We start from the raw sequence: 72089 nt of genomic DNA on the forward strand, positions 1-72089 counted from the left end.
AAGACATTTGCTTTGGGCCGCCTGGGTGGCTCAGTGGGTTTAGTGTCTGCCTTCAGCTCGTGATCTCAGGGTCCTGGGATTGAACCCTGCATCGGGCTCCCTGGTCAGCAGGGAGCCTGCTTCTCTCTCTCCCTCTGCCTGCCGCTTCCCCTGTTCATGCACTCACACTCTTTCTCTCTCTCACAAATAAAGAAATAAAATCTTCTAAAGATTTGTGAGAGAGAGAGAGCAGGAGTGGGGATGAGGAGGGGCAGAGGGAGAGCGAGAAGCAGACTCCCGGCTGAGCAGGAAGCCCCATTCAGGACTCCATCCCAGGACCCTGAGATCACGACCTGAGCTGAAGGCAGACGCTTAACCAACTGAGCCACCCAGGAACCCCAGTAAATAAAATCTTAAAAAAAAAAACCATTTGCTTTACTTTATTGTACTACTAGTTTCATGTCCCCAGCCTTAAGTCTCACAAGGCTGGGACGACGGTCTCTGCTTCTTCTGCGTTCCCATGTTTTAACTCTCTACTTGACAAAAAGTTGACTTTTAAGTGAGGCTTTCCTTATATCCTTCATCTCTTCTATGCCGGACATTGAATTAGGTGCTAGGAACACAGTGAGGTTGCAAAAATAGACCTGTTTCTTCCCATAACGGAGAGCCCCTACATTCCAATAGGGAGGTAGACATCAATTCAGTAATCAGGCCGATGAATTTCACATTGCAGTGTGATAAGTTTTATGAGGGAGGGATGTTGAGGATGGAAAAATAATATATCTCTGATCTTTAGGAGTTTCTAGTTTAAGGCAAGTTAATAGACAATCATGAGACACAGTGACAAGTGCAGTACAGAGGAAAGCAGCGGGTCCTGTGGGACCCCAAAGGGAAGGCTGTCAGAGAAAGTAATGCTTCTACTGACTTTTGAAAATATAAGCAAAACTGAACTAGATGGAGTTGGAGAAAGGCATTCCAGCAGAGGAGAGAGCATGGGCGAGAGTGTGGACATGGGATGTGACATGACGTGCGTGGGGAATTCCAGTTGGTTGGGAGCTGCCAGTGATTGGCCGAGGAGGATGGAGCCAAGGGAAGATGCTGCCAGGGAGAAAGTGAGAGACCAAATCATGAAGGGTTCCCTGTGTATCCTGAGGTTTTGCAGAGAAGCAGGGCGAATATGAAAGGGTTTTAAACAAATGAGCCATATGGTCAGCTTTGACTTTTTAGATAAATTATGATGGAAGCATTATGAAAGTTGAATTGGAAGTAAGAAATGCTTAAAGGTGAAAGGTCTGTGAACAAGAAATTGCAGTGTCCCAGACAAAAGATGAGGAGGACTGCTCAAGTAGCAGACGTAGTAGTGGTACAGAGGCTGGGCAGTATGACAATACAGACTCTTGAGAGAGGTTAAACTTTCAAGATTTTGTGATTGATTGCTGGGCTGATGGGTGATGGGGGGAACGCTGCTGGGGAGAAGTAAAAGGAGAAGAGGGGAGAGGAGAGAGGGTAAGAGTAAGTAAAAGAGAGAGTTCAAGAACAGTAGGTTGGATAGTGGTGTCCCTGAGAAGGAATACTGGATGAGGTTCCAGAAGAGAGATAATGCAGTGGATAGAAGTTCAGACTTTGGAAAAAGGCCACCTTGATTTACAGCCCAGTTCTGCCAATTATTTTCTGTGTGAACCTGGATAAGACATTTCATATTCCTTTGCCTCAGTTTCATCAGCTGTAAAAGAGAGATAAAATAGTACCTCTCTCATAGATTGGCTATTGAGTTGGAAGACGTTAGTGAGTATAAAATTCTCAGAACCTGGGCTCTCAATAAGTACTCCAGAAACGTTAACTGTTCTTACTACTTTACGAGAGAAAATGCACTTGTTCAGGATTGAGTATGCTGAAGTTTAGATGCTGTGGGATGTCCACCTGTCAATGACCATATCTGTGTTTGCTCCCCACTATATCCCTCCATAGCTAGCTTAGGCACTTAAGACATATAATTTCAGATGAGTAGATGAATGAATGGATAAGGTATGAAAGAGGCAATCAGATATACATCTGAAACCTATGGAGAAGGTAAAGATGGAGGTAAAAGATGTGGTAACGTGGGCCATGGGACAGGCTGAGAATTTTCCTGTGGGATGGAGAGAGCACAAGACAAAGGATGGGACACTACATGTCTTAGTTCAGGCTTCTATAACAAGTTACCAATAGGCTAGGTGACTTATAAACAACAGACCCTTCTTTTTCATGGTTCTGGAGGCTGGAAGTCTGAGATCGGGGTGCTATCCTGGTCAGACTCTGGTGAGGGTCCTTTTCTAAGTTGCAGACTGCACACTTCACATTATCTTCACATGACAGATTGGGAGTGGGAGTTCTCTGGGGTCTCCTTTATTAGGGCACTAATCCCATTCCTGAGGGCTCCACCCTCATGACCTCATCATCCCAAAGGCCCGACCGCCCAATCCCATCACCTTGTGGGGGATAGGATTTCAACATAGGAATTTTGGAGCGACACAAACTTTCAGTTCATAACACTGGTAGACAGGAGCATATAAGGATCAGAGACAGAAAGGGAAAGGGAGAATAGAGGGTCCATAAAGATCAGATGAGAACCAGATGAATGTGGTATCCAGAAGCTACAAGAAAGTTTCCGTGAGAGAGCCACAACATCAAGTGCTGTAACAGCTTTCAGTATGTTAGACTATAAACTTTCTTTTTTAAGAAAAAAAAAATTTTTGAGAGTTGAGAGCGTACATTCGAGTGAGTGGGGTGGGGGAGGGGCAGAGAGAATCCTAAGCAGACTTTCTGTGCTGAGCATGGATCCCAAGTCAGGGCTCAATCCCATGACCCTGAGATCATGACCAGAGGTGAAATAAAGAGTCTGATGCCTAACTAACTGAGCCACCCAGGCACCTCTAGACTATAGATTTTCAAACCATGCTTTGATCCCCACCCATTAGATTTTATCCCAACCTGCTCTGTACTACCTCTACATGTCATTCATATGCTTACTCCTTCCCTGTTAATTACATGTGTGTCTAACTTTCTCCACTAGATTTTGAGCCACTTGAAGGATAATCCCTTGTCTTACTCACATGTATGTCCCTTGTATCAAGCACAGTGTTTGAAATATGATGGAAGACTGGTTGAATGCATCTTAAATGAACTATGTTTATTTTATGTCAAGAGACTAAATTGTCTCAGGGACATGATTTTCTAAAGGAGAAACAAATGGCATTGTTATTCATGCATATTCTAATTCCCACAAGACTAAATGGGTGGAAGGAGTAGTCCAAAACTAAAGGGACATATGTCATCCACTATATTGACATTTTGTTCTCCCTTGCTCATCCTACTGGGCTCTGGGGGAAGCATTGTCCTGGTATAGTAAGCTTTGGATAGATTTAATTTAAAAATCATGGATCTGGTGAAACCTAGCATGTGAATAACTTATTTGAATTTGACAGACACTTTATCAAGAAGCATTTAATAGGTACACTCAGCAGTGACCTTTCAGACTCAAAGAAGGTAATATTTCTTCCCTTAGTGACAAAATTATACCCCAAGAATAGCTTACTCACTGGTGGTTTCTGTTCATATTGATATTTTTCATACCCCTCTTGGATTATGATATCCCTATGGTTAGGATCCACGCCTTGTTCGTCTTTATATCCCCATCAGGACAGCTAGTAGGTTTTGGTAAATGCTCATTGGATTAGTCATTAGTTTTAAATCACTTATTATGTATGTGAATTCAATGCAAAGGTAAGAAATAGTACAATTTTAAATATCAGTCTTAGTTTAGAATACCCCTTTTTAGTAGTGTAGAAGAGAACAAAGCCATGGGGTTGTTCACTTCAATTTCATGGAAAACCTGTTCACTCTAGTGCTTGTGTGGGTGGGCTCATAGCAAGATGAAGGAAATAGAACTACTGGTAAGAACGTGTTAAAAAAAACATAGTGAAATATCTATGCAACACTCAGAGGGGATCTTTTCTAACTAGTCCTCCCTGAGTAGTAACTCTTCCTTGAGTCACATGGCAGAAGTAGGGGTTGTTGAAATGACTCAGAAGTTTTCAAAAGGAAGCTTATATGAGGAGTTGATTTTATTTTTTAAAAAATCCATCAGGATGAATATAGCTAATAATTACCTGAATGAGTCCTACATGAGTTTTGACTAATTTTAGCTAAATTTATGGAAAAAGTCAATGCTAAATAATTGGTGTTTAAATTTAAATTATACTGGTTGATTGAGGAAGACCAATAATTCACTTTTAACATTTTACTTTTAATATTACAAAAAACATATTTTTTATATACAATTATATGGATTTTTTAAAAAAGATTTATATATTTATTTGAGAGCGAGGTGGGGGGAGGGCAGAGGAAGAGGATTTTTCAAGCAGACTTCCTGCTGAGCGCAAAGCCAGCCCCATAAGAGGCTCCATCCCACAACCCATGAGACCATCACCCGAGCCACCCAGGTGCGCCTACAGTTCTTTTGATTTTAACACATGTATAGATTGGTGGAGCCACCACCATAATCAGGATACAACTCCTTTGTGCTACCTTTATGGTTACATTCTTTTCTCAGCCCTGGCAACCATTGATCTGTTCTCTATCACTATATCTTTATCTATTCAAGAATGCTATATATTGGAATCATATGTGTGCTTTTTTCTTGAGATTGGCTTTGTTCAGTCCACATGATTCCTTTGATATTCATCCAAATTGTCTGTGTTGTATATGTGTGTATCCATAGTTTTTTGTTTATTTTTTGTTTTGTTTTGTTTGCTGCTGTGTAGTATTCCATTATATAGATACATTGCAATTCATTTATCCATTTATCCCTTGAAGGTCATTTGAAATATTTCCAATTTTCAGAAATTCTAAATAGAGCTTTTATAAATATTTGTCTGCAGGAATTTATGTTAACATAAGTTTTTGTTTCTTTGGAGTAAATATCTTGCATTGGAATTTCTGGATTATATGATATATGCATGTTCCCCTTTATTTATTTTATTTTATTTTATTTTATTTTATTTTATTTTATTAATTATTTTTAAAAAGATTTTTTCTATCCGTTTTAGAGAGAAAGTGAGAGAGCCAGTGAGGGGAGGAGCAGAGGAAAAGGGACAAGCAGATTCCGTGCTGAGCACGGAGCCCAGCGTGGGGCCGATCCCACAACCCTGAGATCACCACCCGAGCCAGAATCCAGAGTTGGCTACTTAACTGACCGAGTCACCCGGGAGCCCCTTATGTTATTTTTTAAAGATTTATTTATTTGAAAGAGAGAGTTGGGGGGGGGGCAGTCAGAGAGGGAGAGAGAGAGACTCTCTAGCAGACTCCCTGCTGAGTGAGGAGCCTTGAACAGGGCTCGATCCCACGACCCTGTGATCATGACCCTACCCGAAATCAAGAGTTGGTCACCAGATTGAAGGTCAAGCAGCACAGACAATGTGGTTCTTCTCACTGTTAGGAGAACTTGAGCGAGAATGAATATGAATGAATGATGCATGACAACAGAATAAGACCTTTGATAAAGCTAGAGGGGTTGGACTCCAGTGCTCAAATGGTGAGACTGGACCTTTCTGGCAATAGAAACACTCCCTCCCTTGTAACAGGCAAGAGGGAATGCAGATAAAATTGGCCCAGAAAGCAGAGAGATAGCTTGATAGTTTTGATTGTAGACTGATAAGATATCATCTTTGGGCTTTTATTTTCTCAATAAAATACAAAGTCGAGTCATTAGCTCAATGAGGTATTATAAGTTACTTGAGAGAGCCAATTTCAAAAAGTTGGTTTGCAGATTAAGAAAAGAAACCTGTAGGGGAGGAACGTAGGATGGTCAGCCAGTGTTGGGTTGAGTGCCTACTTAAGTTATATGCATGTACTACCCAACATGTTCTAGCCACAGAATGAATATGGATTCTTTAAAAATACCAACAGGCTCACCCTACGCATACTCTTTTCAATGTACTTTTTTTTTATTAATTATTTTTATTTTTATTTTTATTTATTTTAAAGATTTTATTTATTAATTTGACAGAGACACAGCGAGAGAGGGAACACAAGCAGGGGGAGTGGGAGAGGGAGAAGCAGACTCCCAGCAGAGCAGGGAGCCCGATTTGGGGCTCGATCCCAGGACCCTGAGATCATGACCTGAGCCGAAGGCAGACGCTTAACGACTGAGCCACCCAGGCGACCCCCCTTTTTTTTTTAACTTAATGTATTTTATACATTTCTTTTCCCAAGACATTACACATAGATTTTCTATATTCGTTTAGTAGCTACATTGCTGTTATTCTGCAGCATGGACATATTCTAATTTATTTAGCCAAAAAAAGATCTCCAAAATTCAATTTTAACATTATACCTATATTCTGTAGGCAGGTAAGGGGGAAAAGATTTGAGAATGCAAGTATCTGGGGATGTGTGGATCATTTGGGAATAACAAAAATAATTCATTTATTCAATTTTTCAAATATTCTTTCATTTTAGAGAACTATTTAACGAGTGCATACTATATGCCATTTGGCCCTGAGTTAGCTTCTGAATGTGAAATAATCGCTTTACATTAGAAAGAATCCCAAGTACATGAGACCACATTGAATTACCCCCCCCCCCCTTTTTTTAAATAACCTCTTAGAGAGGATTACAATCTTTCTATGGGGTTGCTAATTTAGTATTACCTACTGGTGGGGAGGTTTGTACCCTACTGAATAGACCCTGGTAATCTTTTTTTTTCCCTTCTTACATGATGTATCTTTTTCATTTAGTTTTTCTTTAAAGTTCCTGGAGATGTTCCAGGAACACTCCAGTGGTAATGAGCAAAGATGCACTTGAGTCAATGTTCTGAAATCCCACATCTGTCTCTTTTTATATAGTCCTCCCTTTTTATGCTCACGTCCGCTGGGCAGCAGCACCTCTGGTGTGAAGAAAATTCTGGACTGCTGACCTATTTACTTGCCTCCTGGCCTGTATTTTCCCATTTCGCTTGAGTTTTCCCTTCTTCCCCATAGAGCTCCCTGTTGCCCCCCCACAAGGAATATGACAGTTCATTCCTTTTATTCAGAAGCTGTCTCTCTGCTCCGGTCTCTGTGTTCCTCTCTCTTCCTCTCCCCTGTCTCTCACAAACATGCCTTCCTCTGAGTGAGAGGCCGAATAATAGCTCCACATTGTTAGCAGCACTGCCCTTCTTCTACCAGAAAATTAGAAAGTCAATGTCTAAATATAGACTTGAAATTAGGAAGTATGCGTTCCAATTCTTGACTCACTCCATCATTTGCTTGCTGTGGGGACCGCAGGGAACTGCTTGACCTCTCGGTTTCCTTTGGTTCAATGAAGGCAATAATTCCTGCCCTGCCTTCCAGATGTAGGTGAGTAATTAATGGTTGTGGAGTCCTTTGAAACTCGGAAAGGAAGCTGCAGAGGCTAATCACTTGCGGTATTCACCTATGTTTTTGAAATAATTTACACAGGAAAATAAATAGCTGAGATGTGAAAGAGGAAACCATGAAAGTTAATACAAATGCACCTGTAAATTCACAAGAAGATCCTGAAGGAAGCAAGAAGCTATTTATTCCTGTCTTTGCCCCTTTTCCTTTGTGTACTCTCTTCTGGACTTGCTCTCTGACACCTCACCTAAATTGTTGATTAGCCAGATGCACTTGAAAGGGAGCCGTGCTTTGGAGCTGGAGAGACCTAGTTACACACCTGTTTCCACCACTTTCCAACTATGAGAACTCGGGCAAATGACTTGTTACATATTTCACCTTTCTGTGCCTCAGTTTCCTTCTTTTGTACGAGGGCAATTACCTTTACAGCACAGAGCTACCAATGAGAATTACATGCATGCCTGTGAGTGGGCATGTATGGATGCAAGGACATCGATGAGTTTCGAGGGGTGTTCATTCCCTTCCACTTTTTGGAAAGGAGGTGGAGGAAGATGTCTTATGGCAAAACTGCAGTGTCAGCTGCCCTGGTGACAGATGGCCCGAACAAGACCCTTCAGAGCGGTACCACAGACAAGAGTTGGGTCAGGCTTAATATAGGCCTCAGATTAGTGTCCCACTATGACTTTAACCCACATGGAAAGAAGTGTCTTACACCAGACCAAATTCCCTTATTCTACAACCAGAAACATCATCAGCTATGTCCAGCTATGTCCTAAACAAAGGAAAGCACTGTGAATCTTCTAAAGATACTCTTTGTTGAGTTCCAGAAACTAAGACTGTAAGTGTGACAATCCCATGAAGGATGGGTAACAGAGTACCTGGTTTCGGAGAAGACCTCTTTCTCAGGGAGAAAAAGATGCATGTAAGTGGACAACGTTCCCCAAATGCCAAAGCCATAAACGATGATGTTGCGCATTTTAAGGACTTTTTAAAGGCTTTGTTATAGGGTCCTCAGGGTCATTTATTATCCCTCAATATATAATCTGAATTTTCTGAGAGAAGGGAATGATGGAACTGGGCCTCTGAATGCTGCTCTATTCTCAGATTAGGGCTGCATTCAGGGAAGTAGTTTTGATAATGTCACATGTAGCAGAGAAATATTTTGTCTTATAATCACATTATATAAGAAAAATACATAATATCAACCCAAAAGAAGAAAGGATTCCTTCAGTCATTTGTAAGAGGACTAATAAAATACGGGAACTTTGATGCATTACTCATTCATAACTGTTGTAAATTACTATAACAATATTTTGTACTACAAAAAATGTCTAAAATAGTAAGAGCCTGGGTCCAAGAGTAATGCTGATTTTAGTGCTATAGCATAGGTATTTATGCATGTCGCTGTTTTCTTCACTGGAAGTTGGCATCAGAATATGTATTATTTATTCCTCTGTTCCTCCAGGACATCTCATGGTGCTAAATATTAGAATGTCTCAAATTCTAGTAGAAAAGGATTATATTTTAAAGACATATTAAAGGAATTATCATTAGAAAACATTTTAAGGGTCGCCTGGGTGGCTCAGTCGTTAAGCGTCTGCCTTTGGCTCAGGTCATGATCCCAGGGTCCTGGGACCGAGCCCCGCATCGGGCTCCCTGCTCAGCGGGAAGCCTGCTTCTCCCTCTCCCCACTGCTCATGCTCCCCCTGCTTGTGTTCCCTCTCTCGCTGTCTCTCTCTGTCAAATAAATAAATAAAATCTTAAAAAAAAAAAAAGAAAAAATTTTAAGTATCATATATATAAAACTCAATGATTGGCAAATGTTAGTATTTCTTTTTTTGTGTGAAGTTTTAAAAATTTATTTACAAGTGTTCCTGATTATGCACATAGAGGCCCATGACAGAGAGAAGATTCACCTGCGAATGATTTTTTTATTGATGTCTAGTTGGCACACAGTGTTGCCTCATTTTCAGGCGTACAACATAGTGATTGGAGAAGTTTGCACACTATGCTGTGCTCCCCACAAATGTAGCACCCACCTGTCACCACACAACACTCTTACAGTACCATTGACTATATTCCCTGTGCCGTGCCTTTCATCCTCATGACTTACTCATTCCAGAACTGAAAGCCTGTGCCTCCTACTTCCCTTCACCCATTTTGCCCATTTTCCTGCCTTCCCCTCTTGCAACCACCGTTTGCTCTCTGATTCTGCTTTTTATTTGTTTGTCCATTTGTTTTGTGTTTTAGATTCCATATATAAGTGAAATCATATGGTATTTGTCTTCCTCTAACTTATTTCACGTAGCATAATATCTTCTAGGTCCACCCATATTTTTGCAAATGGCAAGATTTCATTCTTTTTTCATGGCTGAGTCATATTCCACTGTATGTGTATGTACACACACACACACACCCATACTCTATCTTTATCCATTCATCCATTTATGGACACATAGGCTGCTTCCATATCTTGGCTATTGTAAATAATGCTGCCATAAATATAGGGTTCCATTTATCTTGTCAAATTAGTTTTTTTGGGGGGGGTAAATATTCAGTAGTGGAATTACTGAATCATACGCTATTTTTATTTTTAGCTTTTTAAGGAATGTGGCATTTTGTTATAGCAGCTGGAGCAGACTGATAACAACTACTTTCATACAACTACTGATACATGACTAGCTATATTTTTACTAATATATTTGGCTTTCTCTTTTAATAAGGAAATTAGATACTTATTTCACCTACATTTTCTTGATTTCTACTAAATTTAAGCATTTGAATATAAAAAATTTGCATTCATTTTTATGTGAATTGGTTGCTGCTATTTTTTCATTTTCTATTTATGTATTATACCTTTTTTTTTTTAAGATTTTTTATTTATTTTAGAGAGGGAGAAAGAGTAGGAGAGAGCACAAGCATAGGAAGGGGCAGAGAGAAGGATAGGGAGAGAATCCCAAGCAGACTCCCTGCTGAGTGGGGAGCCCCACATAGTGCTTGATCCCACACCCCTGAGATCATGACCTGAGCGGAAACCAAGAGTCAGATGCTTAACCAACTGAGCCACGCAGGCACCACTGTATTAGGGATTATTTTTTTAAAAGACTTGCATGTCTTAAATTAAGAGTTTTAACCCTTATTACATTTTAATACCTTTGCAAAGATTTTCCCAGTTTGTTCTTTGTTCTTTGTTCTTTTTATCTTTTTACACACACACAAACACACACATATAAAGAAATTCCCAAAGTATTTAAATATATATAATGATTTAAAAATCATTATTTAATGATTTTTTAAAAAATCAGGGGCACCTGGGTGGCTCAGTCAGTTAAGCATCCAACTCTTGATTTTGGCTTAGGTCATGATCTCAGGGTTGTGAGATTGAGTCCTGGGTGGGATTCTGAGCTGGGTGTGGAGCCTGCTTAAGATTCTCTCTCTCCGTCTCCCTCTATCCCTCATCACCCCCACCCCCATCAATTTTTTTATCATTTTTACATGGGAAAGATTTGTAACTATACACTATATGATTTTATATTTTGTTTTATGTGTAAAAATTCTGGAATTGAGTTATGACTTATTTTACTAAGTGAGTAATAATTTTTTTAAAACTTATTGACTAATTCTTCAGTGGATTAGACATTACTTGTATCAAATTTGAATATATGCTATGGTTAGTTTCTGAAATATGACTAGTATATTATTTCATTATTAAGGGCTTTATATTAGAGCAATTTTAGCTTCGCAGTAAAATTCAGAGGCAATTACAGAGATTCTCATATGGCCCCTGCCCTCATATACACATAGCTTCTCCCATTATCGACATCCCCCACCAGAGTGGGACATTTGTTACAATTGATGAACCTATGTTGACACATTATCAATGCCCATAGTTACATTAGGGTTCAGTCTTTTTGTTTTTCATTCATTGGGTTTGGATAAATGTATAATGACATATATCTACCTTTATAGTATCATACAGAATCCTTTCAATGCCCTAAATATCCTCTGTATGTCCTCACCTATTCATCCCTCCCTGCAGTTCTAACCCCTGTCAACCACTGATCTGTTTACTGTCTTCATAGTTTTGTCTTTCTCAGAATGTCATAGGGTTGGAAATTTATAGTATATAGTTTTTTCATATTGGCTTCTTTCACTTAATAATATGCATGGAAGGTCCTTCTTTGTCTTTTCATGATTTGAAGGCTTATTTCTTGTTGGGGCTGAAATATATTCTATTCTTTGGATGTATCACTGCTTATTTATTTATTCGCCTACTGAAGGACATCTTAGTTGCTTTCATGTTTGGGCCATTCGGAATAAAGCAGCCGTAAACATCCATGTGCAAGTTTTTGTGTGTGGACATAAGCTTTCAACTCCTTTGGGCAGATACCAGGGAGCATGGTTGCTGGATCGTATGTAAGAGTATGTTTACTTCACAGAAACACTAAACTGGCTTCCGAACTTGCTGTACCATTTTTCCTTCCTATCAGTAATAAATGAGATTTTCTGTTGTTCCACATCCTTGCCAGTGTTTGGTATTATCACTGGCCCAGGTTTTGGCCATTCTGATAGGTATGTAGTAGTATCACGTTGTTGTTTTTAATTTTATTTCCTCAATGACCTGTGATGTGGAGTACCTTTTCATTTGTTGATTTGCCATCTTATATCTGTATATCATCTGTTAAGATCTTTTCACCGTTTTAATCAGGTGGTTTCCCTGTTGGCTTTCTTTGTATATTTTGGATAACATTCCTTTATCAGATGTGTCTCTTGTGGGTTTTTTTGTTGTTGTTGGTGGTGGTTGTTTGTTTGTTGGGAGTGGGTAGGGGCAGTGGGAGAGAGAGACTCTTAAGCAGGCTCTTTGCCGAATTTGAGGCTTGATCTCACAACCCTGAGATGATGACCTGAGCTAAAATCAAGAGTTGGACATTTAACCACTGAGTCACCCAGGCACCCGTGGATGTGTTTTTTGTAAGACACATATTTTCTTCCAGTCTGTGGCTTGTCTTTTAATTCTCTGAGCATTGTTTTTCACAGCAGAAGATTTTAATTTTAATGAAATCCAGCTCATCAAGTATTTATTTTATGGATCATATCATTGGGGTTGTATCTTAGGTCATTGCCATACTCAGGGTCATCTAGGTGTTCTATATCACGTTCTCAGAGTTTTACAGTTTTGCATTTTAAATTTAGGTCCTTGATCCATGCTGAGTAACTTCGTGTTAAGGGTATAAAATCTGTGTTTAATGTCTGGGTTTAATGAATCATTGTTCCACCTTCATCCTTTTGACCATATCGCTGATGCTGTAGTTCCCATATAGGCCTTATTCCCCATCTACAATTATCGTTCTATTTGACTTATTTCCATCACTGATTCCTACTTGGTACTCAACCCTTCACACTCTCACAAGCCCTAGCCTGACACGACATTCATGAAAAGCTATAATTTATGTCACATCTTTTCATTACTTCATTAGTGGTTACCTGTGGTAAAGGAGATATCATGATAAATAAGACATATTCCTTGTCACCAAGATGATAAATACACAAACATACAATTTCGACTTATTTATCAGGGCCATTTTAGAGAAGGGTACCTAATGTGTTAGAGCACAGAAGTTGTGCACATAACTTCCTAGGGCAACCTTGGGGAAAAGAGCAGAGTGGGGATTATTTCCAGAAAAGGGAACAACATCCACAAAAGTATTGGGACACTGTGTGGGTGGAGCTTAGAGATATGTGGCAAAGATTGAGTTTAGGAAGTAGGTTGGGGAGATGGAAGAAACTTTTTAGTTCAATACTAATGAGTTTTGATTCTATTGGGGGGGGATGGTTGCAATGATTGTTTTGCAGCTGGGGGCAGAGGTGGAAGGATTGAGGTGTTGTAGCACAATTAGATGTGTGTGTTTTAGAAAAATGGATGGTTGAATGAATGAATAAATAATAACTTCCCAATAAAGAAGATCCAAACCCTATATCCCTGCAGAATTTTCTATAGATCAGGGCACTATCTTCTTGGATTATTCTCCATTCTTGTTGTATAATAACCTGTATATATGGCACAAGTCTTGGAATCATGTGGTCATTTGAGCCACTGACAGACATCGTGAACATGTAGAAGTAATTGCATGCATGAGGGCTTAACACAGCTGCCCAGATGTGACTGTTTTGATGTAAAAAACTGATATTTCATACAGCAACAAGCCTATTGAAAGCAAACGATGGGAATTTAAAAAAAAAATCAAATTTCAAGGCAAGCCTGAGCATGAGATGTCCTTCACTGTGAAGATCTATAGAGAGACTCAGCTGGCCTCCTAACAGGAAGATGCAACATATTATTACCAACAGCTCCTCATGCATTGGCTTAGATGACTGCTGACTACTGATCCTTTTTAAAAAATAAACTGGACTGAATCTGGGAATTGTAGATTAGGCATCTGACTTTGATATCAGTAAGACTAGATAAGGAAAATCTCTAAAGAGCACCTTGTTGAGTATAAATTTCAGAACCTGCCACTACCTTTTCCACTTGAGTAAATCATGTCTAACACGAAAGAGCTCCTGAAACAAAGAAAAAGAAAACTATAGTACAACGAAAGTCAGTAAATTATCTGTAAAGCATTATACAACTTTTGAAAATGTATTTCGAACAACTTTCAAAGAAATGTGGCAATAATACTTGTTTCTGTCTTTTGCTTGTTTTATTCACATGGCAAATCACCATGAGAGACGAAGTATTACACTTTATTTTGAAAAAATTAAAATGTAGAAAATGACTCAATGTTAGGAATGTTCTTAAATCTCTGAAACAATATTGCTTGCAGGGTCTCCTGCCCCTCAGATTACAGATAAGGTAATTAAGGCCCAGAGTGGGCAAATCGTTTATGCAGTGTCAGGTATTGAGAGACAGTTCTTAATATCATCTGCCACTTACTGTATCCTAATAATTCTCCAGGCACTGTGCCCAGATATTTTAAAGTATATTATCTCATTGTTCACTCCATCACATATAGAGAATGAAGACTGGAAAGAGGCTTACTTGCCCAAGGTAACATAGTTTTTGAAGATGTGGACCTGGGATTCAAACTTGTTTTTGTCTCATTTCGCGGCCTCTGCTTGTACCCATGATGACATATCTTTCATCTAGATCAGACTAGTATACTGCCTTTGCTGTATTCTCTGCCATTACCACTGATGATTTTAATTAATTATGATAAACACAGTAACTAATTAGGTGTACACACTTATCCCCAAAAATCACATATATAAGTATATGAAGGAAGTAACACAAATCTCTAGGCTGTGTTGGAAAATAAAAAAAATCAACCATTTCCCTTTCTTTCGTTGTGAGATCATTCTACCAAGAAAAGTGCTTTCATCTTGCCTTTGAAGACATGGAAGGAGAGGTAGAATGCTTCCCATCACCATAATACCCATATCGTTAGCTAAGTGGTCTAACTGGACAGAAGATGCAACCAGTTTATTATCAAATGGGCCGAACGTGTTCTTTCCTGCCTCCTTAAACATTATGGACACATCCCATAGTTTTCCAGTTATTTTGAGTTAAAACAACAACTGATCTTACATAATACAATCACAAGGAAATGACGTGTTAGATAGCCCTGATTCCGAGCCTAATATCTGCATAAATTTCCTAATTCCTCTGCCTGTTTTTCTCTCCAACTTTTCTTCTACACTGTAGCTAGAGTAATCTTTTAAGAATGTCAGTCTGATCCTATTATTCTCTATCTTAAAAACTCTTCAATGGCTCCCTCATATCCTTCAGTATATAGTCCAGGCACCATAGTTCAGTTACCACTGTATTAAAAATAACCCCAAAATTTAGTGGCTTAAAGATACATGCATTATTTTATATCATGATTGTGTGGGGTGCTCTGGCACTTCTGTTGCTCTAACCTGGGCTCATTCACAAGGGCCGCATTCAGCTGGTAGACCAACTTGAGGCTGGGCTCGGCTGGGAGCGCTGGGGCCACTTGACCTTATTCCTTGTGGTCTCGATCTTTAAGGAAGCTGGATCAGGAGCTGGGTCAGAACCGGTGCTGCTGGGGCCTGTCTGGCTGTGAATGAGAACTAAAAGAGAAAAGATGTAACCAGGTAGGCCTAGACTATGAAACAGGGCAGTGGTTTTTAAACAAACTTGAGTTTGCTTCAGAACCGCCAGAGGGGGCTTGATGAAATCCAGATTGATGAACTCTACCATCAGAGTTTATTCAGTGTGCCTGCGTGGGGCCACAGGTTTGCATGTATAACTAATTCCCTGGTTTATTTGTTACAGCTCCTTTGGGGACAATACTTGAAGAACCTCTGAACTAAGACACAAAAGCTCTGTGAGTGGGGAGCCTGGGTGGCTCAGTCGGTTAAGCGGCTGCCTTCAGCTTGGGTCATGATCTCGGGGTCCTGGAATCGAGTTCAGAATGGGGCTCCCTGCTCAGAGGGGTGGAGTCTCCTTCTCCCTCTCCCTCTGTTGCTCCCCCTCCCTGCTTGCGCGCTCTCTCTCGCAAGTAAATAAATAAAATCTTAAAAAAAAAAACCTCTATGAGTGAGTGTGATGCTAGCAAATTGCATTTTCCTGAAGAACTGCCTCAGAAGTGCTTGACTTTGGCACCTGTTGTAAGCAGCTGCAACAGAGGACTTCAAATCAGACCCTTGGACTCTTTTCCCCAATAATTATTTCTGTGTCTCCAGCACCTATCCCGACACCTACTAGTTGATCAGAAAATATTTGTTGAACTGAGCTACATGTTATAGCTACCCTAATAAGGACACAGCTATTACTTACAAGCAATACTGTCCGCAATAGGGAGGGCATTAGGCGGAAGAAAGGAGAAGATGCTAATTAACTGGAGTAAGAGAAAGAATTTGTGCATATGTGCATACGTATGTTGGGTGGTTCAGGAGCGCTTGATGAGTTAGGAGCTTCAAGACACCTACACCATTAACAATAGATACCTCGAATGGAACCGTTCTGCTAATACACGTGGAAGCCAGAAACTTGCCTCAGAGCTTATCCAGTGTCCCTTGGTAGTTGCCTCCCTGAGGAAACCAGTTTATTCAAGTAATTTATGCCACTCTAGGTACTGGTTAGGGCACGTTAGCTTCTCCATTTGCTTAACCTCATTCCATTATGGGAGTGGGGCGTGTCATTCCCCGGTATGCTCGTTGAATTCATTTTGTCATGAAAGGTCACAAAGCAAACTAGTTTCAAATGTCAATAGATGTTTAAAATATCTCATTTCAGCAAGAATTTTTTTTCCCTGATCTTAACTATCAGATACTGAGCTTTGCAAAAGCTAACTCTTTGGCTGTGTGCTGAAGGCACGGTAGCTCCCCTGGGCTCTTACACTCTCATTGATCAGAGTTTGGTAGATCAGGCTATAGAAGAATTAATTAAAGAACTAAGAGCTGCTAGGAGAAACAGCCACACATTGTGCACTTAATGACTGGTGATATTGTGGGTGTGAACAGGGTTAATTGTAATTCAAGGTGCACCTTTGCCAACTATGGGGATAATTAAATACATCTGGGGACTCTTTTCCCACGATTCGGAGCTTTAAATTCAAATACCTTCCTCTTTAATATTCACAGCCACACCAAGGCTTGATAGGTAAGGAAATGCATGTTTGTCCTTTTCCCTGGTAAGAACTGTTTCTACCTTAATCTTTATTTTCCCCTCTGCGATTTGACATATGCACCATTATAAGTTTAATTGGGGATACTTATTAATTGGCAACTCTATTTTTGTCATTACTGACTTAAAGAAAACATGTTTTCCCATAAAATGGGTTTGAAGATAAGGTTGCAAAGCATGCTTTTGTGTCAATTTTCTGTCATTCATTTATGGTATACTAAAATGTAAAATCCTTTCTCACTTTTATGTCATTCAAGGTAGCTGATATCCTTCTTTATTAGTATTCTGGCCAGGTGATTTCTTTTAGCTGTCATTTTAAAAAATGCATGAGGCTAAATTAAAAGTTGCAAAGACTTTTGGGATGATAATTAGGTAATCATCTACGTGAGATGTGATTAAAACCTTTAACCACAACACATTTTCATCACCACTTTTGCTAGATATGTTATGAACAACATCCTTAATACTATACTCTGTGTTACGGATCTTTACCACTTTATTGTCTGCAAATTACATCTCACAAAGCAATTATGTAGCTGGACAGTATATATGGCAAATAAATCATTTCTATTCAATATCCCAGTTAAAGATCAACTGCTTGGGAGACCTGGAAACTTCAAGAAGATTCTGAATTAAAAATTTCGCTCTCCCAATAGAAAAGTGGTCTCCTACTCCAAGAGCCATCAGGTCTTTTTTTTTTTCCCCAATTAACACCTATTTTGATACCTTTGCCAGATACATCCATATTTTGAAATGCTTTACCAAACACATTACATTAATTCATTAATTATGTCTTGATTAGGAGAAAAAAAGGAAAAACAAATTGATCAACAAGCTAGCTAATTGCCAATGAACACTTCTGAGCAGCGTGAAGTAGCTCCCTAAGCATTTGTCTATGGAAGAGTAACAGCCATTGTGCAGTGGAAAGAGCCGGGTTTCAGGATCACAGAGCCCTGCATTCATTTCTTTGTTCTTACACATACACACACAGATGTGTGATCTTAGGCAAGTTGCCTTGATTCTGAGCCTCCCTTCCTTTATCTGTAACATGACAATAGCAATTTCTTTGTCCTTGGTTTCTTATGATAATTACACTCTAGCTTAGGACATGGCACATAAGCCCTACATGACTGGAACTATTACCTTTATTATTGATCTAAGCAAACGTTTACTTTACCTGAGCATCCTGTTACTCTCCTTTAATATTAAATTCATAACCCCCCCCCCACCTTGCAGGGTAGTTAGGAAGGTTAGTAATGCCTTATGAAAATAATCCCCTTTATCCTTGGCACGTATTGGGTACTCATTAATGATAGCAACCATGTTATTTTACTGCTAGTATTTTAGTTGAATTTCATGTATTGAAGAAATATTCATTCACTCTCTGCTGCATGTCATGATTTAGGTGCTGGTGATAATGTGCTGAATGAGCCAGAACTCACTCCCTGCCTCAAGGAGAGTAGAACTGAGTGGGCATAGGTACTGAATGAGTGTAAGTGGGATGAAGGCTATAGCCGTGAAATCTCATCTATTTGGGAGAGCATCAGGGAAAGTTTCCCCGAGATGACATTTGTACTGAGTCTCAGAGTATAAGCGGAATTAGCTAGGAAAATCAGCAGTATGAAAAGCTTTATGAATGGCTAACAGTGGAAAGTTGAGCCTGGGGTGGTCAGGGAGGGATTCCTTGAAGGAATCAAATTGAAATCTACTTCTGAAATAGAAATCAGTGCCGGCAGCATGAAGGGGTGGGGGTGGGGGGCTAGAGGGCATGTGGAGAAGAGAAGGAGGTACAAGGCCCCTCCCAGCACCCTCCCCTCATCCTCAGTAAGGGAGGTCAGGTTTGGGAGCCTGGCTCCCCCCATTCACTAGCAGCATATTACCTAACTTCTCTGTGCCCCAGTTTATTCCTCTGTCAATGGGGCTGAGGAAGTGACTCATAGGTTGTTGGCACTAAGTAATTTAATATATTGAAAACATTTAAGATAGTGCCTAGTATGTAGCAAGGATTCAATAAATGTTCATGTATGTTACAGTTCATTTATTTCCTCAAATATGCCTTGTTGTCTTCCCATGCCGTTCCTTCGTGGGATGCCCTTTCCTTTCGCTCTTAACTGACCCGTTCATTACCCACACTTTAAATCTCAGTTGGACACTGAAGCCTTGGGAGTGCCTGACAGGAGCTAGCAAGGATGTGAATGGGGAGACATGATGGGACTTGACAAAGCATCGAGAGACCCCAGCATTTTAGGTTCTGGGTTAAGGAAGAGAAACCATTCATAGAGCCTGAAATCCAGCCCCTGAGAGGCTGGAGGAAAATCAAAAGACGATGGTATCATGGACAACACCGGAAATCAGTTTATAAAATCGTTTTGTTTTTGGCATGTGGGAAATTCCAGAATTTTATTATTTTTGATTTTTTGATTTTAAGGTAATTGTTCTGAATTGAGAGAATCTGGCCCCTGCTCAGATGATTTATCGTCACTAGGCACTTGCACGTTCCTAGCAACATACCTATCCCCTTTCCTGATAATGAAAGGCCGACACTGGCAAGACACATGGGTTTGGCCACCATTTTATTTTCTTGTTCTTGCAGTGGGAGGAACAGGACTATAGCCAGCCATCACCACGCTTTTTCTCCACACCTCCTGGTTCGTGGGGAGATGTTTTTAATTTTTCATCTCCTTTACTTAACCCTCATTTATTGAAGGTAACAAACTCCTGGTGTTTACCATCATTCGACCTTCCCATTCTAGCTTTCCTCCCAGCTGGGAAAAGGGATAAATTTTGTTGTTGTTTTCTTTTCTGCCTCTGGTGAAATACCAGCACAGTGGCATTTTCTCTGAAGTGGAAGACATCACTGAGCCAGTTTTGGTCTTCAAGAATTGCTCCGCTTTTATTTTCCCTAATAGTGCTTTGAAATCTGAGTGTGGAAGGTGGACAGGGGGGGTTATAAGCTAGGCTGATTCCTTAAATCTTCTGTCGCTGTCATTTGCCACTGTGTTTGCAATAATACTGTGCTTCTTTGTTCCTGCTAATGTGGTCTTTCTGTTGAAGTTGGCGGAGAGAATACTCTATAATCTGGCTTCATTCCATTACGTTGTCTTTTTTTTTTTTTTTTTAAGATTTTATTTATTGTCAGAGAGAGAGAGAGTACATGCAGGGGGGGCGGCAGGAAGAGGGAGAAGCAGTCTCCCTGCTGAGCAAGGAGCCCAACGCGGGACTCGATCCCAGGACCCTGTGATCATGACCTGAGCCTAAGGCAGACGCTTAACTGACTGAACCACTCAGGTGTCCCTCTGTTACATTGTCTTTGAAGCTGTAGTGCACACTTATAACTGTCTTGGTCTAATAATCAGATGATTGCAATAAAACGTCGAGGATGCTTTCAGTGAGTGTCGGGGCGGGCACGTTCTTTCCTCCAGCTTCTGTGAGTGTTTACTGCTCCCAGCTGACCCCTTCCTCCAGGGAATGCTTGTCCACCACCCAGAAGCCAGCCACTCACACTCCCCGGTAACCCACAGCTGAGGATGGACTCACTGCGTACAAGAATCTCACTCCCTTTCCTTAACATGGGGCTATTTCTATGATGCACGTTGTGTTTCCAAGGTCCCCTTGGGATCAAGCTGAATCTACTCTGAATGGGAGACTATATTCTTGTTTAGCAACTTCACTTTGCCCTACCCTACTTCCCTTACTCCCCTTTTTCTGAGAACTCTTCATCAATAATCACTTGCACAAGAATGTCCATCATAGGGGTCTACCTCTAGGATACCTAACCTAAGGCCACCAGCTAACATTTCAGGGAGTTAGCAATATGCCATCCGCCCTGCTAATTGCATTATGTACATGATGTCATTTAATCTGCAACACAATCTCACTGGGTATGTAGTATTATCTCACATTTTATAGAAGAGGAAACTGAGAGAAGTCTCCCTTCCCAAGTTCATGTCCTTAGTAGGTGGCAGAACTGGAATTTGAGGAATTAACTCCAGCCTTAGAACAGAGGAGAATAGTAATGAACAAAAAACAGTTCCTGCCTGCAAACAGATGTGTGCCCACAAATAGGTAAAGAACCACAGTTTTAGAGAGATTCTTGATCCCAGTATTAGAAATACTTATACCACCATTGCCATATAGAAAGCAAGTAGTTTATGAACTTCTTTCTTACTATAATCTTGTGTGTCTATTTCTGGGTTCCCTATTCTATTCCATTGATTTCTGAGTCTATCTCCTTTCACCAAACTCACCCCATCTTTATCAGTGTAGCTTCATAGTAAGTCCTGAACTCAGGTCTTGTAAGGACTCCAACTGTGTTCTTTTTTGAACTAATTTTGACTTTTCTAATTCCTTTGCCTTTCCACACGAATTTTAGAATCATCTTATTGACATCTATTTTCAAAAGCGCAGTGAGATTTTGATAGGGGCTGCAGTAAATAAAGAGCTCTGATTGGGGAGAATGATGTCTTTGATTTTTTTTAATCGATATATAGTCGTGTTCAGCATACAGAGCCAGCTCTTTTGTAAAGTGCCAACCTGAGTGATTTTTTTTCGGTGCTATTGTCATGTTTTTGTTTGTTTTTAATATTGAGTCCCAATTGTTCATTGCTTGTAATAGAAACATGGTTGATTTTTGTATATTGATTTTGTATTATGTACCCTTGAAAAAGTTACTTTACTACTTCTAGAAGCTTTTGGTAGAATCTTTAAGATTGTCTATTTATACAAGCATGTCATCTGCAAAGAGGGACAGTTTTTCTTCCTTTCCATTCTGTATTCCTTTTACTTTTTTTTTTTTTTGACATGGCACTGCCTAAGATGTCTCGTAAATTCTTCCATAGAAGCAATGAAAGAGGATGTCCTTGTATTGTTCATGAATTTAGAGAAAAGCATTCAGTCTTTTGCCATTAACTTGTTTATACTAGGATTTTGTAGAAGCCCTTTGTCAGGTTTATCAAGTTCTCCTATAATCCTAGTTTGCTGAGTGTCTTTACCTTGATAATTTATTGCTATGATCATATGGATTTTCTTCTTGAGTCTATTAATATGACTAATTATATTGGATGTATTTTCTAATATTGAACTAAATTTATATTCTGTTATCTTTTTTCTATATTGCTGAATTTGATTGCTAATATTTTATAGAAGATTTTTGCAACTATCATCATAAACAATATTGTCCTTTGGCTTTTTTTTTTTTTTTTTAAGATTTTTATTTTTAAGTAATCTCCACACCCAACATGGGGCTTGGACTCAACAATCCTGATAACAAGAGTCGCCCACTCTACTGACCGAGCCATCCAGGTACCCCGTTCTATAGTTTTCTGTTTCTTTTCTTGAAAAGTCTTTGGATTTATTAGTGGGATTCTGGCCTCATAGAATGAGTTTGGAAGTTATCCCCCTATTCTATTTTCTGGAGGAGATTGTATAAAATTGGTTTTATGCCTTCCTTAAATGTTTGGTAGAATTTGTCAGAGAAACTATGTGCTTGAGATTTCCTTTGTTGGATGGTTTTAAACTAATAATTAATTTATAAAATAGATGTAGAAGTATTCAGGTTATCTATTCCCCACTGAGTGAATTTTAGTAGCTTATGTCTTTCATGGAATTGGACTATTTCATCTAAGTTGTCAAATTTATAGACATAGAACTGTTCCTAGTATTTCCTTATTATCCTTTTCATATCTGTGGTATATATAGTAATGTTTTTTCTTTCATTTTTGTCTTTTCCTCTTGTTTTTTCTTTGTCAATCTGGCTAAAGGCATCAAATTTTTTTTAAGAACTAGTTATTGCTTTTGCTTCCTTTGATTTTTTTATATATATATTTTTAATTTTTTTATTATTATGTTATGTTAATCACCATACATTACAGCATTAGTTTTTGATGTAGTGTTCCATGATTCATTGTTTGCGTATAACACCCAGTGCTCCATGCAGAACGTGCCCTCTTTAATACCGATCACCAGGCTAACCCGTCCTTCCACCCCCCCCTCCACCCCCCCCTCCCCTCTAGAACCCTCACTTTGTTTTTCAGAGTCCATTGTCTCTCATGGTTCATCTCCCCCTCCGATTTCCCCCCCTTCATTCTTCCCCTCCCGCTATCTTCTTCTTTTTTTTTTTTTTAACGTGTAATATATTATTTGTTTCAGAGGTACAGATCTGTGATTCAACAGTCTTACACAAATCACAGCACTCACCATAGCACATACCCTCCCCAATGTCCATCACCCAGCCACTCCATCCCTCCCACCCCCCACCACTCCAGCAACCCTCAGTTTGTTTCCTGAGATTAAGAATTCCTCATATCAGTGAGGTCATATGATACATGTCTTTCTCTGATTGACTTATTTCGCTCAGCATATTTTTTAAGAGTTTTAATTTATTCATTAGAGAGAGAGAGAGCGAGCATGCATGCAGGACCAGGGGCAGAGGGAGAGGAAGAAGCAGACTCCCCACTGAGCAGGGAGCCCACCATGGGGCTCGATCCTAGGACCCTGAGATCACAACCTGAGCTGAAGGCAGATGTTTAAGCGAGTAAGCCACCCAGGCGTCTCCTGATTTTTTCTTTTGTTTTGTATTTCCATTTCACTGATACTTGCTCCCATCTTCTATTATTTCCTTATTTCTACTTTTTTTTTTTTTTACGTAGGGTTCACACCCAGTGTGGAGCATGGTACAGGGCTTGAACTCACAACCCTGAGATTCTAAGACCTGAGCTGCAATCAAGAGTCAGGCGAACTGAGCCACCCAGGCACCCCTCCTTCTTTCTATATCTTAAAATACCATTTGTTTTTCTTCCTCTAGTTTCCTAAAGTAGCTTAGATTCTTTAAGTACCACACTAATAGATCAACAAATTGTCATGTGTTGTATTTTCATTTTCCTTTAGTTCATTTATTTTAGGTTTCCATTAAGAGCCCCTCTTTAATAAAGGCATATATTATTTGGATATGTTTTTTTTTTTAATTTTCCATGGGTTCCTGGCCCCTAGCCAGTCTTTTACTTTCTATCTTTCAAAGAGTTCATACGTTTGTTTTATAGATAGTACCCAGCATTTTTAGTTGTATTTAGTATGCGAAGGAGGCAAAATTATATCTATTCTATCTTCCAGAGGAAGGAGTGACTTTCACATGCATTTTTAAAATTTAATTTTGACAACTATGTCAAGTTAACAATTCATATGACACTTGCTTAGATTAGAAAGCTAGGACTCAGAGCATTTAAGTAAGTTAGTTTTACTTGCTGAATCACTGACATTTATATATATGCTTTTGCCAAGACACCTATCATTCTTGTATTTTATGATTTTAACTTGTACGGTATAATATGCTTTTCCTCCATTTCTTCAGATTAAGGCTATGTCTCAGATTCTTGGTATCTCTCACACATGGTTTAGTGGGCCTGTGGATATATTTAGCATGGAGTAAATAGTTGCTGAAAAAACACAATGATGAATGCATTTTTATATTTTTGTTAATAGTTTTGGTTAATCTTATTAATAATTTCATCTGTAACCCTTTATTTCTAAAGCTTGTACAGAGCCCGATACTAACAGGTGGTTTAGGAGTCTATACCAGGGCACCCATGCAGACACACAGCGGAAAGAACCACCTATTTAAAACTTGGCTGTCTCTGCAATTCAGAGTCCCTTTGAAATTTTGTATATCTGCAAATCAGGGCTGACCTGTAATGGTATTTTGGGGAAGTATAGATTTGCGAGCCTCTTCTTGGTTCATAGCACCTCGGTTTAGCTTCACCCATCACCTTGAAGTCAGCCCTTCGACAATCACTGGCACTAACAGCATTTTCTTCCTTTCATTGATTTTTCAGACTGAATGCACAGCCTTCCTCTGACTGGCACATGCTGCAGTTCATCCTAGCCCCCTCTATTACCTTGTGTGATGCTGCTCAAATCCCTAATTACCCTGCTAGATACTGCTATGGTAGCTAATAAAAGGATTTTGCCGGCTCAGAGGGCCATGATTTTTCAGCAGATACGTTGTTATGTCAGTTTCAACGTATGTTCACGGCTTCACCTGTTGTCTCTAGCATCGGTCTCTTTCATTTTTCTCCACTATGCTTTACGGTGTTTTAGTCGAACTTATTTCAGAATGGGAATTCAATCAGCCTGACACATTAAAATGCTTTGAGTTCGAAAACATTTTGGTTGTATACTTACAAGTGCGTCTCAATTCAAATGAACAAGTATCCTCTATTCTGTTAAACTATAGAAATCAGGTTTGTTGATGTTTTGTGAGTCACAAGGAACAAACTCTACAGAATCATACAATTATGTTGACAATGGTAGAGTAGGATAATATGGGGCTTTGACCTATCATGACAGGTGGTCCTGGAGGTGGCCTAATCTTGACATGTTAAATATGCTGCTCTCTTATGTAAATGCATTCCCAAGTGTACTCCCTCCTGCCCCACTGAGATCTTAACCATAATTAACAATAAATGTTCATTTAAGAGGCAGTGTGTAGAGTGGAAAAACTGTGGCCTTTGGGGGTAAAACAGACTTGTAGTCAATACTTGATTCTCTGACTTGTAGCTGTGTGATTCAGGTGAGTTACCTAAAACATCTGGGCCTGAGTTTTCTTATCTGTGAAATAAAGATAATAAATACAGATTAAAAAATAATGCATATACAGTTCCTGGTGATTGGGGTTTAATATAATATAGACTGATAAGTTCCATTACATAAAGTCTTGATTGATTATAATAATTTATATATAACCTTTATGGAACACTTATTATCTGTCAGATACTGTGAAAAATGCTTTACATGGGTTATTTTATTTAATCCTTATACAAACTCTATGATGTAAATGCTATTATTAGTCCACTCCCAATTAAAGAAACTCATAGAGTAACTATACGTTAGAAGTTATATAGAAAGTAAGGGGCAGATCCAGGATTTAAATCCAGGTACATATAATTTAACTTCTAAGCCCATAATATTCAAGTATATATTGTACCACTTCTCATCAACCTCGGTACACTGTTATTTGCTTTGTCTCAATCACAATGTGCTTAGAACTGTGCTGAAATCAAAGCATGAACTGAATTTAAGCAGTAGTAGGAAGATCATAGCAGCTGTTTTCCTCACCTATCACAAGGGATAAAAATAAATATTGAAAGTTATAAAAATGAGTATATACATGAATTCTGTAGGTTTTCTAAATATTAGTAATTTAGTGTTCAGGAGTTTGAATCACTGTACTCATTGCACTAGTACCTGGTGGTGTAATATTAGGAAGTCATTCTTTAACAGCCTACCAGTAGTCTGGCTACGAGAAACTAAAACAAGGGAGTCCATCTTTGAAAATATGCCCTACTGAACTAAGTACATGTATATTCTCATAAGTTTAAGACTCTTCATATTCACTTTATCTCCTTCAACAAAAACCCTAGTTATACTCTGCTTTTGCTTTCCAACATGACAGCTAAGTAATCTAACAGATTACTTGCTTTGCGTGGTTCGACAGTACTTGTATTCTAATGGATGAGGGCTGTCCTTTTGCAAGTATCATTTTACAAATTTCAGTTGCTATAGAAAGCTAATGTGAGAAAGATTTTGGGCAGTACCCAATAATTTATCCTTTATATTACTGTTGATCTTTTTTGTTCTTTGGATAGGGCCTATTGATAGTTCAGAACCTTTTAGGTGATATTTGAATTTACAGTTTGAAAATGAAGATTCATTTCAGGGCTTTGGCCAGGAGAGGCAAATAGCATGTGAACTACCTGGCCAACAGTCCTTCTCTGCTCAATTTTTGACTCTCAGACGTAACATATGGATCAACATAAGTGTAATGTACTCTGTACTACTAAGTTTGGATTATTAGTGGGAATTAGGTAAATGAACAAAAAGAATATGCATAATGTACAAACCTCCTTTGAAACTGAAGGTTCAAATTTCCTCTACCTCTATTCTTTATTAGAATAATTAAAATTTCTCTGAATGGGTAGAGCCTTTCTGCTCTTTTTTTTTTAAAGATTTTATTTATTTATTTGAGGGAGTGAAAGAGAGTGAGCGCAGAGGAGGAGCAGAGGGAGAGGGACAAGCAGACGCCCCACTTAGCGTGGAGCCCCATGTGGGGCTCGATCACACGACCCTGAGGTCATAACCTGAGTCAGATGCTTAACCGACTGAGCCACCCAGGTGCCCTTTAGACTTTCTGCTCTTTAATTTTCTCTTTCCACCAACTGGTGAAGATCATAATCCTGCAGCCAAAAGGCAGCCAAGGAGAAAGAGGGGACATACAATCTGAATTTTTGGTCTTCAGATAATTAAGCATTGACTATGCACTTTTCTCTGATCTTTACCACTTTTATTTCAGAACTTTCTTTCTTATAATTTTTATTTCTTTGTATCACCAAATAATCATCATGGGAGAATTGGTCTGTATTCCCATTAAGGTCCTATTATATACGATGGCACTATTAATAAATGTATACTGTCTCATTAAATCTAGCCTTTTAAATTCCCCATTTAAAAGAAGTTAGTATTTCATGTGCTTTTTTTTTTTTTTGTCTGTTTTATTTTTTAGGGTATGTCATAAGATAGTATTGATGCTTTTGATCTTTTTGCTGTCTGGGGATCTGGTACAAAGGCAAAGAAGTAAAAGTGTGAGGAAAAAAGGCATAAAACGCTAGAAACTCAGAATTTCAAAAAGGGAAAGATTAACTTTCCATCTTTATAAATAGATATATAAGTTCACATATGGGAATTCTTATCTTTTACTTTTCAGAGCATCTACCAGATAATTCGCACTCTTAGTTTTTACCCTAGATTCTGTTCGTAAGAAGGAAAGAACATGGAAGGGGGTTTTTGGTTATATATTAAACAGATATTTACTGCAAACCTAGCATATAGGGGTGCTGTGGGAATATCATTGAAGAAGACTACAAGCTTTCTGTTTAGAGTAAGCTGAAAAACTAGAAAGGGAGGAAAATTTACACATAAAAAGAAACTAAAAAAAATATACAAATAATGCAAGACCAACTATTATATACATTAATGAAATTTTTATAAAATCAATAGCCTTCCACTTCAAGGATGGTAGAAAATGTTCTCTGAAGGTTCCTGTCAGTGCAAAACCCCTAATTCTATATGAAACTGTCTTAGGAAAAATTGTAGTTCTTAGGTCTCTTTCCCATCAACAAACATGAACTGAGCTCCTTATGTGTAGAACTGAGCATTAAGTAAGTAAAAAACGAAGGTTGCCTTCAGTAAAAATGCTTATATCAGCAATATTAGGGGGAAGTTAAGCCTTGGGCCAGTGTCAGTATGACAGAGTTGACCCTCAGTATCCCACAACACACTGGGAACTTCTAAGGGGCTAATATGGTCTCTATCAGCAGCATCTGTAGGCTCCATGTAAAAACAAAGAAAAATTCCCATATACAGAAAACATTTCCAATTTACTTGCTGGGTTTCTTTTTTTTTTTTTTTAAAGATTTTATTTATTTGAGAGAGAGAGAATGAGAGAGAGCGAGCACATGAGAGGGGGGAGGGTCAGAGGGAGAGGCAGGCTCCCTGCCGAGCAGGGAGCCCGATGCGGGACTCGATCCAGGGACTCCAGGATCATGACCTGAGCCGAAGGCAGTCGCTTAACCAACTGAGCCACCCAGGCGCCCCTACTTGCTGGGTTTCTGACATTTTATTTATTTTTATTTTTTTTTAATTTTCTTAAGGATTTTATTTATTTATTTGAGAAAGAGTGAGAGAATGTGCATGAGTTGGGGGGAGGGTCAGAGGGAGAGGGAGAAACAGACTCACCACTGAGCAGGGAATCCCTGGCAGGGCTCAATCCCAGAACCCTGGAATCATGACCTGAGCCAAAGGCAGATACTTAAAGGATTGAGCCACCCAGGTGCCCCCAGGGTTCTGACATTTTAATAAAGAGTGCCTAATACACAAGAAAACAAGATATGGTAGATGAATCTAGGAATACTAATACCATATTTAAATTTCAAGGGAATTATATATTAAAATTATTTGATACAGAGTATAAAATAACTGCAGAAAATATTTAAGGAAGTAAAAAGATGAGAGGCTATTAAAAATAACCATAAATATTTGAAAAGGAGTGCAATAGAAATTATAGAAACAAAAACTATGTAATTGCAGACATAAAAATGACAAAGAACAGATTGACTGGCAGATTCGACACAGAATAACAGTGAATTGATTTTTTTGGGAAGATCGTTGTGAAGAAATTTCATAGAATGCAGTACACTGAGACAAATTAAAATATGTCAGGTTAAGCAATATGGAGGATAGCAGGTCTAATGTGTAACTGGAGTAAAAGCAGGAAAATACAGAGATTCTGGCAGATAAATATTATAAATAATGATTTAGAACTTTTCAGAACTGACAAAAATCCAAAGACTCAATAAGCATAGAATATACCCAATTAAATTAATTAAAAGCAATATACATCGGCAGCTGTTCCTGTCCCCTTGCTTTAACACCTTTTTGCACTGGGGCGATAAAGCAACATATATTTTTTTTTAAAGATTTTATTTATTTATTTATTTATTGAGAGAGAGAATGAATGGGGAGAGAAGCCGGGAGAGAGGGACAAGCAGACTCTGTGCTGAGTGTGAGGCCCGATGCAAGGTTTGATCCCACCACCCTGAGACCACGACTTTAGCCAAAACCAAGAGTGGGACACTTACTGGCACCCCGCAATATACATTTAGTCACATGTTAGTGGAATGGTAAAACTTAAAACTCAAATAAAGGAATTTAAAAGCAGCCAGGGAGGAGAAAAAGACAGAAGACGTACCAAGAAACCAAATGTGACGGATAGCAGATCTTTTAACAGCAACCCTATAAACCAGAGAATAGTGTATTTATATTGTCAATGTGCTAACAGAATATAACTATGAGTTAGGAGTGTGTCAGGTATTGTATTTAAATGTATGTGAATAATACAACTTAAGACTTGTGATGACCTTGGTGACTGATAATATTAATCTGCCTGAGAACTGGATGGTCACTGAAATAAATACTCTAATTTGCCCAGGCAAATGTTCTAGTTAATAGAGGAGCTGGTGACGAACCCAGATCTATCTCCATCCCGTGCTCTTTTATGCAATGCTATCTCCCATTCTAAAGATGTATAATTCATTTTGTGCTGATTAGAGATTCCCATTTTATCTCTTTTCCCCCCATTCTATCTTTAGGCACATTAGCAATACTGGTTATTCATTCTTGTAGTAACTATTTTTGAAGGATTTTTTTTTTCTTGCTATATGTGGAGTATTGCACTAGCTATTGTGGACGGGGGCACTGAAATGAACACAATTCCATAGTCCCTTTAACAAGACTTTAGCAGACTAGAGAAAATAAGACATTTAAATAAATATATTACCTAATACATAGAAAGAAGTAAAAAAAGATTAGTTCCATAAAATAAAGTTAGATAAGGGGCTATCAGAGATCAGAAGAGAGGGAAGATACTTCCAATTGGGAAGGCAGGTGGAAAGTGGGTGAGGATTTCCTAACAAATGAGTTAAAGAATGTGGCATTTGAACAACAAATAGAATTTAGTTATGATGTAATGGGAGAAAAGATCATCCTTAGAAGGGATAGTGGGTAGAGGCATAGAGACAAAGCACCATGGCCTGTGGTTGACTTTGGTAATAGTTATGGTATGGGAAGAGGAAGCACCAAAAAGGGAGTCCCAGAAGGTTGATTGAGGTGGCAGGTGGAGGTACTTGCATAAGAACACGCTGCAGGAGTTTGAACAGGGGCATGGCATGATCAGAGTCATAGTTCAGTAGGGGCAGGGAATATAGGCAAGATGAATAACTAAAAACATTGCTATACGTGAAAGATATTAAAAGGGAATGATTAAGTTTTCTGCAATGGCAGAATTAAATAGATAGGAGTATTGTATGGGGTTCTCCAGAGAAACAGAGCCAATAGGATAGATACTAGGAGACACACACACAGAGTTGACCCTTAAACAAAATGGGTTGGAACCACATGGGCCCACTTATGCATGGATTTTTTCTCAGTAAATCCATACGGTGTTGGGGCGCCTGGGTGGCTCATTCGTTAAGTGTCTGCCTTCGGCTAAGGTCATGATCCCAGGGTCCTGGGATCGAGCCCCACATCGGGTTGCCTGCTCAGCGGGAAGCCTGCTTCTCCCTCTCCCACTCCCCCTGCTTGTGTTCCCTCTCTCGCTGTCCCTCTCTCTCTCTCTGTCAAAATAAATAAAAAATCTTAAAAAAAAATAAATAAATCCATACGGTGTTGTAAATGTATTTTCTCTTTATGATTTATCTAATAACTTTCTTTTCTCCCACTTACTTTATTGTAAAGAGGCAGTATATAATACATATACAAAATACGTATTAATCGACTGTGCATGTTATCAATAAGCCTTCCAGTCAACAGTAGGGCTATTTGTAAAGTTTTGAGGAGTCAAAAGTTATATAGGAGATTTTCAAATGTGCAGGGGTGGGTAGGTGCCTCTAACCCCTACATTGTTCAAGGGTCAACTATATATGTATTTACAGATGCAGAGAGAGTGATAGAGCTTGATTTTTTTAGGAATTGGCTCACATGGTTATGGAGGGTGAGAAGTACTACAATCTGCAGTGTGCAAGCTGGAGAAGCAGGAAAGCTGATGGGATAATCCACTCCACTTCTGAAGGCCTGACAATGAGGCGGCTGCTGGTGTAATTCTTGGAGTCCAAAGGCCCAAGACCCAGGAGCTCTGATGTCCGAAGGCAGGAAAAGATGATAAAATTAAAGGAGGTGATATTCAGTTATTCTGTTGTAACCCAACAGTAAACTTCTAGTCATCAACAGGCTGGGTTAGGTCCTGGCTTAAATATATAAATATAATTAAGTAAATAGATAACCATGTCTCCACACATTGTGTACATTGTGTACATCTTTGCAGTGGGAGTCAATTTCTGCATTTGTGCTCCAGGGAGAAACAAATGGGTTACTCTTCTTGCCTGAGAGATTATGGGTGAAGGACTGATGGTGAACATTGAAGGAGATTCATCTTACACTGGAGCCTAGAAAAGCTTATCATTAGTATTTTCCTGGACTCCTCCATCATCCATCCACATATAAAAAGAATCAAGTGTAATTGGCTCATTTATATTAAGGAAAAGAATTAATTGCTAGAAATTCTCCAGAAAGATAGTGGGGGAAAACAGGCTTAATTCTAATCAAAGTATATCATATAACACAACAGTAATATCACTAAGGTAAGTCTATTTCTAAGAGAAGAAGCATCCCTTTCTCTCTTAATCCATGCAGGCTGCTATAACAAAATTACCATAAACTGGGTATCTTACACAACAGGAATCTATTTCTGATAGTTCTGGAGGCTGGGACATCCAAGATGGCACAGTCACATTTGATGTCTGGTGAGGGTCTGCTTCCTAGGTCATAGCTGGCCATCTTTTTGTTGTGTCCTTGCCAGGTGGAAGGGGCAAGGGAGCTCTTTAAGGACTCTTTTTATGAGGGCACTAATGCCATTCACAAGGTCATTGCCCTTATGCCCTACTCAATTCCCAAGGCTTCATCTCCAAATACCAACACACTTGGAAGTAAGATTCAACATAGGAATTTGGAGGAGGGGACACACACACTCAGTCTATAGCACTTAAACAATAAAATCAACCCAGTAAATTTGGAAACTTGAAATACTGCAGTCAAATTCTCCAAATTCTTTTATTCTTCTTCAAACTTTTTAACACACAGACATCAAAACACAGGATTGGAGTTTAAGCAATTATGGGGAGCTGGGGATAACTGAAGGTGGCTTATTTTACAGCTGTCCTTAGATAAACATAAAAGTTATGGGCAACTTGCATGGATCATTTTTTGTTTAATTCTCTTCTATAATCTTTAAATCAACATTTATCTTGAAGACAAGGGAGGAAGATTTACAGCACGATTGCCGTCTTATAATTGGACTAGCTTTGAATATAAAATAATGGTTTTATATTCATACAGTTCAAGTCCCAGTGTGGAATTTAATAAGACTATATTTTTTAAGGAAAAAAATATCTATGTTGTTTTATTGCCAAAATGAGAAAAATTACAGAAAATGATTTGTCTTACTTGCTTTGGGGGCTGGAGAAACTCCATCAAATTCTTTACCTTCTTGTACAGGCAAATATATAGTCTAAATCTTTATTTTAAAAAATGCATAAAGAGAATTTATCTTCCAGATGTTGGGGTGAATTTAATATTTTAATATTCCTTGAAAGCAACATTAATTTCCCGGGTATATTTTTATGCACCCACCTTATTCATTGGCTGAAATCTCCAATGTTTAATTATTTCTTGCTTTTTCAACCAAGATAATACTCTTTAAGCTACTTTTGCTTTCTTTCTAATAACAAAGCAATGTGGAGTTTGTGAGTACATTTTTTTATTTTATTGATACTGCTTAGAAAATTGTGAGCATTATCATAGAATGGTTAATATTTATGGTTGGAATTATACTGTTTCTTTGGGTAATGCAGAGACCCACTAAAGGGCAGTCATTCCGTTTCCCCCCAAATTTTAACTCCAAAACTGAGTAGAGGAAGATCCAATCCTTTTTGACCCTTTACACTACGTTTCCATTGTCGTCATGTCTAGTTACATTTAAAATAACTGAAGACGTGATCCCTGGTGCAAATTTTTACTTTGTCCTCACCTTAACTGTGCTCAAATTATGACTGGCAAATATCTAGTAAAGGAGTTAACAGAAAAAAAATTCAGGTTTTAGTTTTGCTAAGAGGTCCTTCTGCCTTTCCTTCGAAGATAAGCTCTTTGATGACAGAGAGGATTGCAATAAAAGGTAAAGGTAATCTGAGGTAAAAATTAATTAATTGTATTGTTGTTATTGAGGCTTTTTATTTCTACCTCAAAACATTGCAGAGGATATGAAAAGATCAAATTTCTTTTATCACATCTGTATTCAGATTTAATTCGCTATCTACCTAATTGGGTTAACCAGTTTGTCCAAAGAAAAAAGATGTGGTTAATCTACCATCAATCACGAAGGGGAATATATATGCGTACATAATAGTGTTAGGTATCAGGTATTGCCTCACTCCAAAGTAAACCCCCAGTCATAATGAATAGCTTCAAGCCTCTAGAATTTTCTTTCTGTGTTATCTCTTATGAATATCATTTATTCCCACTCCCCTAGTTCGCCCTCAGTTAACATTTCTATGTGGCGGACCAAAGCTATGATGTAGACCTACTTCCCACATGTGTATTTGTCTCTCATTTCTAATTGCCTACTAGACATTTCTACCTCTGAATCCTGACAGCTTCCCTGTATCATGCACACAGCCAAATTTTATTTTTTGCCCTGTCCATTTCAGCTCTTTTTTATTCTGTTTGGTTCATTAAGGCCACTATGAGCTTCCACATCACAGCTTTTAAAATCAAGACACATCTTTGATTTCTTTCTCTTGATCACCTTTATTCTAGTCTTCCACCCAAACTCATCATTTCTTCCTTCCAAATATCCATGACATTAGCCATGATGTTTGTTTCTCTACTATCAACACCCCAGTGCAACCCTTCTTACCTTTTGTCTGTATTACTCCTCCTCCTCCTCAGAGAGAGTGAGCTAGCGGCGGACGGGGGCAGAAGGAGAGGGAAAGAGAGAATCTTAAGCAGGATCCACGCTGGGCATGGACCCCGAGATCATGACCTGAGCGGAAATCAAGAGTCCGCCTCTTGACCGACTGAGCCACCCAGGCGCCCCTGGAATCGCCTTCTTAATGTTCCGTTACTTAGCCTCTTCCTCTCTAAACCTGTAGCAGCATTTTAATTGTTGATAGCCTTATTGATCATGTAGTTGCTGCATTAGTCAGGGTTCTCCAGAGAAATGAACCAATAGGATAGTGAGAGAGGTATGTAAAAGATTTATTATGAGGCGTTGGCTCATGCTGTTGTGGAGCCCGAGAAGTCCCATCTTCGGCCATCAGCAAGCTGGAGGGCCAGCAAAGCCAGGGCTATAGAACCAGTCCAATCCTGAAGGCCTGGGAACCCAAAAAGTCAGTGGTGTAAGTCCCAGTCCCAGGCCAAGTTGGAAGGCCCCAGAACCAGGAACGCTGATGTCTGAGAGCAGTTCAAGCAGAGAAAACAAATTTGCCCTTTTTCCAACTTTTTGTTCTAATCGCCCCTCAGTAGATTGCAGGATCCCGACCCACACTGGTAAGGGCCATCTTCTTTACTTTGTCTACTGACTCAAATGCTAAATCTCTTCCCCAAACATCCTCTTAGACACACCCAGAAATATTTTGTTAACAGCAATCTGGGCATCCCTTATCCCAGTCAAGTGGACACATGAAATTAACCATCACAATTGCCTTTACCAGAAGTGCCTCCTCAAATTTGAGATTTTTGTTCTTGAAGACTGAGCACCAAAGGCAGCTCCTTCCACATAATCTTCACTTTATTATCCTTGACAGAATGACATTTCTTCATTCTACCTTCTTACGGCTGTTTATCAATACCGTTAATACATGTGCTCCTTTGTTTTGTGGTTGATTATATAAACATTTTCTTTCTAGATGGCATCTTAATTGAGGAGAGAAACATTAATATATGAGATGATTAATAAATGAATAATACATGAATAATTGTAGATTTTTTTAAATGATTAATGGGCCCTATTTTATTTACCAACATCGAGGGAAGTTCTGAGCCAATATTTTTTTTACCCAAGATTAAAGGGACTCATAGAATATTAGAGCTACAGGGGTCATTAAAGTTTACACATTCAGATTTTCTCTACATTACAGGTGATAAAACTGAAGCCCAGAGAGGTTAAGTGACTTATGTGCAAGGTCATGCAGCAAGTTACTGTCTCCTCACTTGTAGTCCCAACATTCCAGTGAATTACCAGTGAATCGCATTCCGGTAGGCCTTCCTTCCAGTGGTAGCACTGGTGATCCAAAAATCAGGTGTTGTTACTTAGTGCTCTAAACATTCCTTTTTAATCATCTTCACTCAGACTATATATTAACAGGTTTCATATCTCCAATTGATAATATATTCAAAGTGAATCTGTGTTTAGATGAGGAAATTTTATATATTATGAAGCGAAATATTCTGCTGAATGTTAAATGTTAAAAGGCAAATAATGACGAACAAAAACCCACCGTGGTGTTAATTGGGGGAGCAATATTGAATACATTGGGGAAAGATATCTTTTCCTCTGATGAGATTTCGTGCACTATTATGCAAATTTATTTTATAGCATTTCAGGACAAATACAGTTTCACGAACAATACAGCATATTGTAAAATAGTAGTAAAAATAAACAAATCTACCTCTAACCCAAGGACATAAATCATATGAAATATTTAAAAATCACATTTTGTAAACTTTAATAATATCAAACCAAATCCAGTGGTTTTGAATTAGGTTTCAATTCAGTGCTCTGCTCTTCAAACAATGCTAGATAGAGCAAGTCTTCACTATCAAGTGCACTTTTAAATAACCAGGCTTCTCATAAAACGCCTTCTTCAGAGAGGAACCTTGTTTCATGTTGTCTGTCGTAAACAAGATGAACTGCGATGCTATTTTCTTCCTTTTAACAACATCATCAGATTGTTTTGATTTATATTTCTCTCATAAAATATTATTATCAAGCAAAATAAAGCACAAAACCCTTGTTCTTGTTTTACAAGCAAGAGAAAGTCTAGCCTTTCAGCTGTGGTTTGTTAAACAGTCTGGCTTCTTTTTCCTTCTATTTTTCTTCCTTTCTTTCTTTCTTTTTTTCCTTCTGTATACCAGAATATTCTGAAATATGCGTTCAGTCTGCCTCTTTTCAGGTGGTCTCTTTCCTGGACCTTCTGAAGCAGGCTGTGCTGCGTGCCATGAGCTATGGCAACATTTCCAGAGACTTAACCCCAGGAGAGGCCTGTCAATACTCTCTTTCTTCTCAGTTAAAATAAAAAAATAAAAATTACAGGGTGACCCTTGCAGGACAAAATCATCATGCATACTCTGAGCCACATTTTGGATTTGCAATCCAAAGATGTTCCTGAACTCCTTTGTATTGAATTTTATTTAAGTACTTGCAATTTTAGATAGATTGGCAACAAAGATGTGCCAACAAAGGAACAGCTTCTTCCCTTAGTAGTTAGCAGCAAATTATTAGCTTTTAAAGAAAATTACCTCCTTCACCCTGCTTTAAAATATACAGTCTTTGTTTATAGCACATTTTGTCTTTAATGCTGTGTGGCACCATATATGTTATTTGTTTGCTTTCCTTCACATTGATTCCAAAGCACAGCAACCAAGGTAACATTAAAGGGAATGATGCTTACGTTAGAATATTCTCTATTTACTCATAGACCCAAATTACCATTCTATGCCTTAGATAAACCACACTGGTATTACTGAGTGCAGTTGCTAGCACTACTATTTTTGCAAAGTAAATATTATGTTTCACGGAAATCACGATATATAGAGTCACATATATTTATATCTGCGCATAGATAAATAGTCACGCTGGATCATGGGCAGGGGAGAGCAACTAAATAGGGATCCTAGTGGAAATCATATACCAAGATAGGTAGTTGAAGTGACTGAAGTGGCTTAATTTGAGGACAAGTTGACACGATCGGTATCTTTAAATTCTGAAGAGCTTCCGTGGTTAAGAAAACCCCAAAGATAAAGGCAGTGTTGTGAATTGGAAAGTCCAGCTTTGGAGCAGGGCAAACCTTCTTGCTCGCTGTGTGACTGGGCAAATGCTTAAGTCGCCTTTCTGAGTCTGAATTGCCTCATCTGGAAAATGAAAGTGATAAAATCGATTGGGACCTGACTGATTGGAAGATTAATACCAATCACTTGCATCAAGTACCTAGTGGAGTGCCCAACATTAGGGAAGAAAGTAGTCAGTGTCTGAAAGTCCTTCTTGTGTAAAGGGGGGGTAGACCTAGGGGCTCTGCCTGGGCTGGGAGTAGGAACTAGGACTGGGGCCAGATAGGCCCACAACTTCTGAGCGTGGACCATAGGGGAAGAAACCATTCTGATACCCTTGGTGAAGCCAGGTTGGAGACGTAAGAACAAATTCATATCATCAAATCAAAAGCAAAGAGCCAAAAAAACTCTATCAGTCAAGGTCCTGCAAAGGGGATGGGCAAGTTGGAATGCATAGTTTGAAGGAACAAGAAGGCAAAGCCAGGTGAGGCTGTGGATCAGTGGCACCCACCATGGGAGTGGGAGCATTTCATAGGTTTTTTTAAAAAAAGATTTTATTTATTTATTTGAGAGAGAGCGAGAGCATGAGCAGGGGGAAGGGCAGAGGGAGAGGGAGAAGCAGACTCCCCGCCGAGGAGGGAGCCAGACACTGGGCTGGATCCCAGGACCCCGAGATCATGACCTGAGCCCAAGGCAGACACTTAACCAACTGAGCCACCCAGGCGTCCCCTATGAAAATGATTCTTAATATTAATACAAATCAGTAAACACTATAGTGTGGGAGAGTTTGCTCAAATACAAGGGACTAGATTATTCATACGGATTGATTGATCACATCCAATCCTTAAAGCCTACTCAAACCTACTTATTAACAGGGTCTTCTTCATGTGAAACCCTACTCTGCTGCAATAATCTTCTAGAAGTCTGGGAAAAATATATGTGTTTGATTCTGAATTTAATAAATAATGCCCTCACCTTCCCTAACCTACCTTTTAAAAGTTATACCTGATGATTTTCTTCTAAAGCCTCTACCCCATTCAAGCTAGTTTCCAAATTCACTTGGCATACTGCTATCTCTGTGATTTTTTTTTTAAAGATTTTATTTTGAGAGAGCGAGAGTGAGAGAGAAAGAGCGAGCATGTGGGGGGAGGGGCAGAGGAAGAGGGAGAAACAGACTCTCTGCTGAGCTCAGAGCCCAATGCGGAGCTCGATCCCAGGACCCCGAGATCATGACCGGAGTGGAAGGCAGCTGCTTAATCGACTGAGCCACGCAGGCATCCGTGATTTTTTTTTTTTTAACACCATTTGTTATTTTTACTCTTCATTAAATACTACACCAAGCATCAAGAGCAAGCTCAAATCCTAGTTTAGATACAATCACTTCTGGGCTGGGCTGTTAGGAAAATTGGCAGTTTCAGATATTTCATAATTATTCATATGCTGTATTTTGATAGGTATAACATCACTTTCTTGAAATACTGTATACGATTTCTCATGTTCAGGGACTCAGAATCTATGTATCCTCATATCCTTTTTTTTTTTTTTTTTTGAAGATTTTATTTATTTATTTGACAGGGAAAGACACAGCGAGAGAGGAAACACAAGCAGGGGGAGCGGGAGAGAGAGAAGCAGGCTTCCTGTGGAGCAGGGAGCCCGATGCGGGGCTCGATCCCAGGACGCTGGGATCATGACCTGAGCCGAAGGCAGACGCTTAACGACTGAGCCACCCAGGTGCCCCTGTATCCTCATATCCTTATCCTCCCACCCCCACTCCTCCATACTTTAGTGGCATATGGTACATTATCAATAAATATTTATTACACTGAATTCAATCACGTTACTTTAATAAATAAACAGGGTATGAATTCTCTCTTCTAGTCTAAAGATCAGAAATCTAAGGCTTGGAGAGGTTTAGTGGCATGCAGAGTTAACTTGCCTGTGGGTTGCACTTGACTGTAGGCATTCTGGAAGCCAAATAGGGGAATAATGTCAGGAGCCCAACTCTTTCTTATGCAGACTTTGTATCTCACTGTTTTCTGTCCTGTGACTCTTTCTTTCTGTACCTGTGTAGGGCTTGATGAATATTAGATATTAAATCAGGAGATGCTTTACAGCTAGAACAAAGACAAGTTTGCTCTGGGGCCATTTAGTTTATTTAGAGAGAACCCTTGCTTTTTTCTTGCCTATGTATGTGCTTGGCTACTATGAATATCATAATTTAAGGCAAAGGTACGGGAATGTTTGAGCAAGTGGCATGTTTACTTATTAATCCCCTAGTCTTTCTTTCTTTCTTTTTTGAAGATTTTATTTATTTATTTATTCATTTGACAGAGAGAGAGAGAGAGATTGCAAGAGAGAGAACACAAGTAGAGGGAGTGGAAGAAGGAGAAGCAGGCTCCCCGCTGAGCAGAGAAGTAGGGAGAAAAGCATGATACCTGCCATATGAATTCATCCCTTTAAGGCTTGAATTGGGCAGCATCCTTCAGAATATGCTATTTCTTAATGCATTTTGCATAGTTGGTAGGAAAAAATATCAATCTAAAATAATTCTTTAAAACACAGTTATTACTAAAAAATCATGTAGTCGGCCACACCTATGGCTGAAACCTGCCTTCTTTCTCCCACAGGAGCCTGAGCAGGCCTAGTGGCAGCCTACTGAAAATGCAAGGAAATTAGCTTCCTGAGCTCACAATCAGCCACCACCCAGCTAAAACCAGTTGAAACTTCACAAACACTATCAACAATTCGGGAAAAAAGAACTGGCCATATGTGTGAGAAGACTCAAATTATTCATATCATTTGATTAAATGATTCTGTATCTAGGAAGCTATACTATAGAAATGATCAGAAACATAAAAATTAGCCAATCCACCAAACCTTCACTACAACATTGTGTCCAGTAGCACATTAGGATTACTTAGATATTTAACAGAAGAATAAAGAACCTGTGATTTCCATATTATGGTCTTCTACATAGTCATCACAGTGTTATTTAGAATGACTTCCCAATGACCTGGAGAATACTCATTATATAATGTGAGGCCAAATAAAAGCAGGCTTTGAAATTTTCATGAAACACAAATGTTGTGTGTTTCTGGGGTGTATTCATGTATGTGTATACCCCTATATATACATTATTTTAAAAACTGGAAATAAAGGCTCCAAATTATTACTGCACTAAACTAAATTCTATTACCATGAGTATATTTTTAATTTTATAATAAACATTTATTACATTTGTAATCGAAAAACACAAAATTGATTATAATAATTCCTATAATGATGATCTCCTGTAATCTTATTTAAAAGTTTATGGGAAGCATAAACTTAAAATAGCTTTTGATGAATAAATATTCAAGTGGGTCCCACTGAAATGGAAAGATTCTTTGTTTACCTGTGCCCACACTGAGGTGACTTACGTTATAGTTATCTACTACTAGTAGGTAAAGAGTTGGAGCCCTTGAAGCTGCCTCATAAATAATCCTTCTCCTTTTGATGAATCCTTGGTCTGGTGCAGTTCGATAATTCTTGTCATGTGTCTTATTTGCTCCTCTCTCTCAGGCCACCGAGGTCACTGACATTCATGCTTCTTATGGTACAACATGAACAGGAAAGAATATTACAAGTCTGGGTCACAATTTTAACCGAAACCTAAAACAAACAAAGAAACTGACAAAGTAAGATACGCACCATACTTTACAGTGCAGTGTTTTCTTATTTTATTTTTTTAAGTTTTTATTTTAATTCGAGTATAGTTAAACATATATAGTTAAACATGTTAAATTACTTTTAGGTGGACAATATAGTGATTCAACACTTCCATACATCACCCAGTGGTCATCATGGGTGCGCTCCTTAATCCCCATCCCTTATTTCCCCCATCACCCACCCCACTGCCCCTCTGGTAACCATCAGTTTGTTGTCTGTAGTTAAGAGTCTGTTTCTTGGGGGGGTGCCTGGGTGGCTCAGTCCGTTAAGCATCTGCCTTTGGGTCAGGTCATGATCTCAGCGTCCTGGGATGGAGCGCCCCATTGGGCTCCCTACTCAGCATGGAGTCTGTTTCTCCCTCTGTGCTCTCTCTTTCTCAAATAAGTAAATAAAATCTTTTTAAAGAAAGAGTCTGTTTCTTGGTTTGTCTCTTGCTCACTCTCTCACTCACTCATTTTTTTCCTTTGCTTGTTTGTTTTGTATCTTAAATTCCACATGAGTGAAATTGTATGGTATTTGTCTTTCTCTGACTGACTTATTTCACTTAGCGTTATACTCTCTAGCTCCATCCATGTCGTTGCAAATGGCAAGATTCAGTCTGTTTTATGGCTGAATAATAATCTATTGTATATATATACCACCTCTTTATCCATTCACATATGGATGGACACTTGGTTTGCTTCCATAGTTCGGCTGTTGTAAATAATGCTGCTATAAACATCAGGGTGCATGTATCCCTTTGAATTAGTGTTTTTATATTTTTTGGGTAAATACCTAGTGCAATTACTGGATTGTAGGGCTAGTTCTATTTTTAACTTTTTGAGGAACCTCCATACTGTTTTCCACAGTGGCGTCACCAGTTTGCATTCCCACCAACAGTGCAAGAGGGTTCCTTTTTCTCTACATCCTCACCAACACCTCTTTCTTCTGTTGTTGATTTTAGTCATTCTGACAAGTGTGAGTGTTTTCTTATTTTATTTATTCATTTTGTTTTGTTTTTGTTGTTGTTGTTGTCATTTTCTTATGTTAAACGGGATGTCTTAAATCAGTATTACTGTGACTGCGATCACTTTATTAAAATAAAAATTTTTAACAGGTTTCAAAAGATTGTTACAGTTTGAGCAGACTTGGAATAAACTCAGAACGAATTGGGAAACATGGGTTCTATTTGTGGTCCAGACTAGCTTTATATTCTTAGACTGTCACCTCTCTTTGAGTGCGTTTCCCAATCTCGAAAAATAGGTGTTGGGGACCATGAATGCTAGATCACCTCTCCTCCCAATCCATGTTCCCCCTGGGTTTTAGAAATTGAGGCCCAGAAATCTGAGATCATCAGATCCAATGTTTTCAGTGTCATAAACTGTTCATAAACTGAAATTTTCATACCTCCTAAAAACAGACTGATTACTGTACTGTTACTCAAGGGTCAAAATGAGTTGTGAACAAAGAGTTTGACTCAGTGGCACTTCATCTAGATGACTTGTAAGCCTAAAAGAACTTAATTGTAGCAAATTAATCAAGAAGCATATTCATTGTTTATTTATGCCTTTTTGAAACTGAGTTCCTCTAGTGTACTTGAAAGACATAATCATTGCTCACTTGTGAAAGTGACATGTTTGTTCTTGGGTAGAATGTGCATTTTGGATATAGGCCAAGTTTAATTATTCTTCCTAGAAAACACCCCTTTTACCACAAATGACAAATTCTCTCCTAAAACAAATCACTGTATTCACACACCTACTCGTTGCAAATTGTTTCAGTATTGCCCCCAGTCAATCATTTACTTTTTGTTTAATAATGTAATATTTTTTAGTCAAGGAAAAAAATACTTGGAAGCATAGACAGGAAATAACATTTCTCTTCTCACTGTGATTAGGCTGGACTATCTTCTGGGTATTTCTTATCTAGTTTAGTGCACAATGTTAAAAACTTTACAAAGCAAAATACTAGTTATTGTGAAATCATAACACAAAAGCCAAGGATAAAGGGAAAAGTGGGTTGTGACAATCCCAGGAATCCATAGAGGACTTCACAATACAGATGGACCCAACATATATTTAAGGTGGAACTGACCCAGCCCCTTATGAGGTCATAGAGGTTATTTATCACAATTCTACCTTGTATAATGGCAAGATTTCGTTCTTTTTTTCTGGCTAATATTCTATTGTATATATACACACCACATCTTTCTCCATTCATCAGTTGATGGACACTTGAGTTCCTTCCGTATCTTGGCTATTGTAAATAATGCTGCAATAAATGTAGAGGTGGGGGCACCTGGGTGGCTCAGTCAGTTAAGTATCTGCCTTTGGCTTGGGTCATGATCCTGGAATCCTGGGATCCAGTCAGGCATCCCTTGTGCTCGCTGCTCAGTGGGGAGCCTGCTTCTCTCTCTTGCCCTCTGCCCTTCCCCCCACTCCTGAACACGCGCTCTTCCTCTCTCTCTCTCTCTCCCCCTCAAATAAATAAATAAAATCTTTAAAAAAATAAATAGGGGTGCATATGTCTTTTCAGAATCATGTTTTCATTTTCTTTGGGCAAATACCCAGTTGAATTACTGGTTCAAAAGACTCTTAAGTATGAAGAACAATCTGATGGTTACCAGAGGGGAGGTAGGCGGGCATATGGGTGAAACAGATTAGGGGATTAAAGAGTACACTTATCATGATGAGCACTGAGTAATGTATAGAATTGTTGAATCATTATATTGTATACCTGAAACTAATATAACACTGTATATTAATTATACTTAAATAAAGAAAAAATGCTACCTTGTAAATGAACTCCTGCCTAGATTTAATCCTTGGAGTTTGTATACAGAGGTATGAAATCATTTTCCACTTTCTAGCATTATAATTTCTGTTTATTATTGCATGGAAACATCAGCCAAGACTAGCCAAACTAATTTCTAAAATGTAACTAAACATAGCTATAATTAAATTGATTAGAATACACATTTCTATGCTCTTTTATATAGAAAGTGAAAATGATGTACTTTGTATACTTTTCCTACATTTATTATTCATGTATTCATTCATCCACTCATTTCACAAATGTGTATCGAGTACCTACCATGCTAATAGCAGAACGAATACAATAATTACCCCCTCCCCCAAAAAATCCCAACAACAAGCAATGTGCTGCCCTTATGCCAGTTATATCTTAATTTATAATGCATGTGTCTGTGTTTGGCACTGTATATGTCTATGCATGTGTGTGTGGTTACGCACTTGCATATATATGAAGTGCAGAGATTTAGGAAATAGGAAAATCGAGGGGTCATGAGGTCGTAGTTTTAGTCTTGGCACTTACAGCACATTGTATTTCCTAAAGAAGGACCCCCCAAATTTTTCTTTTACAGTTTGACTTTGACACATTGCAATCAAGAGATGGAATCTAATTTCCCTCCCCTTCAAACTGGGTAGGTGATTATGACTTGCTTGTAATTGTTAGAAATGCAGCAGAAAGGATGCTCTGTGACTGCCAAGTCTAGTTTCGAAAGGGTCGAGCATCTTCTGCCTGGTTGTCTTCAGATACTTTCTCAGGGGGAAGCCAACCACAGTATCAAAAGTGTGGATTTCCTGCGACCCGCATGTTGGAGGGGCTACATGTAGACACTTTGGTTAGAAGTCCCTAGCTGATCCCAGACTGCTTCCAGTCATCTCTCCTAAGTTGTCAGGCATGTGAGTCAAGCAGTGTAGGGCCCTACAGACCATCCCTTTCAGCAGCCAGGTACCACAAATTGACTTCAGTCAATGCCATGGGGAGCAGAAGAATCCTCTGAGACCTGCGCAAATTCCTGAAGTACAGAATATGTCAAGCATAAGAAAATAGTTGGGGCTCTAAGCATCTGGGTTTTAAGGTAGTTGGCTTCACAGCAATAGTAACTGGGATACATGGACAAGTTATTAGCTATGTAACTGTTACAAAGTTCCTGTCCCTGAACCTTATTTTTCTCATTTGTAAAATGAAAGTATCAATCTCTGTCCTTCCCATCCAACATAAAATAAGAAGAGACTGTAGAGGATAATGGCTGTGCACGTGCCCGGGGAATCGGGTGATGTGATGTAATGGTAAAGCATTGTCTGTATCTCCATCTATCTATCTAATTTAAGTCGGTCTGGTATTTCTAATACCCAAAACACTCAAACGCTCTACATTCAATGATGACAGCCAGATGATTTTAAGGCAGGTACCCTGTTTGATCTGCAACCTCAGTCCCAATTGGAGGCTACATTTTGCACACTTTCCTACTTCAGAATAAGCATATTCATTTTGTCCATAGCTCAGGTGCTTCTGGTTTCGCGGAATGACAGGGACTCAGCCCTGCAATCTTGATTTTAATGCTAATAAAGTACAATTAGAAGTGTCATTTTAGCACCTATTTTCCTCCAGCCCACGTTTCTCTTTCATTCTCTCAGCAAATTAAGTGCGTCTCATTTCTTCACCCTTCCCTCACCCAATACGTTTTCAGTCAAGAGTCAAGTTGCAAACAAGGTCAAAGTGTAGTGCCGCCATGTTTAATTCTCAGAGCTAATTGGTGGCTCTAATCCGGCCTCTGCTGCACTGCCTCTTCGTTTAACTCTGCCAGAGTTTCAGAAACTTCATTTTGGATATTTTCCCAAACCTTCTTTCCACAGAAACTCTAAGGGACACATTAGACATGTTTTCAAAACAATTTTCCAAACTGAATCCCATGCAGGTTACTAGGCTCTTTTACAATCTGACCCATTGATCACACTCTGATAGGGAAGCACATTCTAGGCTATGAGACTATATTTGCATACACCTCCGGGGTCAAAGTTTGTTTCAAAAGCAAGTTCACATAGATTTAGTCCTCATTAAGAAAACTTTGGGGCGGCTGGGCGGCCCAGTTGGTTGAGTGTCCGGCTCTTGATCGTGGCTCTGGTCTTGATCTCTGAATTGTGAGTCTGGGTCCTGCATTGGGCTCCATGCTGGTCTTAGAATCTACTTTAAAAAAAAAACAAAAACAAAAACCATAAAACAAAAAAGCATGATGTTTGAAAATCTGGATTTATGAAAGGAGAAAATTGAGGAAATGGGGTGAAATTATTCTCTTTTCAAAAGTTTTATCTATAGCATTTCTTTAAATACTGATCCACAGAGGCACATTTAAATGCAACATTACTTACAAAATATGTATGCATTCATAGGGATTTTCAGAATTACATATACAGAGTAGGTTATATTTGTATAAATTATATCTATATATTGTAGTGTTTCAGGACAGAAAGCTAAAGAAATGGGTATTATCTTATTCACTGTCTATTTTGTACAAGAAATAGGAAAGGATGTTCTTTATGTAAATATTTTTAAAAATCTTGTTATCCGGATTTTAAAAAGACAGGGAAATAGGCTCAGATTACTTAAGTAAATTATCCAGTGTCACTCAATTGGTAAAGGGTGGACATTTGATTTAAATTATAATTCAACTTTAGGGGCACCTAGCTGACTCAATCGGACCAGCATGTGATTCTTGATCTTGGGATTGTGAATTTGAGCCCTACATTGGGTGTAAAGATTACTTAAAAATAAAATCCTTAAGGGGCCTTGGTGGCTCAGTCTGTTGATTGTCTGACTCTTTATTTTGGCTCAGGTCATGATCTTAGAGTTGAGATGGAGCCCTGTGGCAGGCTCCATGCTCAGCCAGGAATCTGCTTGAGATTCTCTCTCTCCCTCTCCTTCTGCCCCTCCTCCCACTTGTGCTCTCTCTCTCTCTCAAATCTTTAAAAAAAATAATTTCAAAAATCTTTTAAATAAATAAATAAATGGATAATTCAACTTCAAACTGCCTGTACAGCCTTTCTCTTCTATTATTTCCCATTATCCACTTCCCATTAATTCCCATTATCCCATTATGTTCTAACGACATTGCATGGTTTGGGGTATACACATTTCTCTTTCATTACCTTTACTCACAAAGTATTCTCCCTCTGGAATGCTGTTACTCCCATTTCTACACTTCCTATGAGGTCTCCACACAGATAGTAAGTCCCCCTTGAAGATTTCTTCAGCATCCTTCATCATAAAACTGCCTCACTTTCCTGTCTTGTCATGGCATTTTGTGGAAACTTTTTTATAATGCCTGATCATATCCTGCCTTATATATGTTACTTATATCTGTGTCTTAGCTTCCCAACCAATCATCAGCTACATCATACTTTCACATTCATTTTCTCTCTCTTTTTTTTTTCCAGTAGGCTCCACACCCAGCGTGGAGCCCAAGGTGGGGCTTGAACTCACCACCCTGAGATCAAGACCTGAGCTGAGATCATGACCTAAGATCAAGAGTCCAATGCTTGGGGTGTCTGGGTCGCTTAGTCAGTTAAGTGTTTGGCTCAGGTCATGATCTCAGGGTCATGAGATCAAGCCCTGTGTGGAGCTCCACACTGAGCATGGAGTCTGCTGAGGATTCTGTCTCCCTCTCCCTCTGCCCCTCCACCTGCTCATACTTGTGCTCTAAATAAATAAATAAATAAAATCTTAAAAAAAAAAAAGTTGGACACTTAAATGACTGAACAACAGGCACCCCCATTTTCTCTTCAAAGGAAGACTCCTAGTGAATGGCCGTTGTGAACTCATTTCTAATGCCCAAGATGAGGGCGTAATTTTTTTCCTTTTTAGAGGAAGGGGAGGGGCAGAGGGAGAGAGAGATCCCCAAGCAGGCTCCACACCAAGCGCAGAGCCCCACAGGGAGCTCAATCCCATAACCCCGAGATCTCTACCCACACCAAAATCAAGAGTTGGGTGCCCAACCAACTGAGCCACCCAGGTGCCCTGAGCATAATTTTAAAACTAAGATATTATGTTGGATTTTAAAATTTTAATTTATCATTGTGTATATTGTTTTCTAGAGAGTTGTAAGTATTCAAAAATTATAAAAAATTTCTCTATATCTATTTGTACATGTCTGTTCTTCTACCTCTTTTCCAGAATTTCAATCAGATGTGGCCTTCTGGAGCATTAATTTATAATATTAATTTAAAGTTAGCAATTTGGGGGTACCTACAAAGTTTTCAATAGGCCACAATTGACACTTTTTAATTATGGCTTGTGAGGGAGAGAGAGAATCTCAAGCATCAGGACACCAATGCTATCATTCTCATAAACTAGTTAAATGAGTCCAAAAATAAAAGCTAGCTGATATTTCTCCTGTTTTTCTCTTGATGAAAGGAGTGAGGGAGCAAACAATGGATCACAGGAAAGTGACAGTCCTTAGAAAGAAAGCAAAAGCAACAAATTGTGCCTAAATTAAAGAGGAAGAATGAATTTCATGGTAGCTCACCTTTTGGCATCAACAAACCAGCCAACCATATGGTCTCTATAGAAATGAGAAAAATATAATTTCTCTATTTAATTTGATGAGAAACTGCTCATGGAGTGCTAGATAAAGCATTATGGGTCTAGAAGAGTCATTTACTTTTTAAAGATCTATTGCATTGCATCTGATGGGAAGAAACATATAGTGGTATGTGTCAACAGAGAGTTTCATGAAAGTCTTAAGACAGCTATTATTCCTTAAAAGTTGTCAAATACAATCATTATTATGCCCCATCTGTTTGGTTATCATCAAACTACATTTAAGCAGTGTAAAATGACAAGGTCTGGATTTCATGAGACCGTGATAGTTCAGTGCAGAAGAACTCAGTTAATTTGGACCTTTTGAGGTTTATTCTTTCACTTACTTGTGGGTTATTGATCTGAAAGCTTTACTTGCCTCCTCTAAATCTCTGTACATTAGGAGTTAACGGTTTCTGTATGCTGTGATTGTTTTTTCATTCACATTTTTCTGAGATATACAAACTATATCTATTGAACCTATTTTTTCAACTATGTAAAGGAAACACAATTAATTGAAGCACATTTCTAGCTTAACTCTTTTATTTATTTTTTTAACTCATCAGTAATTATTTCTTTTAATTTTTTTTAAAGATTTTATTTATTTGAGAGAGAGACAGAGAGTATGAGCGGGGGGAGGGGTACAGAGAGAGGGAGTAGCAGACTCGCAGCTGAGCAGGGAGCCCGATGTGGGGCTCCATCCCAGGATCCCGAGATCATGACCTGAGCCAAAGACAGATGCTTAACTGACTGAGCCACCCAGGCACCCCAGGAATTATTTTTAAGTGAATTTTCTTGAGCATATCTATTGACTTGAGAAATATTTTCAATGAAAGACCTAAGCAAGAATCTTTTGTTCTTCATTCTTTAACTTCCAGGCAGTTGCTGCTCAGTAACCTACATCTATTTTATAGTTCAGTACCACAAGTGTCCTCCAAACTGTATAACTTTAGGAGAAACTGTTGATTTCTAATTACATATTGAATTTTGCCACCATACAAGTTAGAGAAAATCAGAAGGAATTATGTTTGCAGAAAGCCTGTATTGGAAGTGATATTTTTTATTTGCTATATTGAGTTATTTTATTGATTTTATAGCACTGTTTATTTTATTCCTTACAATACGAATTCTGTGATTTGGTTAAATCTGAATGCTTAGCTCTATAATCTGGTGAAAGTCTATTTAAATATCCTGAAGAAGAGGACAAGGAAATACAATGCAGAGCACTAGAGCTTCGTATTCCTAGGACTGATCTGTGAATGTGAGTGTGAGAGTGTTTGTGTGCATGTGTGCTTATGACCAGGAAATAAGTAAATTCCTTAGTTCATAGTAGATTTAACATCGACTGCATGCAAATAATTATTCTATGTTTTCAGATACAGTGATGACTCAGAAATAGTCTTGGTCCAAAAAGCGTTTGCAGTCTGTTTTTTGTCCTAGCTCAGGCATCTCGTCTCTGGGCTCAAGACACATAGTTTGGCCAACACCTAACACAATGCTTGACACATTTTAGACACTGACTAAATATTTGTTTTGTGAATACTTGTCCTTTTCAGGGGCCTTGAATAGTGAAGTGCCTTTGAATATTGTCTTTTTTCCCCCTTTGATCTCTTCTATTCTCATACCATATCTTGACAGCCTTTTCAATTTATTTCTCCAGCCTGACATTCTGTTCCAAATTTCAGATCTGTATTTTCTACTCTACACATCTGTAAATAGATGCCTCAAGGTCTCTTTAAATTCAACATACCTGTTAGGGAACTCATGATCTTCAAACCCCCCCTTCTGTAGTCCCAGGAGAAACTTGTTCTTAATCGTAGTAAATGGCATCGCAGTCCACCTGGTTGCAAACAAGACTCTGATCTCTTAGGTTGTGGTCTGATTCCTACCTCCTGGTATTCACACCTTCTTATTATTCCCTCTTCTTGAGTATGGGTAGGATCTGTGACTTACGTCTAAGCCATACAATGTGACAAAGGTGATGGATGTCACTCCCATGATAATGTCATGTCATGTAAGACTCCATCTTTTGCTAGCTAAGTCACTATAGAAGAAACTCCCCTTCTTGTGTTAATGAAGTAAGTGGCCATGGTGGAAAGGTCCATGTGGCAAGCAACTATGGGCAGCCTCTGGAAACATGGTAGATTTTTGGTAGAGTAAAATCAAATTATAGCATAGAGATTATGGGAAAAGAGCCTGGAAAGGTAGTTTAGTGCGAGATTGTGAAAGACATTTTCCTGACTGAGAAGGATAATTTGTTACCATGACAACAAATTAGTTTATTAATTCAATAGTTGTCCGATGCCTATTAAGTGCAAACACTTTTCTAATCACAGGAAATACAGTTGAGAACAAAACAAATGAAAATTCCTGGTTTCAGAAGCTTACATTTGTAGGCATACCGTCGCGGAATGGTTAACATAGGGTATATGGAGGTCACATTTGGATTCCAGAAGAATAACTTTAAGAGAAAGATTAAAAGAGTGGAGAATGGAGGCAGGGAGAACTGGACTCCAATTCTGGGGAATTGTAAACTAATAAAAAATAATAGAAAATCCTGCATAGGAAGGAGATGAGTGAATGCAGCAGGGCAAGAAGTTGAGCTGCTTGCCACAAGGGAGCACAACACAACGCATGTGGCAGGGCACTGAATGACAGTTGACTTGAATTCAGTTCTTGGCATCATTCCAACTTTTTTCCTACACCCAGCCACTGGAGCTAAGCTACTGGGATCCTGGTTCATTTGTGCATATTCTGTGATTGGTCTTTTCTTTTCTTTTTTATTTTAAGATTTTATTTATTAGAGAGAGACAGTGAGAGAGGGAACACAAGCAGGGGGAGTGGGAGAGGGAGAAGCAGGCCTCCCGCTGAGCAGGGAGCCGGATGTGGGGCTCGATCCCAGGACCCTGGGACCATGACCTGAGCTGAAGGCAGACGCTTAAGGACTGAGCCAGCCAGGCACCCCTGTGATTGGTCTTTAAAAACAGATAATGTTTGGTCCTTTAATTTGACACCTCCTTTTCTGAGGTAATAGTTTTTATTGGAGGATCTGCTGGCCTTGTGTTAGCATTATTAGAACAGTAGCCTTCTGCCAATTGGAAATACAATCTGTTTCTGAGAGCAGCTTCTTGTCCTCACTAAAAGAAACGGCTTTATCTGAATTCTGCAATTTCCCTGCTTAACTCTGGGTTTTCATTTTCTGTCTCCTGGTGATGACCTTATCCATATTAGGAAGAGCCCTTTAGAATTTTTTTCAGGATCATATTTAAGGCAGGGTAACATTCTCAAAGCAAGTTACATGTACTTCAGTGTGCTTTTCAGCGTGTATTAGAGGAAAAGAATATGTGAGCCTAATTTTTAAGGGTAAAGGTAGTTTCCCATTTTTCTCTTACTTGTATATGTCACTAGTGTCCCCAAATGTAGGTCACTAGTGGGAAGTGACAAAGGAAGGAGAGAGCATTCTAATGAGGAAGATTAGCATATTGACAAGTAATTAACACCATATAAGAACTTATGTTAACAGACAATATTGCCCGCTTAGTAAACTGCATGCAGCCACCTTAAAATTTGGAGCCCACAGTAAAATGTAATTTGGGTTACTTCATAGCATTAGCATTGACAGGTTCCTTTTTTATGCTGCCTTAACCTAAAGTGGTTTTGTGAATTGAATTTAAATGCTGCTACTAGGCTGATAATACACAATACATTTTAAAACACGAGTTCTCTATTGTCTGTAACATACAAGTTTCACTTGTAAGGGAGATAGAGTATTTCTATTAACACTAGACTAATTTCTGGTTCTGAGGGCCAGTAAGCACCACAGATGATAAAATTCTGTTTGTCGCAGGAAGGATCATGCAGACATCGTTCCCTTTTGAGTCTGTTTTGGAAAATGAGTTGAATCCATCTGTGCTGAATTGTCTGCACTCATTCAAGTTCTCCTTTTCTCTTGTTCTCCTTAATATGACATCATCATTTAAAACCTATTCCTCTGTATAAAGTTATTGTTAGCTTCTTGCTAGATGATTATTTCCTAAACTAGTCTCTTCCACAAGTAGGGGGACCCACGGTCATATATTACTATATCCTTTAACACTGACTCTTTTTTACATTCTGTCATATTTGAAATCAAGTGGCATTTATTCCTTCAGACAAAAAAATATTCTTGCCTTTGTGGAAGTTATATTTGGAGGGCAGAGGGGAACACAGTACAAAAACAAAACAAGGAAACAAACAAACAAAACCAAAAAGGCTTATATAGCATGTTTGATGGTAATAAGTCCAAAAGAAGGAAGAAACAGGGTAACGGTAAGAGTGGATCTCATGGGCAAAGAGATTTTTAGAAGAGAGACTTGAGAAACGTGCAAGGGTGAGTCATGCCCTTATCTAGGGGAAATGTATTCCAGGCAAAGGGAACAGCCAGTGCAAAGGCCTTGAAGCAGGAGTGCACTGGGCTGGTTGAAGAACTGAAGGGCAACAAGGTCAGTGAGCCCAGGAGTCTGCAAGGAGAAAAGTAGTAGCAGAGGTCAGAGAGGTAAATGCGGACATCGAACTAAGGAAGAGGCAGGAAATATTGACATCGAGGCTGGGAAATCTTTGCTAGGTATGCATGCAGTTAGCCGTGAGCAATTTGTACAGGCAACGGGATTAGCTAATTTGATTGTCATTATTGATCCAAGCAACCTGCTACTAACGTGCTAGTCTATAGATAGTGCTGAAGGTTTCAAGTTAGTACTGGTACAATAATCAGAAATATATGGAATGGAATAATGCTCTGTTTGCAGAGTTAAGCTGAGGATAACACTGTATTAGAGGGTGGGCAGAAGAGGAGGAACTTCTTTTTTTTTTTTTAATTTCCACCAGAAAAAATGAAAGTCTTTTCAACAAGACATCGAAATGTCTTATTGAACAATGAAGAAATGAAACTGTCAGTCACGTGTTTTCATGTAGATGAAATATATGTCCTGTCTTTCAGTTATTTAAAATTGAGTTCTGTTAAGCAATCTAGGTTTAAGTGGATATATTTGTAGATAATCAAGCTTCACAAACATCATTCTCAAGAAATGAGAGCCATGTTTATCTTCCCTATTACTTCTGGGTCCGGGAATTAATTCTTGGACACAAAAACAGATTGGGGCTTATGCTACCAACCCCTGAAGGTGATCCCAAATACTCTTTACACTTATTTTACTCATTTGTGCTCTAGTCTATATCCTATCTTAGGTGAACTTGTCATATGACTTCATTTCTTTAGTCACTTTATAAAATTAACACTTTTGACTTAATCAGACTTGCCTTTCCTTGGCATTACACCATCCTGGAGTTTTACCCTACCCTTTGGATTGCCTTAACCCCCTAAGAAAAGACAGAACCTTGATGCAAGTTTTCACAGTGAGGCATTTAAATTCATGTGCTTAAAAAGCACAGGACCAAAAAATGATATGTGAATTACTCTGTTTTTCAATGATTTATTCAAGTCGAGGATTAACTGTTGGGGAAGAACAGTCTCTTGTGATCCGCAGGTAGGTAACTCGGGTTTGGGTAGAGTTCAGTCATTCACTGGCTCTGAGCCACTTACTTCCCAGCTGTAAAATAAGAGGCTGTACTAAATCAGGGATTTGAAAACTTTTCTAGCAGATGCTGAGAAGACCCTTGCCGGGCTGCCGCTGGGGTTAGAGTAGGGTGGCATGAGAAGGGGCTGCACAGCTGTTCCAAGCACATCTGTTTTATGTATTGAGATTCCTTGTAAGATTTCATTTGAAGGAAGCTTTCCCCTGTGCAAATTACTTGACAGTTGTTGTCTTGGAACAGTGTTCATCAAACTTTTTGCTTTTATAGACCATAAAAACCTTCTAACATACTTACTCCCTCACGAACTTATAAATTAACAGCTAAAAATCTTCACTGTATGTTTAAATGGTCACAAAGAGTATACTTTAGAGCATATTACAGATGTTGAGTTTTTAAAGTAAAAATATTTTGTCATCCTTTTAAAGTTGTCCAATCGTATCTATATGTCAAAACAATTGGACACACACCATTATCCATTAAAATGAACATGAACAATATGTACTATAACTGTCAAAAATTTAGCATTGTTCCTTTTTGTCTTGCAACTCATATAGCCGTTTCCACAGTATTTTATACTAGTGTAATATATTTTATTCTTAAGTCTTTTACGGAACATCAGCTCATATTTCTTTGGCACAAAAAATATATATGCATTAAAATGCTCATTTAAACATTTCCTGTAAGCATATATTCATATGGGTTGAAAAACTCATTCAGGATTGAGTGGTCATTACACTTATGTAGGAGTACACAATTGATCAAAATAAAACATATTACACATTTGAATAAAAACTTAAAAACATAGAAACAACTGAGGGTTCTAGGGGTAGGGGGTAGGGGGATGGGTTAGCCTGGTGATGGGTATTAAAGAGGGCACGTATTGAATGGAGCACTGGGTGTTATACGCAAACAATGAATCATGGAACACTACATCAAAAACTAATGATGTAATGTATGGTGATTAACATAATAAAATAAAATTAAAGAAAACCATACAACTAGTATTTATTAGAAATGTGTTTCTTAAGTGCATTGGATAAGAATAATTTTTTCAATGAGTTTATACGCCCCTAGATAAATGTGGTGGGAAAGGAGTTTTATTTTGCTAATGTCTCACACTCATTTAAACTCTGACTTACATGTCAAAGATTTATCAGCTGTTGTAACTGGCTTAGGTCTTCTTTAATGTGATTGAAAGGAAAGAATTGGAAAGCACAGGAATTGCAAAGAATGCGTCACTCGGTGGTATTTCGATTCACATTCTGGACGGTTACAACAGTGTATCAAACTGAGCCTGTGTCTGGTCACTTGGAGGTTTTTCTCCCCCAGGGAAATACCCCATGCTGTGGTTTTGGTGACAGTTCTGGAGCCCTGGGCTTCTTTTTTAAAGTGGGAGGAGGAGGCTTATGAAAAGAGACTATAGAGGAGAAGCTGCTTGGAACCTACACTCTGGGTGCTTCCAGGTAGATCAACTTTGCAAAAAAGGCATGGAGAAGTAAGGGAACTGAAAATCCATTCTCTTAGACCTAGCCACATACAAGTACCCCCTTAAAGAAGTCTAATGGATCTCTACACACAGACATGCATGGTCTAGTTTGAAAACCCCTGCGCTGGTATATCTGTTGGGCCCCTTCTCATTTTATAATTTCATGATCCCTTGTTAGGTTATCATATTACAGATGATAACCCTAAAATCCCTTTGCAATGGAGAAACCAAAAGAAAACATACAGATTTTGCAAATACAAAATGCAAATGCAACGTATGCACCACCCTTTAATATTTTTCTTTTGTATTTACATCAGATTAAACCTCTGTAAATCATGGTATTCCCCAAATTGTTCTTCTCATGTGTATCTGATTGAAAACTGAACTTGAAAATTGAGTTTTACAGTTTACTTGTAAGTAGATCCAGAGCAAATCAGCCCTGTTTCATGCCTCTTGCCTACTGATAAATTGAATTGACTTGAGCAGAAACACATTAAAATGTAACATGAGAAGAATATAGGAAGAGAGAAGAAGTGGCGTGATAATTACCATAGAGACATTATATCAACCTCGCTATTAGTTTCTCGTGTCACTAGCAAAACTGAGAAGGAAGCTCATTAGAGTAAATACAAAGATTTATTTTTATGTGTTACAATTATATTGTTCTAGTTTAGGAGAGAAGCATGACACAGCTACATGGATTCTGTGCAGAGTTGTTTAGGTAATTAACTCCAGTGGAGACACACTATTTTCAGATAACAAGGAACATACAATTTTCACCTGAGGGCTCCAGACTTTTAGTTTCCTCAAATGAAGACTATAGTGATGGGGACTACTTAAGTCAGGAATCCAGCTTGGCACACTGAGCTGTCCTTCCTGAATCTCTTGAGCAGCATGAAGAGTCTTTCACTGTCCACGTAAATGTATAATAACATCACCATGAAATGCAGTGACTGGCTTCCACTGTCAGATTTGGATGCTTACTGGCATAATGCATACAGCAGGAATGACTGCATAATGTGCTTGGGTTCTAGTAAGTATTCGGGAAAGTTCTGATGAACATTTATATAGATATTTAAAGATTTATTTACTTCTTTGAGAGAGAAAGAGCACGCATGCACATGCAGGGAGGCGGGGCAGAGGGAGAGGGAGAAAACGTCCCAACCTGGGGGTCGATCTCAGGACCCTGAGATCAGGACCTGAGCTGAAACCAACAAGAGTTGGATGCTTAACCAACTGCACCACCCAGGAGCCCCCATTATATATATTTTTAAAGAAAGCTATTAGAGGTGGGTGAGGGGATGGGTGAAATAGATAAAGGGGATTAAAAGAGTACACTTATCTTGATGAGCATTGAGAAATGTATAGAATTGTTGAATCATTATATTGTACACCTGAAGCTAATATAACACTATGTTAATTATGCTTGAATAAGAAAGATATCTAGTAGAGCATATAGATATAAATGAGTATCAGCATTCCTAATAGAGTACACTTGTAAGATTTTTATGCATATTTATGTATGCGTACATGTATGCACAAGTGTGTGAGACTATGTGTGTACACATGCAAACACACGTGTGTATATGGTGGTAGGGAGAGAAGGAGAATATGAACCTTTTGGAACAGTAATTCTTTTGCTTTTAAATCCCATAGGACTGTGAGCAACCCAAGAGCAGGCAACCTCTTTTCTTGAACTTCTTATAATTAGGTATAATGCTGTGCCCGACTGAGAATAAAAACGAAAAATGAATGAATGGATGAATAAAATATAATAGATAAAATACACAGCTGTGGAATTATAATGAGAACACGTGTGTGGATGCAATTGTCAGATGTAAAGAGCCGTGGAAGGGTAGGCTGTGATATTTTTGGGAGCGCACATCAGTTCTTGGTTTCTTGCGAGAGATGCAGGAATACAACTATCCCCAGGGAATTATAGTCAAATGCAATGGAGCCTTTGGGGCAAAGTGGTTATAAGTGTGGTTCCTGGAATTAGAATTGAGTTGGAATCACAGCCTCATCACTTACTAGCTGTGAGACCTCAGTTGTGTCATTTGCGCAAAGGGCACACACAATAAGAGTTCTTAAAGCATTGGGCCGTTTTGACAGGTGCATGCTTCGGTGCACGTACAGGTATTTCTTACTACAGATTTGTAGCTGTAAAAATTCAATTAATCTTTACTAAAAAGATCTTGAAGAGGAAAAGGATTGTCCTGACTGTTCAGGTTGGAGCTCTCTGTGGTAGTAAAGATAACATGAGGTTTGTAGTATGATAAATCTTCATCAATGTCCTAAATCTGCTACTTAAAAGGTCTGTCTCAGAAATAGTTCCTTTAGCCACGAGATTCAGATTCTTCTCTGTACAATAGGATAATAATATAATAGCTCATATTTAGCAGTGACAATGTGCCAGACACTGTTCCAAGAGCTTTATGTGTATTTGCTCAGTTAATCCTCACAGTGGCCCCATGGAATAACTACAGTATTGTTATTCATCTTGGCTACTCATTGAAGTTGTAGTGATTACCCTCATCTCACAATTGAGAGAATAACTTCAAAGAAGTTTCATAAATGGTACTGTATTTTCCACTTCTCGAGGACTTGTATTCTGTGCAAGGCATCCTACAGTCCTTGGCACCTATGAAGTGGTAAATAAACATAGGTGCGCTGAGTCAGGAAGATGACTCTCGGAAATCCAGCCAGTAAAATTGACAATGGTTTGGTGAGTATGGCTTGAATACTATAATAACACTTCTGAAAACCGAATGCTCCTGAGCACGAGGATGATGAACGGTGTGTGGAAGTGTAGACTGGACAGTTGAGCTGTTGATGAATACACAAGCCTCTTTAAAGAGACTGAGTGCTTCCACAGGCAGCCTTCGCAGGAGGATAAATTGAACCATTTGAAATTCATAGAAAGCAGACGGAAAGGCACCCTAGAAATCTGACTCCCGGAATTTCAGGTCTTAGGCATTTTATCTCAATAAAAAAAATTAGGAAACCTATTGACTTCACCTATTAGACTCAGAATGAAAAAAATTGAGCCCGCAGAGAGGTGAACTGACCTAGTTACAGAGATATAATCTGTTTAGTGAGAGGAGAGCTATATGCATAGAAAGGTAACATAAGAGAATTGTTCCTATTCAATGTAACTAAGTTCAATGACCAAAGTTTATGATGCCAGTAATCCCATACTTGGATCTAGATGAAACATGAATTGATTAGGTTGGTACCAAGAAGGGTATTATTGGATCTGTCACAACATGGTTTATACAGAAATACTTGGGAGTTTTATAATCAAATATATATACTCGAGATGTATATATATGTATGTATAAAATCAATACATACTGACCATTCAGATGACTAGATTAATTATGCAAAGGCCCAGTTTTGTTGGTGCTACGTACTGATTTAACTGTAGGATATGATCTCTTAGGCCTTGTTATTTGTAGAAGCCAGCTCTGTTCTGCCTCCTCTAACTACCTCCTCTTTACATTTTCTGTTCATTCATTTATTCAACAAATATTTATTTAGTGCTTACCGTATGCTAGGCAGTGGTCCTAGGTTCTGGGCACCCAGTAGCAAACAAAACCAATATGGTTCTTTTCTTCACTGAGCACAAAGTCTAGTGGAGGAGGCAGATCATTTGTAGGTAGATCTGAAAGGACTTGCTATTAGATTGGGTGGGGGGCTACAGAAGATTGAAGAGCTGTGAGTGACTCCCAGGTTTCTCATTTGGACAACTGGGTGGCTGGTGGTGCCATTCAATGCGAGCAAGTATACTGGAGGGAAACCACAGGGCTTTTGTTGTTGCTTTGGTATTCTTCTGGCTTGATGAGGGAAAAGTGACTGATCACATGTTAAGTGTATTGAGCTTTAGGGGCTTATGGGCCATTCAAGGGGAAATGTCTAGTCAGTAGTTGGCTCTATAGACCTGTGTCTGTTTTATCTCTCTGAATCCCACCCCTCCCTCCTCATGGACTTTAGTCTTTTGTTTATTCCCCTCTGCTATGTTTTGAGTTCTTTCCCTGTATTTCTTCCTTATCTTCAGCATTAAACAGATACTTCACTCTTGCAAAACATAGGGACACACATCTCCTATCCCAATACATCTCTCCATATACTTCCTGTATCTCATCATTAGGTCATTCATTCAATTAATAGTTATTTGGGCACATATTAAGCAGCTTGCAGGTTACTGGAGACGAAGTAGTAAATAAGATCAGCAAGAGTTTTGTCATTATAGTCCTTCATACAAGCAGTGAACAAATAACAAGTATGTCTCATAAGGATTAGTATAAGGTGTTAAAAGAAAAAAATAAGACAATGATGTAATCTAGACAGAGAAGTCATGAAAAGCCTGGAGGGAGTGATATTTAGGTGAGACCTAAAGGCCAACCAAGTAAGAGCTGGCCGAGACAAGAGCATGGTGGTTATTCAAGTTTGGAACAGAGTTGAAGGCTGTGGGAAGATTGGTCAAGACTCTGAGGTACAAAAGGTCATAAGCCTTTGGTGGAACTGAAATAGGTCTATAGTGAATGGAAATAATTAACTTCAACCATATGAAAGTGCCATTATTTATGGACTACCAGAATGGCAACTCTGTATGGTTCAATCCAGCAGAAAGCAATGAGAAGTAAAATAAGGAATTCATTCACTTTACTTAGAAAGTACTTATTGAGTGCCTACCAGATGCGAAATGCTCATCTAAGCACTGAAAATTCAGCAGTGAATAAGATAAACAATCCTGCCCTCTTGAAGCAGAAATTCTAGTGAAGAGAGAAAGAAGTTTAAAGGGCTGTGATGGGGAGTGCTGGATAGATTGTATAGAGTCTTGTGCTTTTGTAATTAATCCTAAAGGGCAACGAGAAGACATTATAGCATATTAATCAGCAAAGTTACTGGGTCAGTTGTATATTTTTAAAATAACACCATGGCTAAAGTGAGATGCAGATAAATAGGTTGGAGGGATCAAAAGTGGAAACAAGACACAAAATAGAAGACAGTTAATCATCAGATAAGAGATCACAGTATCCTAGACTAGGGTAAAGTAAGAATGGTGGGAAGTAGACAATTAGATACTGATTTTTGAGGTAGAATCAGCAAGGCTTCAAAACTGTTAGGATGTGGGGAGGGGAGGTAAAGTAAGGTCAAAATCTGCAGTCCCTTCTAGATTTTGTATTGTGAGCCTAGTGGATGGTGGTATGATTTACTGAGATCAGGAACACATAAGGAGGAATAGGTTTGGGGTATAGCTTTGATCAGTGGCAGATATTAAGTGTGAGATATCAAGCGAAAGATGGCAAGAGACAATTGTAATCAAAAGTGCAACAATGGGAGCAGTTCTCCCTGAGTGTAGCAGTAAACTGGTATATGGTCTCCAGGGAATTTGTAAGCAAGAATGAAGTTGGCTAAAAGTGATGTGCTTTTGGTGGCGCCTGGGTGGCTCAGTCGTTTAGCGTCTGCCTTCGGCTCAGGTCATGATCCCGGGGTCCTGGGATCGAGCCCCGCATTGGGCTCCCTGCTCCGCGGGAAGCCTGCTTCTCCCTCTCCCACTCCCCCTGCTTGTGTTCCCTCTCTCACTGTGTCTCTGTCAAATAAATAAACAAAATCTTTAAAAAAAAAAAAAAAAAGTGATCTGCTTTTTATTATTGCCATGTGCCAGCAATGCTAAGCAATTCCAGACAAAATACTCTTCCCTCCTGGAGCTGTCTGTGCCCATCGCCCTCCTCACTCCTTCCTTGGTACACCACTGCAGTTGGGTATGGATGCCTGCTTTGGGGAGAAAAGTCAGAGCTAGAGATATTTACTGGGGTTTCAGCAGCATATGGGTGATAATGAAAGCCACAGCAGTAGAAGCAGTAGAAAGGGATACTCTATATTAAGAAGGGCATAAGAAAGAGCCAGAGCTTTGAAAATGATAATATTTAAGGAGTTAGCAGAGAAGGGCATATACAAAGAGACTGGGAAGGATTTTCTAGAAATATGAGAAGTGAATGATATTACAGAAACCAAAGGAAGAGAGTGTTTCTATAATTATGATGTGGTCAAATATCAAGTGAGGTGAGAACTGAGAAACGTATTACTTTCTCTATTCAATATTATTTGAGCACCCAGTGTGTGTTAGGGGGCCACAACGAAGGGTGAGATATGGTTCTCATCTGTGAGAATGTTAGAGGCAAGTGAGAAAAACGGGTCAGATTGATCATTGGTTATAAAGCAACAGAACAAATGTTCAGAGAAAGGTATGTAAAAAGTAGTTGGGGAGGAATAAAAAGTATTTGGGGGAGAAACTAGATTGGAAAGGGCAGAGAAGAATGGGGGCAGGGATTGTGCCAGAGATGGCTTGAAAGGAAAGGTTGGCCTTAAAGGAGTAGGTCAGCAGATGAAAAGAGACAGCGAGATGGTTAATGCCAAGGAATGTGCAAATTCAAGGAGATATAAAAATGTATGTTGCTTTCAGTAGAGTAGAGGAATGCTCCGTGTGCATGTGAGGAAGTAGCAGGAGACTACAAATATAAGTCAGAATTACCTTGTGAAATGTCACATGCTGTGCGAAGATTTGAATTTTTTTTAACTGTGTACAATAGGCACCAGTGTTGTACAATCCGTGATACCACGTGTATTTTATTGACATAAGCCAGCTTATATCCCACCGGCTTCCTAAAAAGATTTGTATTGGGTATCATTATTTCATTTTTTAATGTAATAGTAAAATCAAAATATATATTCATATATGCAATGTGATTTCATAAACGTTCTCTTTCTAAAGCACTTTCAAATTTATCTCACTGCATGGATTCATTGAATAGTAAAGAAAAAAATAATTAGTCTCTGCCTTCCCCATGCTTCTAAAGAGCCAGCCACAAACTCTAGGGCTAAATGGTTGTTCCTATTAAGGTCATGAAATATTGCACTTTTTCAAGAATACTGGCCTCATGTGGGTACCTGAGTACCTATGAAAGGCAATATTTGGTACAAATCCTTTACAACCATGGTGTGTTCTTTCCGGAAGATGCAATATCTCTTCTACCTGATGTGTCCCCATCCTAAATTACCACCATTGTCTGTTTTCTTTGACTCTGGATTATTCTATCCTCTGATGGTTCAAAGGAATCTGAGTGATTATGCCCATCTGCTTTAGGAGGATTCTCTCAGGTTATAACTCTCAGGTTATATTCTCTCAGGTTATAATTTTTGGATAAATGCTATCAATATGGAAACTGGATTTCTCAGGCCTCACACCGATTAGGGTCTCCAAGAAGTTACAGATGAGTTATGACTTGTTCACCCATTACCAACAATAGTCATATTTAAATGACCACAATTCCACTAGTCAATTTTATCTTATTAACACAAATATCAAGGCACTCTGTCAAGAAAAGATCATTAGTGACCTTTTGATTGTGACTCAATGTGGTAAGTTAGTCGATTAGCACTTCCCTTTCAATGTTCCTGGGAAATAACCCTGCTTAACAACTGAGACTTTGGACAATATCAATGAGAAGGCTTTTCAATGTGTATACGTTCATATAGTTTTTCTCTCCTTAGGTGGGATGCTTTAGTAATAAATATAGTAAAGGTATAAGGCATTGTATGTGCATGGTACTCATTCCTATTATTAGCAAAGAGGTGGAAATCAAAGAATGTCTAGAAATTTACCTCATCCATTCTACGTTTATATTATTTAACTGAAGATACTATACACAACTATATCCACTTTTCCTTCTCCCCTGAATCCACTGCACTTCAGTCTTTATCAAACACATGGAACCTGACAAAAAATGCATGTAAAAGCTCCATTCAGAAATGAAATAGTAAATGGATGTGAGTCCTGTGGTCATTTACCTGTAGATGAGCAGGCAATGGAGAATCTCAGGGGACTGGCAGCATCTTATCAAGCACTTCACAAAGCTAACTGTTGACCTCAAATGGACTATATGTAGATAAATGAACAACAATCCACAGTCCAATAGTGGGAAGCATGTCTCCACAGGTCTCCCGCATTTCAGGAAGTCTTTTAATCAAATGGCCTTGACAGCTTTGTTTCAAACTCTTTTCAAGGATTTTTGTATAGTAAGCTACCTTGAAGATGGAGATAGTGTCTCCCTCCAGGGCAGAGAAAAGATATGCTTCCTTAGCAGGGTAAGACAATGTTGGGGCAAATGCTGAGCAGATTTGATAGCAGGGCTTTTATTTGATTGTGCCTAATCACAGAGTTCCTCAGTTATGACCCAGACGTGCTGTTTATATGCATCAACCTTGCTCACTCTGTATCCTTCCCATGTGATTCAGGGTGGGAGGGTAGGGACAAGAGAAAATAACGAATATGAAGCTCATGCTGTCTGCTCGCTATTTGTAACAAGTCCTTTGTTTCTGACCTGGGAGTCAGGTCATCTCTTGGCATGTATGGAATTGTAGCAGGCTAACCTTGATCTTGCAAGCATGGTAAAATCTCAGACACTTGACACCATTATTAAAAAACAACTCAGGTGTATGTTCTAGTAACAATAGGATACCACAAATTAAAAGTTAAAATCAATGGGCCAGGATGGTGGTGGATGAAGAGTCTGTTAAAACATTATGAACATCATAGGGCGCCTGGGTGGCTCGGTTGGTTAAGCGACTGCCTTCGGCTCGGGTCATGATCCCAGAATGCTGGGATCAAGTCCCATATCGGGCTCCTGGCTCAGCAGGGAGCCTGCTTCTCCCTCTGACCCTCTCCCCTCTCCTGCTGTTTCTCTCTGTCAAATAAATAAATAAATAAAATCTTTAAAAAAAAATTATGAACATCTTAGATGCTTCTAAGTAGAGTGTCATTGGTGTTAGGTTTGTTATCAAACCCTTACATCTTAGTGAACAATAAAGGTCAGGAAATACACAAATAAATGTAAATCCTACTGTATAAGATAATATCATGGTATATCATTGGCAAGCTTTTGGGGCTTCCATTTTATCAAGGAAACAACATGCATTGGTTATAAGCACTGACTTGACTATGTGTGCCTAATGCCAGTTGAATAACTAGCTAAAAGTGGAAATGTCATTAAACAAGTAATCTAATGTCATGTTAATAAAAACATAGTGAAAAGATTGAAAGCAACCTTTTAAAAAGGAAGCAATTTCAGATAAAAATGAAATTTGTCTTCAGGCCAATAAAGTTGAATTCTGTGAGAATTTCTATAGAATTAATTTACTACTGAATATACTAAGATTAATTGTGAAAGCTAGCAATGACTAGTATTTGCTGGTGGTATGATTACAAATAATTCTTTCCTCACTCTTGCTTCAATTCAATATTAAGATATTTCTTCCAGGTAACGTTGTGGTTAACTTGTCAATTATAACATTACCTAGGCTTCTGTTTTCCTGGTGATCATATAGAAATTTGGGTAGAGGCTGTGTTCTTTGTCTTTATGTTCCTCAGTAATTCAGTGTGTGCTACACATAATAGGGGCTCAGCAAAATGACAAGTATAGCCTGTCATGTGTTGAACTGTCGTTTCTTCTAGAAAAAAGATGATTAAGTTCCTGTTCTCAAAATACCAACAACATATTTCTCAGTAAAAGTGCTTCTATGATACTGCTTTAAACCATCTCCATGAAATTCAATAGCTGTTTGTTCAAGTATTAGAATGCTGCTTCATTTTTATGTTTATGATGCCTTTTCTTGTAGGTAGATCTCTACTGTTTAAAAAATCAGTATTCAGAAACGTAACAGCCTGATGGCTTTATTAACCTTTTGTTCAACTTTTCCCCTCTAATTAAACCATTTTCCAAATGATAATCTGCTCTATAGTAACTAATTTGGAAGAAAATTTTTCCTGTGATCTTATTTTGTGCTGTAAATAGTAAGAAGCCACAACCAGTGTACAAATATACAGCTTACAAAGCAGAAATGTTCAACATAAGCAGTCTAGTGATTTTTATATTTAAATTAATTTAGGATTCATCTTGGCACATTAGCTGCTCTGAGGACTATCACTTCCACATTTCTCTGTATAAGTTCATTGGTCTGATAATAGGCACAACATTATTTGGGAAGAACTTTGGACACATTGACCACAAGTAATAATGGAATCTATGATAAGAAATGCTATGTGTACTAGAATGTAAATTCCATAATGGCAAGGACCTTCTCTGGTTGACTTCTCTATCCTCATTGCCTACAATAGTGTTATAGAGTAGATGTTCAATAATTAGTATTTTAAACATTGAAGTAATCTTATATGAGTTTGATATGTTTATAAAGAAGGAAGGGGAGGTACTTCGGGGAGGAGTTGGTCTGTGACTCTAGCATTTGTATTTGTCACACTCCATCACATACCCTGTCTTACCATATCCATGAGTTATATCATTCCAAATAATTATCTTATTCATTTACCTGTATATTGTCTCTCTCCTCCACTATATTATAAATTCCATGAGGAATGGTACCATGTCCTGGGTACCGCAAATACTTCCTGGCATAAAGTCGATCTGTTGAATGAAATAGTACATTTTAATATAAATTTAGTACATCTATAAAGTGCAAGACAAAAAACAGAAAGATAGGGAAAAAATCCAATCTTTGGAATGATGAGACAAACCCTCTAGAAGGGTATTTGTATCTGTTCAGCACGTGAGGCCAGGTTATGGAACTCACTTTCTATAATGACTTGGAACTTGCTTATGAATCTTAAATATTGAAGGGATTGAAGATTTCTAGACGATGCTGGCAAATCTTGGTTTTGGCAAAAGATAATTTAAGGATTTCATGACTTCATGGGGTTGATACGTTATTAAGAGACAATTTAAATGACATGAAGTATAATCTGATCATTATTATTATTAAATTTATATAGTTTTTTGTTAGTAGTAGTACTAGTAACAGTTTTAGTAGTAGTAGTAGTAGTACTTAGTAGTAATAGTGTCTACCATATGTCAGACACCAAAAATAATTTGTCAGAGAGACACAGCGAGAGAGGGAACACAAGCAGGGGGAGTGCGAGAGGGAGAAGCAGGCTTCCCGCCGAGCAAGGAGCCTAATGCGGGGCTCGATCCCAGGACCCTGGGATGATGAGCTGAGCCGAAGGCAGACGCCCAAAGACTGAGCCACCCAGGCACGTCCAGCCTGTCATGTTTAGATTTGCTGCCCCTCTTATTCTGAGACATCTTCAGAACAAAAACAAATTTTCTAGTCCTCTCTACATTCTTGAGTTAAATATACAGTGATTGGGACACCATCATAAACTCTGAGAGGAGCCATGGAGCTAATATGTTCCAACTCTTTTCCAAGAGATAGGTACCAACTGTTCATAGACTGAACCTCACAGACAGAATAAAAGATCACAAATGTTTCTACATGTTCATTATTTAGTTTCCATTTCACTTAAAAAGTGATGTCAAAGAGATGTCAGGTGTTTGCTCCAGGCCAGGGTCTCAAAAGGGAGCAGAAAGTTGGAACAATGATCACCGTCTAATAAATCAATGGTATTAATTTACACAGACTTATTCAAGTCATACGGGGCTGTAAAACATTTACCAAACTTAATAGATCCTGATAATGAAACAGAATGCCAGTTGAAGAATTTATAAGAGAAATAGGTATTTGGCTCAAGAACTGCGTCCAGTTATCTGCTCAAGGGCTTCCCTGCTGATACACAAGGAAATAAATTTATCGGTATAATCACAATGTGGCATTTGAGTAGAGGAAATTTACTGTAACAGTAATGCTTGTTTGGTTTCTACCTTCCACCTAATTACTCCCCAGGTCCTGTCAATTCCACCTCTGAAATGTATCTTGAATTTTTTTCTTTTTCTATTTCACTTCCTTAATTCATCATTTGTTTCCCCTAAAGGGAAGTAGTGCCATTTTAACTGCTTTCTCTCTCTCCTATCTTTGGTCTCATCCTTTTTAAATCCACTGTCCCCACTATGGTCTGAGGAATCTCTCCGGTGATAGGACAGAAAGAGCTGCTGCCCAAGGTTGGGAGGGGTGGCTGGTTATGTGCTTAGGAGTTGGGGAGGTAAGGAAAAAGGGAGGTTTCAAAAGGTTTTTCATATGTTAAAGAAGATTCACAGGATACCAGAGGCCTTGCCATTGTCCAGTTAGGTTGTTTTTCCCTCTAGCAAGGCATTAACATGAAGAAAGCTGGGAGCTTCCTGGAGGAATATCAGGAGTGAGGGTGGGGTTGGGGGAGATTGCAGGTTGTCAGCCTCTGTTTTGTCCTCAGCTAGCCTTCTGCTCCCTCATCAGTTCTTAGAGTCTTCCCTGCCACTACCGATTGGTCTATTATTCAAACAAAAGAAAAATGAATCTGTGGCAGTCTTTAAAGGCTGCTTGGGGTTCTTCTTCTTAGGGCATTCTGAATCCAATACAATAAATAAGGTTACCCAGCCTGTTCTAGCTGCTCTCTTTGTAAATGGATTATCTCCCGAGATTAGTGGATTTATAAAAAAAAAAAAAAAAAAAAAAGGCAGAAAATAGGATGGGAAGCCAGGGGCCTGAGTAAACTAGTGATTCTTGAGCATTTTGAAAGGACCCTGGAGCAAGATTGCAAAAACAAAAATCCACCAAGCTAATATTTACAGCTACATCAGCTCCAAGGCCGGGGCGGGGGAGGGCGGGGGAGGGGGCAAAACAACACCTACGCCTCCCGCGTTATATTCTCCTAGGGGTTCATTATCCAAACACTGGCCCAAAACACTGTCTCAATTGTAATCAACTGGGACACCAGAAAAGAGATCTTCCTCAAAGTTCTTGTGCAAATTCTTCTCCAAGGTACCTCTAGAGGCTGTCTGCATATGGTCCCCTCCCACAATTGACAGGCCTCCAAGGGGTTTTCCAGGAAACTATTACCAGTAATTCCCTTAACTAGTCAAGGGGAAGCTAAAATGAAAATTAATGGGTTTATTCAATCCTGCCAGAAGTATTTACTGTTTGTCCTGGCTGAAACCTTAACAAGATGTTTGAAATGATTTAATAACTTAATGATAAAGAAGTTGACCAAATTGGAAGCTCATATTTAGAGCCGGATAGAAATTTCCTTAAGACCTTCTCCCCTCAGTTAAAACAAAACTGTACCCGGAGAGAAAGAAGCAAATTGGAGAAAATGTAGTTGAAAGGGCGGGTCAGCCCCTTCATCAATGAGGCTGCAATGGAGTTCTTTGAGGAATTGGAAACACCCGTCTTTGTCCTGCAAATCTCTGTAGGGCCAAAGGTGTGGCTCTTGGGGTTCAAAGTTCACCTACCCCTTTTTTGCCAATCCCTCAAACTTTGCCTATTCCTCTTAAGAGGCTTGAAAAGATCTGGATGGAGTTGTCTCTTGCACAAAAATCTGTTCCTTTGTGATGTAAATTTTCTACCCTCTTCTCTTGAGCCTAATTGCCATTCTTCAAATGCCAACTTCGGGGAGAAGTTTCTCAGCAGAAGAAAAACAAAGAGAGGGAGGTATTTGGAAATTGGGCCTATACTGTCTTCTCCACAACTAGTAGTGTAGTCCCTAGCCTCCTTATCCATGGTTTTGTTGCAGGATTTCTTTTCCTTTAGTGCCAGAGGTTTTTGGTCACCCTGCTTCAAAGAATGATGAGGTAGACCAGACGAAGAGTGTTGCGCAGCAAAGCAAAGTTTAGTGAGCGATCGTACAAAGCTACCAGAGACGGAGGGGACCCAAAAGGGTTGCCCCCAGAATTTTAAGTCTAGGGGTTTTTATGGGCTCCTTGGCGGGCTGTTTTAATCTGATGAATCCTCCAATCACCTGTCACCCAATCAGGTTTTTGTCCAGGCGTTCATCTACCAGTCAGGTAGTTGTTCACGTGGGAAAGGGTGGAGGGCTCCTTCCAGGGTGGTGTAAAATCCTTTTAATGGTGGTTTCCTCTTAGGGCCGGGGGAGAGAGGCTTGTCCCTGCCTGCCTTCGTTAGTTTCAGTTCCCTGGAATCAACCGAGGTCCAGAAGCAGAAGATCCTCCTCGTGACACATTATCAGGTCAGGAGTAACCTGATGCTGAGCCACAATGGCTGTGTCCTTCACCTCACTTTGTCTCCTCACATTTTATCATCTCACATCATCTCATTTCATCTCACATCATCAAAAGAAAGGAGATAGCAATCAGATATTTTTAGAGAGAGATCACATTCATGTAACTTATTACAGGCTACTGTTCTAATTGTTCTAGTTTATTATTGTTGTTCATCTCTTCCTGTGTCTGATTTGTAACATTAAATTATCTTCGTATGTATATATAGGAAAAAACGTATATATATGCGGGTCAGTACTATCCGTGGTCTCAGGCATCCACTGGAGGTCTTGGACCCTTTTTCCCATGGATAGGGCGACAAGTGTTGTAAAAACAAAAGCTGTAAGCTCTCTGCATATGTGAATATCACACAAAAGATCAGTAAAAAACCATAAGAACCGCATAGTGCCAGCCCTAATTTTTATCACACCTCTCAGGCTAGAGTCTGATCAAAAGGGGGTAATTGTTAAAAAAGAAACAAACAGGGGCGCCTGGGTGGCTCAGTCGTTAAGCGTCTGCCTTCGGCTCAGGTCATGATCCCAGGGTCCTGGGATCGAGCCCCGCATCGGGCTCCCTGCTCAGCGGGGAGTCTGCTTCTCCCTCTCCCCCTGCTTGTGTTCCCTCTCTCGCTGTGTCTCTCTCTGTCAAATAAATAAATAAAAATCTTAAAAAAAAAAAAAAAAAGAAACAAACAAGCAAAAAACAGCCCCAAACGGAGAGGCATTTGCCCCTTCAACAGCAGATGGAGACTTAATTACAGTTTCATCCTTGCCCAGGAATGTGGCCTTTAAACAGTGGATCTGAAATTTCTCATGAGCACTATTGTGGTCCTCAGTATGAAAAAAATCTGTGCTTTTCCTCCCCCGCCAAGATGAAGCAATCTTTTGTTTTGCTAATAACTTCCTTGCCCCTCCCTCCTGCTATAACAACCTTCCATTTTCTACAACTCCTGAGCATTTCACTACTTGCTAGTTGGGATGCTTCCTGATTCATGAATAACTTAATAAAGCCAATTAGATATTCAACTTTACTACATTGAATTTTTTAATACTGCACACACACACAAATACACAGATACGTGTGGTACGAGTGTGTGCATTGGGTATGTATATATTCTCTTTACTGGTAACCTTATGTTTTAGATTATCTTTTATAAAAAAAGCATATAGTTGAATTCTTTTTTTTTTTTTTTTTTTACGATTTTACTTTAAAGTAATCTCTATACCCAACATGGGGCTCGAACTTAACAACCTCAAGACCAAAGTCGAATGCTCTATTGATCGAGCCAGCCAGGTATCCCTATAGTTGAATTTTTAAATGCAACTTGAAAATTTTTGTCTTTTACCCTGAAATGTAATGTCAGGGAACAAGAATTACTGTCCCCTCAAAGATCCTTCTACCTGGACTAAGAATCAAGTTGACATGAGACAGATTAAGAGGAGAAAATAAATTTAATAGGTGTTCACCCTGGGGAATCCACATGGACATGGAAATTCCAAAGACAGGCAAAATGAGGTATACAGTCATTCTTAACTAAGGAGAAGGGGGTAGGGGGCTAGGATTTCAGAAGAAAGGATTGCACTTCACAGGGCAATAGGAAGAGTAGATGTTTGCCCTGCCATAGAGATGGGTCCCTCAGATAAAATTTATCTCTGCTAATAACCTTTATTCTGGAAAAGACCCCCAATTTCGATTTTTCTGTGTGGTTAAGGGAGGGACCAAAGTTTCCCTTGAGCCTCCAAGGTCTCAAGTACCTTCAGCTCAAAAGAATCCACATGTCAAAGTAGCACTTTCTTGGGGGTGGTGGGGGTACCTGTTCTGAACCCCTTCAGTAGTCTCTTGGCATTTATTTTGATTGCTGGCTTACTGGGCTCATTTCCATGATCATAGCTTGTGCTTTCTATTTTAGTTTTTTAAATGCTTTTTATAGTTTTCTTTCCTTCTTTTTTTATATGGATGGCTTGAGAATTTTTTAAATTTCATTTTTTTCTCTACTGTTGCAAATTTTGGAAGTTACACTGTCGACTTATACACTTTTAACAATTGCCCTTAATATATTATGAATACTTAAATTCTAAAGCTGACCATTACTACTTTTTTCTGAAAAAAGTAAAACACCTTTAGAACACTATAATCACAAGCTTCCCTTCCTGTCTTTTAAATTTTCTTCTCTGATGCTTATTTCTTTTCCGTTTTATTGTGTTCTAATACTTTAATTCTATATTTTAATTCCTAAA

Source organism: Halichoerus grypus, chromosome X (assembly GCF_964656455.1).
Source record: "Halichoerus grypus chromosome X, mHalGry1.hap1.1, whole genome shotgun sequence".
Lineage (NCBI taxonomy): Eukaryota > Metazoa > Chordata > Mammalia > Carnivora > Phocidae > Halichoerus > Halichoerus grypus.